Source organism: Copadichromis virginalis, linkage group LG14, assembly GCF_057382275.1.
Source record: "Copadichromis virginalis isolate Kocher_CV1m ecotype Utaka linkage group LG14, C_Virginalis_male_GT1.1, whole genome shotgun sequence".
In the NCBI taxonomy this organism is placed as follows: domain Eukaryota; kingdom Metazoa; phylum Chordata; class Actinopteri; order Cichliformes; family Cichlidae; genus Copadichromis; species Copadichromis virginalis.
Genome location: NC_140631.1, coordinates 14044812 through 14116900, shown reverse-complemented (window position 1 = coordinate 14116900; position 72089 = coordinate 14044812). Strand labels below are relative to the sequence as shown.

The 72089-nt window shown below is 39.9% G+C and overlaps 1 protein-coding gene and 3 pseudogenes across 1 annotated transcript; 2 read left to right on the top strand and 2 right to left on the bottom strand.

Moving 5' to 3' along the window:
* Positions 1 to 4901: 4901 nt before the first annotated feature.
* Positions 4902 to 7219, bottom strand: LOC146693624 (spastin pseudogene; annotated as a pseudogene).
* Positions 7220 to 18604: 11385 nt separating this feature from the next.
* LOC146693623 (uncharacterized) lies at positions 18605 to 21958 on the top strand. The gene is made up of 2 exons (XM_085478618.1): positions 18605 to 19117; positions 19260 to 21958. Exon 2 carries the CDS (start codon positions 19305 to 19307, stop codon positions 20088 to 20090), a length of 786 nt encoding a protein of 261 aa, XP_085334744.1. The 5' UTR covers positions 18605 to 19117; positions 19260 to 19304; the 3' UTR covers positions 20091 to 21958.
* A 2804-nt stretch (positions 21959 to 24762) lies between these two features.
* LOC146693622 (polypeptide N-acetylgalactosaminyltransferase 17-like) lies at positions 24763 to 54722 on the top strand (annotated as a pseudogene).
* Positions 54723 to 63633: 8911 nt separating this feature from the next.
* LOC146693621 (spastin pseudogene) lies at positions 63634 to 65951 on the bottom strand (annotated as a pseudogene).
* Positions 65952 to 72089: the final 6138 nt, after the last annotated feature.

Below are 72089 nucleotides of genomic sequence, written 5' to 3'. Positions count from 1 at the left end.
AAATTTCTTTTTATTGCAAGTATTCTTAATGCTTTGATGTTTTGTACAGATTTTCATATTTACAGTGATAATTAGTATTCGTCTAATAAATAATACAACTGAAAGTCATTCTCTAGCCTACATGTTTAAATATTGCACGTGCAAAGTATGTATAATATGTGCTTGTCCAATAGATATGCTGTCTTAGCAGCTATTTACAATGTTACATAAGAAACAAATGTGGGATCCAACCACCATGCTACTAAAGAGACACTGTGCGTTTCCCCTCCAAAGCAAACCCTCCACTTCAGTGATGGAGTCATGCAATTATTCTACTGGGGTGAAGACAGTTTAATTACAGCATCACTGCAATAACAGTATCCATCCAAAAAAAAAAAAACATCAAATAAAATTTTAATTATTTCTAAATAAGAAATTCGTGATAAAACAGTTTTCCAATTAACCACTACATAACAGTAGTGTCTAGTTCTTATTTGGTAGGAAATGTCCACCAGTGCTGTAACGTTTTCAAAAATAATAGTAAAAGAAAAAAAGCATTTTGATGAAAAACTAAACCAGCGTGACCTACTGTACAAGTTTGTTTAGGCTGCTTTTGCAGCAGTGCTCTTTATAAAGTCTCCAGGGTGTGATAGTAATAAATCATCTGTGAATGAAACCTTTTACACGTTTAAAATCACTTTGTCTGCCATAGGCAAGAAATCTGTTCCTATAAATACACCGTTTAATTATGTGTTCGCATTGCAACTGCTGCTCTGCCAGAAGTGTAGGTAGAGCAAAGTCAACCTATACATTATACATATCCTCATATTTGAACATTCAATATCAATATATTTTCCACATATTGTGAATATAACGCTGAGTGTGCAGAGAGGGAGAAACACGCAAACACCGTGACGAGACAAGAGCACGGGCAGTGTGATGTTACTTCACCTCTAGATGGCACTATTGCACAACCTACAACCTTCTGCATCGTTTCACTGGAATGGATGACAAGTACAGTGCAAAAACAATAACAGGAACAAACTGAGTCCGATATGATATACATATTTATGCCAAAAAAAAATGCCCGTTTGATCTTGTGTTTCCATGTAGGAACAGGGAAAAATGTCTATATTGTGTTGTCTGGTTCACCTCGGCAGAGTTCTATGGCTTTGGCAGGAGGGTTGAGAGGAAACAGAAAGGGCCTTTACCGCCTGCACCTGGCATGTTTGTGATGAAGCAGCTGCCTCTACTCCTGCTGAGCCTCCTCCCTGTACCTCTGAACCCGAGTGAGCAGAGAGCACCGACGGTCATGCACACACACAGATACTGTACACTTCAACAGACACTGGAGATACAAATGATGGGCCATTTGCTAAACCTGCAGCACACACTGCTTTCTATGTGAAAGAACCATTCTGTGAGAAAAACTCTACTGCTCATTTGATCTATGACCTCTGAAAAACAGTTCATGATTTCCATTACTATTCAATTATAAAAAAAAAAAAAGTACATTCCCTGGGTTATACAGCACTGATATGCAAAGCTTAATTGTATATCTGTAACTCTAGAACTGCAGTATTTATAGTTTTCTTAGTTTAATATTTCAATTTCATATTCTTCTTCTAAGTATAAAATCCCTTTTGTTATATTTGTCTCATTAATTTAACTGAAATACACTGAAAATTGCTCACAAATTAAGGTTTATGTGTCAATACAAATGCAGGTTTTATTGCTGGGAGCTTCCCGTGATGCACTGACTATTTCTTCTTCCATGACACTAATGTTTTGTCTTTGCTTCATCATTTATGTACTGTACTGTATCCCCAGTTTTCCAGCGAGGGCTGCGTACATTTTGATTGCATTAACGTTTTTATCCAGCCTTTATGTGCAAGCTTGAGCTGCAAAATTCAAATGTAGTTACTGACAGGCCAAAGTGCAACAGGGAAGAGATTAAATGGGATCAAAGGGAGTGGCATTATAAATTCCTTCCTTCCTGAGATTCAAATCCTCCAATCAAAACGGTGCCAGCAATGCAAAGACAGATTTCTTTAAAAGATTGGACACAATAACAAAGTCAGTCGTTTATTTATTAAAGCACTGTTAATAATTTTAGTTGCTGCTATTTCAAATAAATGTTTGGTACAACAAATTTCTCCGTGTTCTGTCTCAGGCTTTATTCGGGCCCTGGTACTAGAGCTATGGTCTGTTCTTGAGTGCAGCAGTGACGACATCAGAGTGGTCCGTCCCAAACCAACTCCCATTGACCCCACAGATAGGAGTTGCATTAAGGTATTGTATGTATGTGCGTGCGTGTGTGTGTGAGAGAGAGAGGGAGAAGGAGAAACTTCCTGGAGCCCACAATGCCCCAATTTTTAGATATCTACATAATAGTACAGACACAGATCTCTTAGAAGTTTTGCTTTTCCATCATGTTTTTAGCTCACTGGTTACAAAGGTGTTTAAATTGATTAAAATTAAATTGATTCCAATTATTATTAACCCAGGACTCAGAATAGTGGTCCATGTGTTGCTGTGATACCAGCAGCCATGTAGAAAATTCACTTGTGAATATTCATATTTAAGAAACTGGCAATAGTGATTTTGTTAACAAGAAAGGCTTTTTGCTGATTGGTTTATGGGTGTCTGGGCAAATAAGCCTTACTTTCATAAGACTGCATTTTTAGTTATGTTTTTGGCAGAATTTCTCTCAGGAAAGCTTCAACAAGCTCCAGCGTGAGCCTGTCTGTGTGTGTCTGATGCTTGGCCTCTGACAGCAGCCAAGTCATCTCTCTCAGAGAGACTAGCCAAGTGAATACGGACAGCCAGTGATGTGTAAACTGTGTCCTGCCACAGGCGACTTTAAAGTCTGCCTTATCAGTGGGTTATACATATATGCTGAGGTCAAAGGAAAACTAAATATACACACACCAGCACTTTGGTGAATTAACTCGAGTCTTTGCTTTAATCTGTGCTAAGTACAGTAGGAGGTTTGGTAGTACATATGAAGATAAGTTCACACATGCACAGAAACATCAGAAGACACATGAAAGTATAGATATTTCTATTTTAGAAAAAAAAATCCATCGTATCTTGTTTTTTTCTTTACGTTTCTTTGAAGCTGTTTAATATAATCTAAGTTGTAGCTCGTTTGTGCAAGTGTCTCTCTTTTTTTCCTTTGATGCTTTTGATGATATGTTTTCCCTGTTCTACCAGACCCAGTGAAAAATGCAGGGAGCTTTCCTGTAGTTTAATATTCTTCAGGCTGCAATAGGTTTCTGCTCAACCACTCTGCTCAGAATATATGTCTTATTCAGTTTTGAGAGTGTGGTAAACCATGTTTTATCTTTGCAATCATAAATTCTTTTTACATTTTGTTTTGCTTTGAATACTACAGATATTATTTGTCATATTATCGGTAGTGTTTGTAGTTGAATAGTGTTATATTATTATTATGTGTTAGGATTTGATCAATCCATGACGTGCACAAATGCATTCACAATGGTCTTTAAAAGCAAATACATTTTTTCTCTCTAACAGCTGCTGTATTTACTTTCCTCTTCAGTCCTTCCTGTACTTGGTCAACCTCCTCTCCTCTTCCCAGTCGGTGTGGCAACTGCTGGGCCGACAGTCTTTGGCCAACAAAAGCGAATACACCCTGAGGGAGATGCCAACCTCCATACCTGTAAGTGTTTTTCTTCTTCTTCTTTTCCACACACTGCAGTTTTTTTTTGTCATCCATCTGAGGGCATGTTTGCACTTTTTATTTGGCCTCCAAACACCACCCACCCATTTGTTTTACTTCAAACGCATTCAAATAAACCCTCTCACACTGAGACTGATATACGTTCTCCACCTTACCCATTGTAAATTTCCACACAGTTTTCGTTTTGCACCCTATCCGGTGCATTCTTGTTCAAAGCCTCTCATTTTACTCCACAGGATTTGATTGACAGACTGATTGCCGTGAATTCGGATGGGAAGATTCATTCTCTCTTCCACTACGAAGAGAGTCACACATTCGGCCTAAGGTGGGATTCATTATTTTTTTCATATTACTTAACATCAGTGGGGAAGTAGACGATATCAGATTATCACCTGGTGACTGCACACACACTTCAGCCTCTGGCAATAGGAGACTGGCATGGTGACGTAATCGGCCTTAAAATGCGGCCTTTAAGGCTGCAGACCCTGAATTGGGATACAGCCTCTGAATCGCTGCATCTTGTAGCTGTGTCGTCTTAAATTGGTCATGTGATTTTGACGCGCCGGCGCGTCCGGCAACCCCAGAGGTTTAACTTAATATTTAAGTGTCTCTTGGTTTTAGACTAGTTGTTTAGTCTAATTTGATGTTTTAAACCAGAAAAGGAAGAAGAGGGCTTAGAATTACAGGTAAGAACTGCTCAGTGGTATGTGATAAACTGTAAATGTAAAGCTTACAGGTCAGTCCTCATGTTTTTAAATCAGATTTTGAGTCTGTACATGGCACATTATGCTTTTGCATGTTGTGAAATGTGCTGCAAAACAAACTGAGGTAAACTAACTGGTTTACTGTGATGGATTTAAAGTGCGTGTGACTGGTGCGCAGTGGCTGTGGTGCTCACGGTCAGAGTTCAGTCACAAAGAGGGTAACAGAGATGAATTTAAAGTTAAGGTGATGGTGCTTAGATTCATTCACAGACTGAAACCTTCACACCAACTTTATCCTGTGTCTCTTAGTTTTAGACTAGTTGTTTAGTCTATTTTGATGTTTTAAACCATATCACAGGGTTTTTACTTCACCATTTACGGGGTTTTAACAAGCAAACAAAAGACAGATCGTGATGTTTGAAAATGTTTTGGAAATATTCTTTAAAGATTAGATGTAAAATACGCAGAGGATAAATTCAATTGGTTTATTAGTTTATTACATAAGTTGAAAAAAAGTTAAACAAGTAAATAAAGAAACAACGTAAAAGAAAAGTAAACAAAACAAATCGGTAAATAAAGGAAAATGGTAATAAGAAGGGGAAAAAAAAGAAAAGAGAAAACCCCAACAATCCCCTCTGAGCAAGCACTAGGCGACAGTGGGGAAGAAAAACTGCCTTTAAACGGGCAGAAACTTCCGGCAGAACCAGGCTCACGAGGGGCAGTCAACTGCCGGGACTGGTTGGGGTGAAAAAAGATGAAGGAGAGAGGGAAGAAGTGTTAGGAGAGAAGGGGAGAGGAGAGGTGAAAATTAAGATGGAACAGAGGTGGAGGGAGACGAGGTGACGTCAGCAGTAGAAAAAATAGAAAGAGTAGAAAAAGCAGGAGTGTCCCTCCTCCAGAAGAAGCGGAAACGTTTTTTCTTCTTTTCCATGAGCTTTTCCACGACCACTTTTTTCTCTAGGATGAGGGTTCTCAACTGATCGGTTGTTTCTTCAACTTCCTTCTCAAGTTTCTGGCATCTTTGCTCCATTTCTTTTAATAGATTGCACTTGTCTGTATTTTGCTGTTGTTTTTCCTTGTGCATCTTTTCTAACTGCTCATTTCTTCTTGTGATTTCTTGAAGCTTACGCTGCAGGTCTTCATTTATTTTCTCTTGTTGCTGCTTTTGTGCAAGCATTTCAGCGTTTTCACACTTCAAGTTGTCTGAGTTCAACAACATCTCATTAATGACCTCTGAGTGTTTTTTCGCCATTTCATTGATCCTACGCTGCATCTTTGAACGTCGTTTTTCCAATACTTCTCCTTCCAGTTCAGGTGTTCTGTCCTTCATTGTATTAATTTGTTCAGTTGTAGATTTCTTCTCTCCAAGTCCTGGAGAATACGTTTTTTTTCTTTTTCCTGTTGCTCTTTCTCTTGAAGAAGCTCTTTATTTTTGCACTCTGTTTCATCCAGCCTGACTGGATTTGGATTTATTGAAGAAGGACCACCAAAATCTTTGTTCTATTTGGTGTACATGTTAAGAGTTGCTGGACTAACAGTTGGTTTGATTTGCTTCAGAGAATCCTCAAAGTCTTTTATCTTAATGTTGCGCACCTCAGCAGCAGCTATAACACGGACTTGTTCTGGTGCCAACTCTCTTATTGGGCCAAGTGCAGCATCTTTGGCTAATGCTGTCAAATCGCTCCCTGAATATCCTTCAGTCACTTTTGCAAGACAGGACAGTTCGTCTTGGCTCAGTGGACTCCCGTGCGTTCCCAAAAGATTTTTCAGCAGCGTAAATCTTGTCTTCTCATCGGGTAAGGTCACATATACTCTTTTTGCAAAGCGCCTTAATATTGCTTCATCGAGCTCCTGGGGCCTGTTCGTTGCTCCCATTACAAGTACTCTGTCATCCTTTCCTGACTGCAACCCGTCAAACTCAATGAGGAACTCAGTTTTTAAACGGCGAGAGGCGTCGTGCTCCCCCTCCCTCCTTTGACAGAGCAAGCCGTCCACTTCATCGATGAAGATTACTGAGGGCTGTCTCTCTCTTGCAACTGCAAAGAGTGCTCGTACGAGCTTCTCGCCTTCTCCCACATATTTGGAGGTCAAACTAGCAGCACTGATGTTGAAGAATGTTGCATTAGACTCTGCAGCAACTGCTTTGGCGAGCATGGTCTTCCCATTTCCTGGTGGGCCAAATAAAAGCAAGCCACGTGCAGGAGCTCTCAGACCAGTAAAGAGATCAGGTCTTAAGGCAGGAAGGATGACAATTTCTTGAAGTGCTTGCTTTGCCAGATCCTGCCCTGCGATGTCATCAAATGACACAGTCGCTCCACTGTATACAATTTCATTTGTAATTAAGCTGACCAGTTTACTGTCCACATTCTTTTTCATATCCCTCTTCGGGGGCTGTTTCACAGCTGCCGGTCTTCCATTCTGAGTTTTTCCCACCCGAGTGGTTTTCTTTGCATCAGTTATTCTTAATGGAGGTCTTACAGAAGTGGAGGGTCTGATGGTGGTGGAAACACCTGCGGGTTGACTTTTAGGAACTGACTTTGGCTTACTTGCAATTGTTTTGGTCGACATTTCTCTTGCGCGACTTCCCCCCTGTTCACAGTCATAACACGGTAAACTAGTCATAAACGAAAACGTTTAGGCTATTTATCGCATTTAAAGGTCTTTCTTTGGGACAACGTCACAGAACACAGAAACGTCACAGGGCTTTGGAGCGTGATGTTACAGAGGTTTACAAATACTTTCAAATATAGCTCTGGTCGAACGTTTGAAGGCTGCGAACAAACTGACTAAAACTTGCTGCTCCTGACCCCTATTTATAGAAAAACTTCAAAGGCTCAAAGGCATGTGCTTGTGACATCATCACATGTCCTTGTGACATCATCACATGTCCTTGTGACATCATCACTCTTCATGAATCAGATTGTCACATGACATTTTAGAATGGGGATGTTTTTTTTTAAACCGTTTTCAAATTTAACCCTCTGTGGTCCAGGGTATAATTGGCCGTTCTTGACTATTTTTGATTTTACCTCTATATTTCACCTTTAAAATATGTTTTTCTTGCCTTATTTGGCACCATTATTTTCAGCACAACCTCAAATATCTGAAATTTGAGTTATTGTTTTCATTTTGGTATACTATATTAGCACAGTTGATCTAAATTAATAACACAATAAATTGTGTGTGCATCTCCTGTTTTGTCATGGTTGTATGTCCCGGTTCGTGACAGGCTGCATGAGCTCATCTGGTGGGAGTGTAGTACTGTAGTATTTCAGGCATAAAAACGTGGTTTTCACAGACCTTGTCACAGGGTCTGAGTCTAAGATTCAAATTGTAAACACACAAACACTCAGGCTTGCTGCAAACCTTAGCTGATCCCCCGTGGGCTTAATTTACTGCCATTGTTTACGCACCATTGTAATTGCTTCTCTAGTTTGGCATTACACTTTAATTATGGAATGTAATTATATTTTGTCTATTTTTAGTTGTGGCATTGTGTTGTAATTAATGAAGGGCCTGCACACTCCAATATCAATTTACAATTTAAATTCTCCACAGCATGTTTAACTACATTATGTTGTGCCTTTCCAGAATCCCAGATTTACTTACACATCTCCCTTTATGATACATTAGTACTACATTTGACCTAAACCTTTTCCATCCTTTTTCCAAACTCTCATTCATTTTTTACCTGATAACCAAAAACTGTGATAGTGAAAGGCTGAAATATTTCTAGGGGTATGAGATTTCTGTGTGTTTTCTGTAGGTGAGCAGCTGCGAGAAGTTTGGCTACGGGGTGATGGTGACACAGGTGGCAGCAACTGCTCCGGGAGTTGTGGCTCTGCACAGTTCAGGTACTATTGCAGTTATTTGGACACAACAAACACTTGTCAGCTGTGATGCTTAAGGCTTATATTATAAGTTGTTGTTGTTGTTTTTGTGTTGTCGGTATAAAGGAGACTTAAGGCAGCTTAGGGAGAAATGTATTTGTCAAACCGTTTTTGTTTGGGTAAGAAAGAGTAAGAAGAGGCGTTCTTTTTTGATAAATGGATTCACATATCAGTTGTATACTGATACTAGGTTTATCCATATGCAAAAGGCTCCAGGAAATACCGTACTCTTGTCAAAAGAGGTCAAAAAATGAAGCTAGTGAACAAATATTTTAATCCTGCATTCTTTCTATTGGCTAGAAGGGGCGACTCAACTGGTTATGGGAAAAGAAGTCTGATTACTTATCAGCCCTTCGCTTATAACAGCACCGCTGCGTTCTGAAACCTATTCTCTCCTATGACTTTACCCACGCAAGAACAGTTCCCTGCTGTGTTGAGCAGCGCTGGCTGTGGAGCACTCATGTGTTCCATGATGTGACATATGTTTGTGCCATCGATAAAAAGGCAGACTGACAGAAAGAAGGATGACCTCAAAAAGTGATATAGTCCAGACAGAGCTTACAAATGATGGGCCATTTGCTAAACCTGCAGCACACACTGCTTTCTATTAAATACTGCACGTGCAAAGTATGTATAATATGTGCTTGTCCAATAGATATGCTGTCTTAGCAGCTATTTACAATGTTACATAAGAAACAAATGTGGGATCCAACCACCATGCTACTAAAGAGACACTGTGCGTTTCCCCTCCAAAGCAAACCCTCCACTTCAGTGATGGAGTCATGCAATTATTCTACTGGGGTGAAGACAGTTTAATTACAGCATCACTGCAATAACAGTATCCATCCAAAAAAAAAAAAAACATCAAATAAAATTTTAATTATTTCTAAATAAGAAATTCGTGATAAAACAGTTTTCCAATTAACCACTACATAACAGTAGTGTCTAGTTCTTATTTGGTAGGAAATGTCCACCAGTGCTGTAACGTTTTCAAAAATAATAGTAAAAGAAAAAAAGCATTTTGATGAAAAACTAAACCAGCGTGACCTACTGTACAAGTTTGTTTAGGCTGCTTTTGCAGCAGTGCTCTTTATAAAGTCTCCAGGGTGTGATAGTAATAAATCATCTGTGAATGAAACCTTTTACACGTTTAAAATCACTTTGTCTGCCATAGGCAAGAAATCTGTTCCTATAAATACACCGTTTAATTATGTGTTCGCATTGCAACTGCTGCTCTGCCAGAAGTGTAGGTAGAGCAAAGTCAACCTATACATTATACATATCCTCATATTTGAACATTCAATATCAATATATTTTCCACATATTGTGAATATAACGCTGAGTCCTGCCTGACAGCACATTCCCATGAGTGTGCAGAGAGGGAGAAACACGCAAACACCGTGACGAGACAAGAGCACGGGCAGTGTGATGTTACTTCACCTCTAGATGGCACTATTGCACAACCTACAACCTTCTGCATCGTTTCACTGGAATGGATGACAAGTACAGTGCAAAAACAATAACAGGAACAAACTGAGTCCGATATGATATACATATTTATGCCAAAAAAAAATGCCCGTTTGATCTTGTGTTTCCATGTAGGAACAGGGAAAAATGTCTATATTGTGTTGTCTGGTTCACCTCGGCAGAGTTCTATGGCTTTGGCAGGAGGGTTGAGAGGAAACAGAAAGGGCCTTTACCGCCTGCACCTGGCATGTTTGTGATGAAGCAGCTGCCTCTACTCCTGCTGAGCCTCCTCCCTGTACCTCTGAACCCGAGTGAGCAGAGAGCACCGACGGTCATGCACACACACAGATACTGTACACTTCAACAGACACTGGAGATACAAATGATGGGCCATTTGCTAAACCTGCAGCACACACTGCTTTCTATGTGAAAGAACCATTCTGTGAGAAAAACTCTACTGCTCATTTGATCTATGACCTCTGAAAAACAGTTCATGATTTCCATTACTATTCAATTATAAAAAAAAAAAAAGTACATTCCCTGGGTTATACAGCACTGATATGCAAAGCTTAATTGTATATCTGTAACTCTAGAACTGCAGTATTTATAGTTTTCTTAGTTTAATATTTCAATTTCATATTCTTCTTCTAAGTATAAAATCCCTTTTGTTATATTTGTCTCATTAATTTAACTGAAATACACTGAAAATTGCTCACAAATTAAGGTTTATGTGTCAATACAAATGCAGGTTTTATTGCTGGGAGCTTCCCGTGATGCACTGACTATTTCTTCTTCCATGACACTAATGTTTTGTCTTTGCTTCATCATTTATGTACTGTACTGTATCCCCAGTTTTCCAGCGAGGGCTGCGTACATTTTGATTGCATTAACGTTTTTATCCAGCCTTTATGTGCAAGCTTGAGCTGCAAAATTCAAATGTAGTTACTGACAGGCCAAAGTGCAACAGGGAAGAGATTAAATGGGATCAAAGGGAGTGGCATTATAAATTCCTTCCTTCCTGAGATTCAAATCCTCCAATCAAAACGGTGCCAGCAATGCAAAGACAGATTTCTTTAAAAGATTGGACACAATAACAAAGTCAGTCGTTTATTTATTAAAGCACTGTTAATAATTTTAGTTGCTGCTATTTCAAATAAATGTTTGGTACAACAAATTTCTCCGTGTTCTGTCTCAGGCTTTATTCGGGCCCTGGTACTAGAGCTATGGTCTGTTCTTGAGTGCAGCAGTGACGACATCAGAGTGGTCCGTCCCAAACCAACTCCCATTGACCCCACAGATAGGAGTTGCATTAAGGTATTGTATGTATGTGCGTGCGTGTGTGTGTGAGAGAGAGGGAGAAGGAGAAACTTCCTGGAGCCCACAATGCCCCAATTTTTAGATATCTACATAATAGTACAGACACAGATCTCTTAGAAGTTTTGCTTTTCCATCATGTTTTTAGCTCACTGGTTACAAAGGTGTTTAAATTGATTAAAATTAAATTGATTCCAATTATTATTAACCCAGGACTCAGAATAGTGGTCCATGTGTTGCTGTGATACCAGCAGCCATGTAGAAAATTCACTTGTGAATATTCATATTTAAGAAACTGGCAATAGTGATTTTGTTAACAAGAAAGGCTTTTTGCTGATTGGTTTATGGGTGTCTGGGCAAATAAGCCTTACTTTCATAAGACTGCATTTTTAGTTATGTTTTTGGCAGAATTTCTCTCAGGAAAGCTTCAACAAGCTCCAGCGTGAGCCTGTCTGTGTGTGTCTGATGCTTGGCCTCTGACAGCAGCCAAGTCATCTCTCTCAGAGAGACTAGCCAAGTGAATACGGACAGCCAGTGATGTGTAAACTGTGTCCTGCCACAGGCGACTTTAAAGTCTGCCTTATCAGTGGGTTATACATATATGCTGAGGTCAAAGGAAAACTAAATATACACACACCAGCACTTTGGTGAATTAACTCGAGTCTTTGCTTTAATCTGTGCTAAGTACAGTAGGAGGTTTGGTAGTACATATGAAGATAAGTTCACACATGCACAGAAACATCAGAAGACACATGAAAGTATAGATATTTCTATTTTAGAAAAAAAAATCCATCGTATCTTGTTTTTTTCTTTACGTTTCTTTGAAGCTGTTTAATATAATCTAAGTTGTAGCTCGTTTGTGCAAGTGTCTCTCTTTTTTTCCTTTGATGCTTTTGATGATATGTTTTCCCTGTTCTACCAGACCCAGTGAAAAATGCAGGGAGCTTTCCTGTAGTTTAATATTCTTCAGGCTGCAATAGGTTTCTGCTCAACCACTCTGCTCAGAATATATGTCTTATTCAGTTTTGAGAGTGTGGTAAACCATGTTTTACCTTTGCAATCATAAATTCTTTTTACATTTTGTTTTGCTTTGAATACTACAGATATTATTTGTCATATTATCGGTAGTGTTTGTAGTTGAATAGTGTTATATTATTATTATGTGTTAGGATTTGATCAATCCATGACGTGCACAAATGCATTCACAATGGTCTTTAAAAGCAAATACATTTTTTCTCTCTAACAGCTGCTGTATTTACTTTCCTCTTCAGTCCTTCCTGTACTTGGTCAACCTCCTCTCCTCTTCCCAGTCGGTGTGGCAACTGCTGGGCCGACAGTCTTTGGCCAACAAAAGCGAATACACCCTGAGGGAGATGCCAACCTCCATACCTGTAAGTGTTTTTCTTCTTCTTCTTTTCCACACACTGCAGTTTTTTTTTGTCATCCATCTGAGGGCATGTTTGCACTTTTTATTTGGCCTCCAAACACCACCCACCCATTTGTTTTACTTCAAACGCATTCAAATAAACCCTCTCACACTGAGACTGATATACGTTCTCCACCTTACCCATTGTAAATTTCCACACAGTTTTCGTTTTGCACCCTATCCGGTGCATTCTTGTTCAAAGCCTCTCATTTTACTCCACAGGATTTGATTGACAGACTGATTGCCGTGAATTCGGATGGGAAGATTCATTCTCTCTTCCACTACGAAGAGAGTCACACATTCGGCCTAAGGTGGGATTCATTTTTTTTTTCATATTACTTAACATCAGTGGGGAAGTAGACGATATCAGATTATCACCTGGTGACTGCACACACACTTCAGCCTCTGGCAATAGGAGACTGGCATGGTGACGTAATCGGCCTTAAAATGCGGCCTTTAAGGCTGCAGACCCTGAATTGGGATACAGCCTCTGAATCGCTGCATCTTGTAGCTGTGTCGTCTTAAATTGGTCATGTGATTTTGACGCGCCGGCGCGTCCGGCAACCCCAGAGGTTTAACTTAATATTTAAGTGTCTCTTGGTTTTAGACTAGTTGTTTAGTCTAATTTGATGTTTTAAACCAGAAAAGGAAGAAGAGGGCTTAGAATTACAGGTAAGAACTGCTCAGTGGTATGTGATAAACTGTAAATGTAAAGCTTACAGGTCAGTCCTCATGTTTTTAAATTAGATTTTGAGTCTATACATGGCACATTATGCTTTTGCATGTTGTGAAATGTGCTGCAAAACAAACTGAGGTAAACTAACTGGTTTACTGTGATGGATTTAAAGTGTGTGTGACTGGTGCGCAGTGGCTGTGGTGCTCACGGTCAGAGTTCAGTCACAAAGAGGGTAACAGAGATGAATTTAAAGTTAAGGTGATGGTGCTTAGATTCATTCACAGACTGAAACCTTCACACCAACTTTATCCTGTGTCTCTTAGTTTTAGACTAGTTGTTTAGTCTATTTTGATGTTTTAAACCATATCACAGGGTTTTTACTTCACCATTTACGGGGTTTTAACAAGCAAACAAAAGACAGATCGTGATGTTTGAAAATGTTTTGGAAATATTCTTTAAAGATTAGATGTAAAATACGCAGAGGATAAATTCAATTGGTTTATTAGTTTATTACATAAGTTGAAAAAAAGTTAAACAAGTAAATAAAGAAACAACATAAAAGAAAAGTAAACAAAACAAATCGGTAAATAAAGGAAAATGGTAATAAGAAGGGAAAAAAAAAGAAAAGAGAAAACCCCAACAATCCCCTCTGAGCAAGCACTAGGCGACAGTGGGGAAGAAAAACTGCCTTTAAACGGGCAGAAACTTCCGGCAGAACCAGGCTCACGAGGGGCAGTCAACTGCCGGGACTGGTTGGGGTGAAAAAAGATGAAGGAGAGAGGGAAGAAGTGTTAGGAGAGAAGGGGAGAGGAGAGGTGAAAATTAAGATGGAACAGAGGTGGAGGGAGACGAGGTGACGTCAGCAGTAGAAAAAATAGAAAAAGTAGAAAAAGCAGGAGTGTCCCTCCTCCAGAAGAAGCGGAAACGTTTTTTCTTCTTTTCCATGAGCTTTTCCACGACCACTTTTTTCTCTAGGATGAGGGTTCTCAACTGATCGGTTGTTTCTTCAACTTCCTTCTCAAGTTTCTGGCATCTTTGCTCCATTTCTTTTAATAGATTGCACTTGTCTGTATTTTGCTGTTGTTTTTCCTTGTGCATCTTTTCTAACTGCTCATTTCTTCTTGTGATTTCTTGAAGCTTACGCTGCAGGTCTTCATTTATTTTCTCTTGTTGCTGCTTTTGTGCAAGCATTTCAGCGTTTTCACACTTCAAGTTGTCTGAGTCCTGGAGAATACGTTTTTTTTCTTCTTCCTGTTGCTCTTTCTCTTGAAGAAGCTCTTTTTTTTTGCACTCTGTTTCATCCAGCCTGACTTTCAGCACTTCGTATTTTTTCTTTATGCCTTTGAGTTGGTCCTGCATTTGTGTGACCCCTTCCTTTTTCTGTCCGAGGATTTGTGCAGTTTGTTCCATAGCTTCATCAAGCGTTCCTTGGAGCGCCTGATTCTTTTGCTCCATGTTTTGGAGATCCCTTTGCATCTCCCCAATAGTAGCATTCGCGCGTTGAAGCTGGGCAGACGTTTCTTTTAATTCAGCACTCTTTGTCTTGTTTTCCTTCATCAGGAACAAAATCTTCTGTCGTGCTTCACCAAACTTTCCTTCCCAGGCCTCACTAATAATTTTTGTGTAAGGCTGGCGTTGCTGTTGTTTTTCCAGCTCTTGATTTCGTGCTTCCAATTGTCTGCACTTCTCCTCCAGTTGAAGCTTCTCTTCTTCAATTTGTTTAATTTTTGCATGTAGGTCGGAGTTTTCCTGTAATGTCCTTTGGACTGATGAGGCACCAATGGATCGTGTCATATCAGGCTTCCCTCTTGAAGTGAGTGGCCGGCCAGACCTCGAAGGAGAGGCAGCAAGATTGTTTATTCTTTGTTGGCATTTTCGTGGATACATTTTTAATCCTGTGCACAGTGACTCTGAAGAGGTTTACAAATACTTTCAAATATAGCTCTGGTCGAACGTTTGAAGGCTGCGAACAAACTGACTAAAACTTGCTGCTCCTGACCCCTATTTATAGAAAAGGCTCAAAGGCATGTGCTTGTGACATCATCACATGTCCTTGTGACATCATCACATGTCCTTGTGACATCATCACTCTTCATGAATCAGATTGTCACATGACATTTTAGAATGCGCCCCCTGCCGCCATCACAGTAGGCCAGACAAAGGATACAGCTTCAGCTATGGTGGTACGTGTGTAGTCGGTTGCAATGTTAGATCTCACGATCGTGAAGGCAAGAAACTGGATTAATCTTTTAATCGTTTTCCATCCTGGCGGCAACGTGAGGGATCCCATGTATCCGATATCACCAAACAAAGACGCCAGGCATGGATTGCAGCGGTGAGACGAGCGGATATCGAGTTCCGTGCAATCCCCAGCTTTTTGTTGGTTTGCTCGCGGCATTTTCTCTCCGGTGAGTTCTAAAGTAATTCATATCACTATCCGATTGTTGAGTCTGACGTCACTAGCCGTGTCTGGGCCTAAACTCTGCTGCAGGTCCATATATCAAATGATCACTGTGGCATTACTGAGAGTTAAAACACTGTCTTAAGTCTTTCATCTTTAATAAAATTATCAGCGTTCTGCTCTACCAGGTGTAACAACTGAGTTAAACATCCAGGCATCCATGACAATGGAATTTATGACATATGAGTTAGAAGTTAGCAGCAAGTTAGCTCGCTAGCTTCTATCTAAATACAATATAGCATGTCCTGACTGCGGGGTTTTGGAAACAAATTAAAACGTACAGCTTTCTTATCACTTCCAACATAAATGAAGACAGAAAACTAAACAGCAGTGACAGTGGCTGCAAATTTTACCAGGGTTTTAGTCAAATGCCCCCCTGTGATTTTACCTGCACCCTGCGATTTGATTTTTAGTTATTTTAACAGCAAACTGAAGAAAAGCCTTGACTCCGTTGCTCCACTCACCACCAAAAAGATTAACGTAAAACATGCATCACCCTGGAGAAACGAAGAAGTCAAAAAACTCAAAAGAAATTGCAGGGCAGCAGAAAGGAGATGGAGGAAAAATAAAAATAATATCAACCATCAAATATTTTCCGAGCAATTTAAAATGTACAATAATACATTAAGGAAGTCAAGAAATTCATACTTCGCCAAAATAATCAGTATTAACAAAAATAATCCCAAGGTCCTCTTTTCCACCATAGATCATTTATTTAACCCTGATTTTAACAGCTCCCAAAGAACCCCCACAGACTCGCTCTGTGAGCAGTTTGCAGACCACTTCAGGGGAAAGATCAGCGCCATCAGATCTGATATTTTATCTAATCGCGATATGATTGTAAACACATCTGAGGGCTCGATTGTACCTGAGGAGACACTGGACAGCTTTGTCCTGGTTAATGCTGAGAACTTTCAGAAGGTTTTCTCCACAGTGAGACCCACCACATGTCTTTTAGATCCAATCCCCTCTTCACTCTTTAAAACACTTTATGGATTTTTTGAGGCTGAGCTTTTATACATGATGAATTGCTCTCTTCAGTTGGGTGTCTTCCCTGCTGCCTTTAAAACGGCGGTGGTGAGGCCCCTTCTGAAGAAGAGCAATTTGGATTGTAATGATTTTAATAACTACAGACCTGTATCCAACTTACCATTTTTAAGTAAAGTCTTAGAAAAACTTGTTTTTACTCAGATTACTGATTTTCTCAATGATAGACAGATCCTGGAGATATTCCAGTCTGGATTTAGGGTGAACCACAGCACAGAGACGGCTCTCCTAAAGGTTTTAAATGATCTTAGATGTAACTGGGACGCCCAAAAGCTCTCAGTCCTGGTGCTGCTGGATCTAAGCGCAGCCTTTGATACAGTAGACCACGCTATTCTTTTAAACAGACTAAAACACATGGTGGGCCTCTCTGGTGCTGTACACAACTGGTTCACTTCCTATCTCTCTGACAGATCTTTTATGGTGAGTATGGATACATGCTCCTCTAAGATCCATAAAATGACATGTGGTGTGCCTCAAGGGTCGGTTCTAGGCCCTGTACTTTTTAATTTGTATATGTTGCCTCTCGGCAGTGTCATCAGGAGGCATGGAGTGAACTTCCACAGTTACGCTGATGACACGCAGCTGTACATCTCCGTGTCTCCTGATGACACCAGACCAATGGATGCCCTTTTTAACTGTATCTTGGATATAAGATCTTGGATGGCAGAAAACTTTTTACAGCTTAACCAGGACAAAACTGAAGTTTTAATTGTCGGTCCTGAAGCTCAGAGAGAGAAACTCTTGTCTAAATTAGAGGCATTTTCACTATGTCCTTCGCTACAAGTGAAAAACCTGGGTGTTATTTTTGACTCTGAGCTTGGTTTTATCCCACATGTTAAACATGTAACCAAAATTGGATTTTATCATCTAAAAAATATAGCCAGAGTCCGCCCTATTCTCTCTCGGGCCAACACGGAGATGCTGATGCATGCTTTTATTGCCAGTCGCATTGATTACTGTAATGCCCTGCTCTCTGGTCTTCCTAAGAAGAATATTTCAACTTTACAACTCTTGCAAAACTCGGCAGCTCGTGTGCTGACGAAGACCAGAGGGCGGGCCCACATTACACCGGTTTTAGAATCGCTGCATTGGCTCCCCGTGTGTTTCAGGATCGATTTTAAAGTTCTTTTATTGGTTTTTAAATGTCTTAATGGTCTTGGGCCTTCTTATCTCTCAGATCTGCTTTTACCATACGAACCCTCGCGGACCCTGAGGTCCTCTGGTACTGGCCTTTTGATTGTCCCTAAAGTCAGGACACATACTCACGGAGAGGCAGCTTTTCAGTGGTATGGTCCTCGTCTGTGGAACAGCCTGCCGGAGGAGCTCAGGGCCGCAGAGAACGTACATGTTTTTAAGAACAGGCTCAAGACCCACCTTTTTAATTTAGCTTTTACTTAGCGTTTATTTATTTTTTATGCTTATTTATTCTATCCTGTTATTCTATTATTAATTTAGGATTTACCTAATATTTTTTGATTTTATTCTTATTCATTTTTTAATCTTCTTACTCTATTTATATTTATATTTATATTGTATCCTGTTCTTATTTATTTTATCATTTTACCCTGTATATATCGTATTGCGTCATATCTCCAGTGTTTCCTCGGAGGGCGCTCTCTGCACCGGGGCTGTTATTGACCGTGGCTGCTGGTCTCTGGGGTCCTCTCAGCCTGGTTGGGGGGCTCCTTGGCCTCCCTCCGGCTGTGTGCCCAGCCCGGAGGCTGCGGTCTGTGACCGGCTCCCGGTGCAGACGGCTCTCTGTTATAATGTTTCCTCACTTGGCTCATGCGAGCCCAGCCCAATTTTTACTCTTTAAGTGTGCGCGTGTGTGTATGTGTGTGTGTGGGTGGGGGTGGGGGGATATATGTGTATTGAGAGTGTGGGGAGTGAGTTGGAGGGTGGGGTGGGCTGCTTTTAACTATGTAAAGCACTTTGTGCTACATTTTTTCTGTATGAAAAGTGCTTTATAAATAAAGCTTGATTGATTGATTTGTAGGGTTACTGAAGTTGGGCTAGCTGGTATATAATGATGTGCTACGTGACCGCTAGTAACACAGCTATGTTAGCACAATATAAACACGCTAACTTTTTTTCCACTCGATAAAAGTTAACGTGAGTGTTCTCGGTGGTCAGGAACAAATGTAATCGCATGGCAGGATGCTGTAAAAGGACCAAACCAAAAGGCTTTTAGTGGGGTTTTTTTCAATGCGCTGCGGTCATAGATAATGAGATAAAACATGCTAATGTGTGATGCTGCAGAACCACGTCATGTCGACTGAGTAGCTTTTGATTTGGCATTATTGCAGGCAAACCAGCATATGAAATGGATGTAACAAATCCAGACTGGGCACCAACACTGCACATGGGGCACGACGACAAACCTGTGTCAGACTCGGACCGGCACGCAAGGCGTATGCAACGGAAGCGAAAAAGAGCACCCATTGCAGGTAAACACCCCCCTCTGAAAACATACTAAATTGCTCTTATGGTACACTAATCCGCACATAACTTAAAGATGAATCACACACCTGTCATTGGAATATTGGTGTACATTAACCTTAAGTCTATGCACTATTTTTTATCTTACAGGCTTGATGATCGATGAAGGTCTGACAGAAGAACAACAACCATGTCATGGAGGCAGTGGACAGCAGTTGTGTTGGACAAGTGGAGGTTGACGTACCAGCTGCAAATGTGGACAGTGGTGATGGGAGTGACAGCGTCACGGAAGCTGAAGGGCAGACGAAGGACTGTGTGTGCAGTCAACAGGGCAGAGCAGAAATAAACCGGCTGTTGGAGGAGAACAGACTGCTTCGAGCACAGTTGCAAAAGACAGAGCTGAATGAAACTTTCTTAAAGGACGATACCGAAAAAGTAAGATATTACACTGGACTATATTGTTATGCAGTCTTAATGTCCCTCTTCAACACTGTCAAAGATTTCCTGCCAATACCGAAGAAACTGACAGGTTTCCAAATGCTCTTACTCACACTAATGCGTCTGAGACTTGATCTTCCAGTCCAGCATCTTTGTCATCTATTCCATGTGTCGCACAAAACACTGTCTTCTGTCTTCACCGATACCATTGATGTTTTGTATGCCCACTTAGGAGCACTGGTGCACTGGCCTGAGAGGCACTGTCTGCAGGCGACAATGCCTCCACAGTTTACTGAAACTTTTGGAAAACGAGTAGCAATCATTGTTGACTGTTTTGAGATTCGAACAGAAAGACCATCTAATTTAAAGGCACGCGCACAAACATACTCTCATTACAAGGGTACACAGACCATAAAATACCTCATCGGGATTACACCCCATGGAGCTATTTCTTTCATTTCCAGGGGATGGGGGGTCGTGCATAGAGCAGGGCGATATGGCCAAAAATATTTATCACGATATATATTTGAAAATTTGCGATAACGATATAACCGACGATATAATTGATGCGAGACAAAATACAACTCCACAACATTACTAGCGCAAAAAGACAACCTTCCATTTATTTTCACCTAAACAAGAAGCTGGTTTTTATGTACATTAAAGCTTTATAAAAATGTAACAGTGCAAATGCAAATTCCTTGCTGAAAGTTTAACCAAAAGGCATTTCCAGTAGAAATGGGCTGACATATCCTGAGCATAACCATGTATAATATCCACTGAAGTTAAAAAGAGGTGCTTTGCAACATTAAACTGCAGTGTGCAGTACGCATTTTTCGGACCATAAGGTGCACGGGATTATAAGGCACATTAAGCGAAACAAAGCAGTCAGATAAATCAAACTTTATTAAACTCATTCTTCTTGCTTCCTCCACTTCTGTACCATTGATTCATTAATGTTGAATTCTCTGGCAGCTGCTCTATTCCCATGTTGTTGCAGTATATTAATGACTAACCTGGTATTGTGGATAGATTATCTCAGTTGTTCTCCTGACTGAAGTTTGGTCCGTTTACAGCATCCTGCCATGCGATTGCATTTGTCTCTAACCATGAAGAACCTTCACGTTAACTTTTATAAGTGGAAAAGTGTTAGTGTTCGTCCTCCAGCTTCACTGTTTATGTTATGCTAACATAGCTGTGTCGCTAGCGATCACGTAGCACATCATTATATACCAGCTAGCCCAACTTCAGTAACCCTACAAACGTCACTGCTGTTTAGTTTCCTGTCTTCATTTATGTTGGAAGTGATAGCAGAGCTGTACGTTTGATTTTTTTCAGAAATCTCTCAGTCAGAACATGCTAAATCATGCTTAGGTAACTAGCGAAACTAGCGAGCTAACTTCCGCTAGCTTCCTGCTAACTTCTAACTCCATTAAATGTAATAACTTTTTGTTTTCATGGAAGTTAAACTTTATAGTTACACCTGGTAAAGCAGCAATGCTGATCGTTTTACTAAAGATGAAAGAATTTAGACAGTTTTTAACTCTCAGTGATGCTGCAGTGTTGTTTGACCTGAAGCATACGGAGTTTAGGACCCAGATTACTCCCAGATTTAAGAGCATCTTAGTCCGACAAATACGACAATAACGACGACCGCTTGCATGTTCTGCAAAAAAATGTGCTTTGTCGTGTATCTGACAGACAAACACCAAACCAGTTCCACATCACGGAAGTTGCACCATTTTTACAAACCAATTCTGGTTCATCTGTTTCACTCAACAATCGGCCATGTGCGTATGAAAACAAAGGCACTGCGCATGCGCGTTTTACTCCCATTCTATCGCGATATTTCATTTTCCTATCGTTGCCTAACATTATACCGGTATTACCGTGAATGGTATAATATGGCCCAGCCCTAGTCGTGCATCAGATAAACACATCATAGAGAGATGTGGCATTCTTCAAAAGCTGTTACCAGGGGACGTAGTATTGGCTGACAGAGGCTTTGACATCAGAGATGCTGTAGGAATGATGTGTGCGGAGGTCAAGATTCCAGCTTTCACAAAAGGCTACTGTCAACTTGATGCAAGGGACGTTGAACAAACGAGAGCAATTGCCCACCTGAGAATTCATGTTGAGCGAGTAATAGGTAGTTTGCGCAACAAGTTCAAAATGTTACACACAGTCTGATTACTCTTATCATGTGAGGCTGAAGACACAACACTTCTTGATAAGATCGTTAAGGTTTGCTGTGTTTTTGTTAATATGTGCCCCAGTGTTGTTGTCAAACCAGGGCCAAATGACACTTGCTCCTGTTGAGTATTCTTAAAGCTGTTCTTTTGGATGTACTGTACATTGTAAATAGTTGTACTTTGTGTGAAGTTGTTTTAATAAAACAAAAAAGAATAGTATATTTGTTTGTTTTTCTTTATTATAGATCTATTCACATGTACACAGCAATCACATAAAAATGAAATGCAAACTATTTACATCGCACCACACAGCTGTCATCAATCTTTAACCACAACATGAAACATTACAGGCTATTTAGAGCAGCACGTTGTTTCGAGAAGTATTTCCCAACAAGTTCAGGAAGGCACATTTTACGAAAGAAGTCTTGTGCTTTCTTTAAGCGCGGTTTCCAGAAATCCACAGCAGGGAAGACGCGAGTCACAGCAAGGTCTCTCTGTGTCCACACAACGAGGCCACAGTGGCTGGCGCCCGTAACAAAGACTCAGCGTCTCTGTTGTGTAAACACGCCAGTGATTGGGGTAATGTGGGTGACTGTGTAGTGTAGTTGGTGTAATAGTTTTCGACTCCACACAGTCACTGCTTTGCTGTGCTTCTGCAGCGTATCCAGTAATGGTGACAAATCCTCCAGCGTTGCAATAGGAAGCTGCTCTTAAGCGCAGAAAGAATTGTTTCCAGGGATTTCTATTTGTATCCAGCTTGGCGTGCAGGATCCTTTGTGTAATCTATGCTTACATATGTATTTTACACACAGACAATGTGAAAAATACAACACATTGCTATGGATTGATGCTGAAAGTGCTAATTGCACTAAAAAATTTAGCTGAAAAAAATAACACCAACTAAATAGATAAGCATGTCTGTTAACAAAAACCCCCAAACGCTTTACCCAACTGGGGTTTTTCAACTACCTCACTGACAGAATGAGCCCAGGTATTGCCAGTGCCACTGATGGAAATGAGCCACAGCAGCTCTTCAGCACCTACAAATGAGACCTGCCCACACCAACAAGCAAGAAGGGAGACCAGGTGGCGAGCATCGCCACACTTTCCAATCCAATAAACTACCATTGCAGTTAGTAGTAAGTGGTTGATTAGTGCAGCAACAACAAAAACACACTGAATGTCATTTTAAAATACACAAAATGTTTTATTTTACATTCTATCGAAGTTCCTGCTGGAAAGTGCTGTACTGTACAAGATGCTTCCCTCACCGCAAACTCAGGTTTACTGCTGGATAAATTTTATTTCCACATTAGTCAACTCAACAACCAAGACAGAGCACAATAGAGACAATAAGGGGGTGGCTGTAGCTCAGGCGGTAGAGCAGGTCATCTGCTGATCGGAAGATTGGTGGTTCGATTCCTGGCTTCCCCCAGTCTGCATGCCAAATATCCTTGGGCAAGATATTAACCCCAAATTGCTCTCCGATGCATCCATCGGAGTATGAATGTGTGTGAATGTTACTTAGAAAGCACCTAGAACAATGTGCTTGTGCGAATGGGTGTGAATGGGTGAATGCACAAGTTGTGTAAAGCGCTTTGAGTGCTCAGAAGAGTAGAAAAGCGCTATATAAGAACCAGTCCATTTACCAATATGTGCACTGGTCTAATGATGTTTATGGCTCCCAAAGTATCGAGTATTGAGGTCTATTGCACTGTTGACTATTTACAAAAGTATTGCACAAAAGGTATTGCACAGTGAGGTGAAGAGGCACTACAGCTTAGTTGTTCCCCCCTCCTTTGTCCTCCTGTTTCCCCTCCCTCTCCCCTCCAGAGAGGAGTTAAACAGTCTGATGGCGTGTGGGACAAAGGAGTTTTTAAGTCTGTTAGTTCTTGTCTTGGGGAGAAGCAACCTGTCACTGAACAGACTCTTCTGGTTGTTAATGGCCGTGTGCAGAGGATGCCTGGCATTGTCCATAATGTCCATCAGTTTCTTTAGTGTCCTTTTCTCTGCCACTGTCACCAGGGTGTCCAGCTTCATGCCGACCACAGAGCTAGCCTTCCTGATCAGTTTTTCCAGCCTGGATGAGTCCTTCTTTGCTGTGCTGCTCCCCCAGCACACCACAGCATAGCACTTTAAGAATCTAAAAGATAACAAAATCTGATAGGTAAAAATAACATTTTGAACCAACTAGGTGGTTCCCAAAAATCTGGCGTGCTGTGAGTCCTTAAAAAAATTGAGGAAACCGGAAAAGTAGCAGGACTAAATAACTCTGTACAGCAGATGAACTGTATCTGGAAATCATGTCCTTAAGATGTAGAAAAATATAAAGAAAAGCAAAGACTTGAAGTACCTGAGAGATGCACTGGCCCTTTAATGGATCCATCTGCTGTTTGCTGAAGCCTCATCAGAAACGGTCTCAGTGGAAGGCTGTCAGGAAGCCATTTTTAGTGAAGAGAAACAGGGAGAAAAGGCTGAGGTATGGTAAATTACACGAGAACTGGACTATATCAGTGGCAACAGGTCTTACAGCATTATGAATTCATATTTGACATTTTTGGTTCAAATAATTGTTGATATGACTCCAACAGAGGGTGTTTACATCCATCTGTAAAACACGATGAAGGCTCTGCCAGTGGTGTTGGGAATCTTGAGAAAGCTGATGGAAATATGAACCAGATATTAAGATTTTCATTAATCATGCAGTCCCAGCTGAAAAGCATCTAGTTGGAAAAGGCATATTTTTATTCATTACGACAATGATCCCAAACACACGGTGAATGCAGTAAACGTATACCTAGATCAGTCATGGATTGGCCTCCCCAGAGCCCAGACCTCAACATTTATTAAAGCAGTGTGTTCCGGAAAGAGAGAGTCCAGGCTATGTTCGATAGTAAAGGTGGCCATACCAAATATTGACTTTCAAGTACATTTTTGCCTTATGTACTGTATTTCCATTTATGTTTGCACGTTTCAGTGAATTGCTCTGCCTATTTCCCATTTTCCCAGCAGAATATAACGAAATGAGGATGCCTCAAGACTTTTGCAATATTGTATCAGAAGGAGAAAAAAGGTGACAAATGTCCCAGTTCTTCGTGGTTAATCTTGTTAATGTTGCCTTCTGTTTTCTAATGGTTTCCTGCCAAAAACCCTAAAAAAGTGTTCTCCAACCTCGTGAATTGAAAACACTGGATTTGTTATAGAATAACTTCTAATTAGCTATTATTTCACAGAGGAAATAAGATAATCGATAAAAGAAAAAAAGACGTGAAAAGGAGACAATAAAAGAAGCCCCTTCCTTTCCCACATGTGCTAAACTTAGAGCCAAAGCCTCACCCTGCCGCTTTCCGCTTCATTAGAGCTGTTTAAACAAAACAAGTTTAAAATAGGGTTTCTATCTGAAACAGCACATGCAGTTAAAAGGCCAATGTGGAAAATAAATCCTTGTGATTATAGTTGAACAGGAAGCAGCACTTGCTCTGCCTTTCAGCCCCATTGAACAAGACGTCAGCAGCTCTATGGAGGTAGTTTAGTCTTTTTTACAAATTCAAAATTAAATATGCGAGCACTCAAAAATTAAGGTTCACTGAGAAATGTCCTCATTTTTTAAAAAGAAAGGCATATTCCTTGTTATTTAATACAACATTCAATTGATCAGAAATGTTAGAAATCATGGTAAATGGGCTCATCAATACAAAATCATGATTGTCTTTTTAATTGTATAACTTTGTAGACTACTTTTCCCAAACCATCACTCTAGTGCTCCACTGGCACCTCGTATTACTTAATGCAAGTAGTTTACAGGTGTTGTGTCGTGTCTTTCTACAGATGTAGAAAGGTCAGCTACTCAAGAGACCTTCCCCAAATCTCCCTCATCTTCATCTTCGTCAACGAGGCTCTGTCGGTGATCCTGCGCTCAGTCCACTCAGCTGTCAATCACACACTTGCTCAAGGAGGTCATCCTGGTGGACGACAACAGCGATGACGGTCAGTATAGATTAAATATTTTCTTCAGCTAATACCAAATAAGAAGAGTGGCTTTTTCGCCCTCTGATTAGAAGATGGTTTATAGTGAGTGAAACACAGAATTTCCATCTAAAATCCACTGAGTCATCAGCAGGATTTCTACTGAAAGCAACAAAATACACATCAAATTGTCATTCAGCATCCCAGAAATAATTATCTTATACAATAAGTGTCATGTAACCTGAATATAATTATATAATTAAGTTTTATATTATTATAAAACTGAAACTAGTGAATAACCTTTGCACTGTCCTCTTCCTGCTGTGACAAAACAAATTTCCCACGTGTGGGACTAATAAAGGTTATCTTATCTTATCTTATCTTATCTTATCTTATCTTATCTTATCTTATCTTAAAAAGGTGGCGCGGTCGTTGATGCTCAGGAAGCAGTAGACCCCCGTTGGTGTTGTTTAGAGTGAGTTGGAGCTTAAAACAGCACCGCAGGGAGCTGAGTGAGAACTTTTATGTCATCTCTCTATTTGCATGTGTGCTTCTGTATTTCTTTATTTATCAACTGTGTTGTTGTGGTGATGAATTTGTATGTTTTTTATGTTTGTTTTCAGCTTTTGATAGTGTAGCAGTGACAATAGTTGGCATACATTAGTGGTTATTTAGGATAGGATGAGCTAATAAGCCATCATGTCTTTGTATTTTGCTAGGAAAATGGGAAATAGATGCAGCAGTTTACTGAAACTTGCAAACATAAGATGCCAGATGCATCGCTCAGGTTGTGTGTCAGTTTTGTGTTATTTCTTAAGGACACAACTTTCAAATTCTGTTCGTCTGCTGTAGATGTTTTTATTTAAGCTGCCAGTTCTTTTGTCCTCTACTTGTTTAGTTTCTTGACATATGTCAAGTTTTTGGCTAATAGCTCTTTGGTAATCACCTTGCTGGTGTGTTATCGTTGTCATTTTTTGTGCAGGAAACAAATTGTGTATTTGTGACAAGCTGCTGGTAATGTGCCAGTAACGAATTTGTCCCTTGAGTTAGGTGCCTTTATTATGTGTGAATGATTCATAGGAACAAACAAATAAAGGACTGCACTGAAAATTATAATAAAATGATGTCCAAAGAAAAATTTGAAGGAGCTTCAGAAAGCCTGAAGAACGTGAAATAAATTACAGAATTAAAAGACAGTTCGGTTCCTTGGAAGCAAAATGTAAAGACAAAATGTTCACACATGGCTCTATGCAACTAAATAAGAGCTTTAGGATTGTCTGAAAGTATTTGTTTGGGTTTTTGCTCGTAATTATCTGCTCCACTCTATGTTCACCTGTTCCTTATTACCCGGCTGCTCTAAAGTGATTTCTGCCAATCTTTGTCAGCTCATCTGTGAGCTTGTTTCACTCATGCGCTCTGCAACAGTCCCTCATGTTATTCTCTGCTTCACAGGTTTTTTACTCATTTTCCACCCCTTGGGCTTTGTTCTCCCAATATCAGCTTTATTTAAATAAGCTTTCTTTATGGTGGTTTTGCTGATTTTCTGTATTCATTTGGAAAAGCTTACAAACCTAACACAAATAATTGGGGTATAACCCTCAATCTCATTGGGCCTGTTTGAGTGCACATATGTCAATGAACTTAAAAAGGGCTAGTATGTGCACTTTGCTAAAGAAATGCTTTGATTATATATATATATACAGTGAGTATATTTTCATAGGTACAGTGGGGCAAAAAAGTATTTAGTCAACCACCGATTGTGCAAGTTCCTCCACCTAAAATGATGACAGAGGTCAGTAATTTGCACCAGAGGTACACTTCAACTGTGAGAGACAGAATGTGAAAAAAAAATCCATGAATTCACATGGTTGGATTTGTAAAGAATTTATTCGTAAATTAGGGTGGAAAATAAGTATTTGGTCACCTCAAACAAGGAAAATCTCTGGCTCTCACAGACCTGTAACGTCTTCTGTAAGAAGCTTTTCTGTCCCCCACTCGTTACCTGTATGAATGGCACCTGTTTGAACTCATCATCTGTATAAAAGACACCTGTCCACAGCCTCAAACAGTCAGACTCCAAACTCCGCCATGGCCAAGACCAAAGAGCTTTCGAAGGACACCAGGAAAAGTATTGTAGACCTGCGCCAGACTGGGAAGAGTGAATCTACAACAGGCAAGCAGCTTGGTGTGCAAAAATCAACTGTGGGAGCAATCATCAGAAAATGGAAGATATACAAGACCACTGATAATCTCCCTCGATCTGGGGCTCCACGCAAGATCTCATCCCGTGGGGTCAAAATGATCATGAGAACGGTGAGCAAAGATCCCAGAACCACACGGGGGGACCTGGTGAATGACCTGCAGAGAGCTGGGACCAAAGTAACAAAGGTCACCATCAGTAACACACTACAACGGCAGGGAATCAAATCCCGCAGTGCCAGACGTGTTCCGCTGCTGAAGCCAGTGCATGTCCAGGCCCGTCTGAAGTTTGCCAGAGAGCACATGGATGATACAGCAGAGGATTGGGAGAATGTCATGTGGTCAGATGAAACCAAAGTAGAACTTTTTGGTATAAACTCAACTCGTTGTGTTTGGAGGAAGAAGAATACTGAGTTGCATCCCAAGAACACCATACCTACTGTGAAGCATGGGGGTGGAAACATCATGCTATGGGGCTGTTTTTCTGCCAAGGGGACAGGACGACTGATCCGTGTTAAGGACAGAATGAATGGGGCCATGTATCGTGAGATTTTGAGCCAAAACCTCCTTCCATCAGTGAGAACTTTGAAGATGAAACGAGGCTGGGTCTTCCAACATGACAATGATCCAAAACACACCACCCGGGCAACAAAGGAGTGGCTCCGTAAGAAGCATTTGAAAGTCCTGGAGTGGCCTAGCCAGTCTCCAGACCTCAACCCCATAGAAAATCTGTGGCGGGAGTTGAAAGTCCGTGTTGCTCGGCGACAGCCCCAAAACATCACTGCTCTCGAGAAGATCTGCATGGAGGAATGGGCCAAAATACCAGCTACTGTGTGTGCAAACCTGGTAAAGACCTATAGTAAACGTTTGACCTCTGTTATTGCCAACAAAGGTTATGTTACAAAGTATTGAGTTGTATTTTTGTTATTGACCAAATACTTATTATGTAGTGTGAAGCGCTTTGGGGTCCTTAGGGACTAGAAAAGCGCTATACAAATGCAGGCCATTTACCATTTAGTGCTTAGTGGGTTGCCCTTTGTGTTCTTATCATGTTGTTTCACACAACCAATACTAAGGCTTGATGTGAGGTTTATAAAGGAGTGCAGGCTGCCAGTGAGAGAAGTGAGACAAAAGAGTTGTCATACTGGGAATGGTTGCTTAAGCTCACTCTGCTGTCCTTTCATATTTATCGACATGAATTCCAATTATTGTGATTGCATGAAAATAATTATGCAAGCTAGGCATAATGTGTCAGGCTTTGATTGTTGCTGCCAGAGGGGACTCTGGAACAGCATTTTTCTTTTTTTCCTCCTTTCTTCAGTAAAGAGGGCTGCAATGGATCTGATGTTAGAGAAGCTAAGAAAAAAATACAAGCACTTTCTTTAGCATGTAGGGATTCTTCTTAAACTCGCCAACTTAGCTGCAATGGTGATATATTCTTTTCAGGCTTTATTAGTCCTGACATCAGATCAAATACTGGAAAACTCCAGCTGGCAGACTGTTCAAGGATAGATGTGCAGATTATAAGCTAAACTGCAGATTCAAAGATCAACTAAAGATCAGTCTTTATAAGCATTTCTGACTTGTTTTGTTTGATGTGTTATCTTCATTTTCTGAACTGTAGAGCAACTGAAAGGTCCACTGGAGGAGTATGTGAACAAACGCTATCCCGGCCTGGTGAAGATTGTAAGGAACCAAAAGAGAGAGGGATTGATCAGGGCCAGGATCGAGGGTTGGAAGGTAGCCACTGCTGAGGTGACAGGATTTTTTGATGCCCATGTGGAGTTCACCCCATCATGGTGAGTGGGTCCTATCATCTAGCGGGAAGCACGGTGTTATTAACAGTCAGGAGTGAATTTTTGGTATTTGGAAAAAGGCTTATTTTAGTGTAAATTAAAGTGAAACACAGCATTCAAAAACAAAAATGACATGTACTCAAAATTAAATCTGGAAAAAAACATATCTTTGCCAAATGTATGAACATTGGAATAACTTATAGAGAGATACTCCCATACGGTTTATGACAAAATTTAATCCAAAGTGATTGATGGCCCTAATCATGACCTTTTGACCTCCCCCCTCCCCCCCGGAAGCGAGTAATGACCGTGACGAATTGCATCCGGAGAAGGGGGGGGGGCGGGAACCCCCCGACATCCGGAGAAGGGGGGGCGAACCCCGGAAGCGCGCCATCTGTCGCTAAGCGTGTCGAATTGCATCCTGAGAAGGGAGGGGGGGTAAACCTCCGGAAGCGCGCCATCTGTTGTTGGGAAAAAAAAAGAAAAAAGTTTTTAGAGGGAGGAGAATAAAAGCAGAGAGGAGGAGTTCACAATTTCTAAGCCTCAGACACACAAGATGGATTTCATTCTGCAGCCCAGCAGCTCTCCTGTGTCCGATGAGATCTGCTCTCCCAAAGAAGAAGGCTTTGAATATGCCATATTCAATTACAGCATATTTACTAAGGAAGGCCTCGATCCGGACCTTATGACACTTCCGGAAATACTCCGGAATTGTCTAGTCATTTTCAGACCTGATGCGTCATGTTCCATATACATGAGGGGAGGGGTTTGGTTCCTGAAGCACAGCGGTGATGCAGCAGCTGATTTTGTGCTGTATAGAGAGACAGAGCGGCAGCTAGTTTTCCGCAAACTCATAGTCTGAATTCTGTTTCAATATTATGACGATTTTCTCTGTATTTCTTAATGGGAATAAAGAGTGACTTCCTGTAGAGATTTCAATAGTATTTTATTTTCCTATAATACAGACGCAGTAAAAAAAACCTTTAAGATGATCTGCCTAGCAACAAATTGCATTTTTAGGCTACACCATAGCTTGTGATGAAAAGAAGAACTTTCTATCCGCTTGTAACCTACAGGCTGCCTACCCCGTATGTGTAAAAATGAATAAATATCCCTTAGTGAATACTTTTCTTTGAATACTACTTTTCCTTTTGAGAATCCCTTTTACAAGGGACTGAAAAAACAAACCATAATTGCCGTGACAGGCGATCTTGTTTCACACACACACACACACACACACACACACACACACACACACACACACACACACACACACACCGCGGGTCAAGGAGGAGTGAGATATCAGATATCAGTTTTTTCTCAATGCTTATAACCTATAACGCGCCCCCCAAAACAATATTATTATTATTAAAACATCTATAAGGTAGGTTTTGCGCAGCCTGCTCCTTGTCAGACCAAAGTTTTTTTCTTCATTACTTTTAGCTACTTTTACACTGGGTTTTCTCAATAGACAGAAAATGAAAATGAGGAGTCAACAGCCGATATTATCATTGCTTGTAACCCGGTAAATAATTTCGTACATCTCCCCATAAAATAAGCCTTAGTGGAAAAAAGCTCATATTCGAATAAGTTTATTCCCCTCTGTGGGAAAGAGTTTTTTTCTCAGAGTCAACCATGAGGCGAGTTTTGTCAACAGCAATTGTCCATTTGGTAAAACAAATATCCGCCTCTAAGTCGTATTTTACCGTTGCAGAATGTGGAAAACAGACAGCCCTCACAGGAGGCACCCAGGGGCCCACCTCACACACCATAGTTAAAATATTTAAATTTCAACTAAATTTGTAGTAATGATCGGATTTCCTCACTTATCTACACCACACTCCTTGATTTCTTATCGTTTCTTATCGTTCCTCTGTCCCTTAATAGAAACTATCCTCCCTTTCAGTTGTCTTTTGCACTTCCATATCGCAAAGCAGTTACTGTAGGTTATTTTCTGCTTATGCATTAATGTAATTAATTAACTTATTTATCCTTAAGTACGGTAATGACTTGAGTTCTAATGCTTTTTGTCTCTTGAGTTAGCCGTCAATGTGGGATTTTTTTACCCTTTTGTTCAGTTAAAGCTGCCTTTCATTCTTCAACGCAGCTTAAACTCTAATAGGTAAGCTTTCTTGTAATTTCTTAGTTCTGCAGGCTTCTTGAAAGACATCCGAGACTCTTCTTTGGATGCTGGATGCCTTTTGTTTTGTTTTCTGTCAAGATGATCCCACACTGCTTCGATTATCTTGAGGTTCGAACCCTGGAGAGATCAATCCATGACTGATGCGTTGTTTCATCCAGGCATACTTTGACTACAATGGCAGTATGTTTGCGATCATTGTCGTACTGAAAGTTGCTGCCAATCAGACATTACTTGGTATTACATGGTCGATCAAAATCTGGTGGAACTTTTCTACATTCATAATTTGATTAATTTGGATAAGAGCTCCAACAACACTGGCTGAAATCCAGCCTCAAAGCACGGTAGAGTATCCACGCTGTGTTAAAGACGGCTATAGACATTCACTGTTGTATCTCTCTTCGGACCTCTTCCATGCATATTTCAAATTTGGATTCATTACTCCATAAGACATATTACAGCTGATTTCTTTTTCCAGTCAATTTCTTGTGTAATTTGGCACACCTCAGCCTTATTTTTCTCTGTTCTCCTTCCTTAAGAATGGCTTATTAACAGCCACCCTTCCAACTCAGATAACTTTTGATGAAATGTTTACAGCACTTGAGTTACTCGCCACGGCCATCCTAAATGCTAAGAACACTAAACTTTAATTCTAAATTACGTTAACCAGAAAAAACAAGCCAAAGTCGAGATGTTGCTGAGCTGACCTGTGCTATGCTATGCCTTCTAAAGCACGTATAATGTAAACAGAACTGGTCTTTGCACAGAAGCCTGTGGAGCTTCATAATTAACCTCAGTGTGTGAAGAGCACTCTCCATTTAATAATAGCTGTAATAAAATGTTATGGCCGACGGTGTTAAACGCTGCACTTGGGTCTAGCAGGGAAGATTTCAACTTTTCAATACGAATGAAGGCTGAAAACTGATTAGATTAATGTCTGATGATCTTTTCTGTGCTTCTTCAAGTTTGTAACACCAAACATATTAAAGGATGATGTAAGGCTCACAGGAAGAGTTTAATTAGACACACATTTACTATTTTCTTTATACTCTTTCTTTCTTGACATGTTTAATATGATTACTATCAGAGGAGAAAATGACCCTTGTGTAGTTTAAAAAAGTTTTATTTAATCAAACTGTAATGTTGTTGAACTCTGACGGACGTGTCTTTTAATCTTGTCAACAAATCCTTAATCATCTAAATCTGCCATTTATCATCTAGTAAAATGTTCCCTCTGCTTCTGCTGCACATCTCCCCGGACACTCTCCGCTTCACCTGTCCTGTGCAGGTGGTCCAACCCCTGCCTGCCTCCTTAAACTGGGGTGTTTAAATCTCTTTACCTCTGTTGTGAACTTCACACAAAGTTTGTGGTAACAAAATCAAACTGACGAGGATCTCGTTTGAAAAACACACACTCACGAGACAAAATAAAAACAGACTGCTCAAAGCAAAAGCAGAGCCCTCACAGCTGGTAGTACAAAACACAGCGACAACATGCGTATTAGATACCCTCAGTGCCAGAAGCATAAATATGAAAAAATGTGATCACCAAGAGTATCCTAACAACGGCGTTGAGGTGGGTGTTACAGTAAAAAAAAAAAGTAGCCAAATTTTCATCTGAAAATGTTGAATTTTAGTAAAAACAATGCTCTGTAGTTTGATACTGTCGTTACAGACTAAGCAGATGTTTAAAGCCTTCGGACGCTCATTTGAAACGCACTCATTCTCCTTATCAGCTGGAAACATTAAAGCCGTAAAATGACTTTTTCAAACGGATAAAAACTATTGAACAACAGCAATGTTGAGCCTGTTCCAAAATTTGGATGTACATGTGTTGAAGGTGTGGGTCTTGTTGAATTATTAAACATACATTCTTTAATTTTTCGAGCCACAAAAACAACAACTTTTAATTTTCTTCTGCTTGAGTATCGGCCTCGGGTAGCTCTACTTATCATTGCTCAGTCAGTTGTCTGTTTGTGCTACTTTTTTAAGGAGCAGCGTATTATTGGTAAGGGTGACTTTATGTGTTTAGCTACTTAAGTGGAAGTACTGTGGATAGTTTTACCTTACATACATAGATCTACCAATACAGCTTCTGAGGTAACTGTTTACAAAATGTTATAATCTATTCAAAGGTTCTTTGCAATTTTACATTGATAAACATTATCCTTAACACATTTGGCCCACATAAAGTACTATGGCCATCACACTGTCATTTAGAATTGTTTAAATAACTCCTGTCTTAAGTCCTTCCATCAAAAAAAAAAAAAAAAAAAAAAAAAAACATGGTTCACTTTTACATCACAAAATGTTAGAAATATAAGTCGTTCATAACAAACTGAAAGGTTGGGAGTTTAAAAATCCAAACCGATGGAAGAATCAGAATCAGAATACTTTATTGATCCCTGGGGGAAATTATTTTTTGTTACAGTGCTCCATTATAAACCAACATTAAGACAAGACAGACAATACACTAACTAAGAATAGTACAATATATACATATATATACATACATACATACATACATACATAAGTCACTCATAAATAAATAGCTGGAAAAGAAACATGTGTAGCTGTAGCAGCAAACAGTGTGTTAAGTGGATGCGTTGTACAGGGAGATGGCCACAGGCAGGAAAGATTTCCTGTGTCGTTCAGTGGTGCTTTTCGGTAATCTCAGTCTCTCACTGAACGTGCTCCTGTGACTGACCAGCATGTCATGGAGTGGGTGGGAGGTGTTATCCAACATTGTCTTTATCTTGGACAGCATCCGCCTCTCCGACACCACCTTGAGGGTGTCCAGCTCCATCCCCACAACATTGCTGGCCTTACGGATTAGTTTATCGAGTCTGTTGGCATCTGCGACCCTCAGCCTGCTCCCCCAGCATGCAACAGCATAGAGGATCGCACTGGCCACAACAGACTCATAGAAAACTCATAGAAAATAGGAAGCAGAAGTAGAAGACTATAACGTCTCAGAGCACACGGTGTCTATTATTGTGTAGACATGTATAAATAAGAGCTTAATAAAGATGCTTAATTTCTTAAGAAATAAACAGGTGGAGTGATCTTTATCAAAAGTGGATGTTGCATCTGTGGCTAAACCACTGTACCCAAAAAAACTTTAAAAATCTACTGTGTGTGAGGCTGTGTAAGTAAAGCTTGCCCTTCACACCCGCGTGTAATAAACCATTTGTTGGGGGGTTGTGGATTTGGCACCTCAGCATTGTGAAAGTGGGGAAACATGTTTCTGGCTGTGCATAAGATTTCTGCTTACAAATTAGAATCTCAGTTCTAAATGAAATTCAGATGTTTTTTTAAGTATGGCTAATGTATTATTTGACTTCTAAGACACACACACACACACACACACACACACACACACACACACACACACACAAGAACAACACAGAGAAGAAGAAGAGGGGGTCGTTTTACTACGCATCATAAAAACGCAATCATTCATAACATGGACAGTGAGAAGTAAAACTCGTCGTCTTACCACATGTTATATTCTGTAAACTTAAAATAATCCGCAGAAATTAGAGTTTAGTGTTTTAATTCATCTATTAAAAAACACGAGTCAACATTACTGAAGTGACGCTTTAACGATGCGTCTTATCATCGTGTTTATGATGATAAAACATGTTCTCTCGTTAGTAGATGTCTGCGCTGTCACTTGTCACGAAAATGTTCAGAGCCAGGGTTCCTCTTTAATTACCATTGATCGTTAATAGGGTCACAAAAGATTTGTCGCATTATCCCCATAAACAAAATGCTTTTATAGAAATCATTGTGATACAAATATTTAGATTCTTGATTCACAATGTGCACGAACTCAAAATCTTTAGAGGTTCATATTTATAAAGTATCGCAAATAATACATTTATACCATTGTATGAGCTACACTTCTTGTAAAAACTGATTGAAAAAAGCTCCTGTCGTGACCTTCCTTCTGTGAGGACACACACACACACACACACACACACACACACACACACACACACACACACACACACACAGAGAGAGGGAGAGGGGGGGGGGGGGGGAGATCATTAGGATTGGAGGCGTTTTTTGGATTTTCACTTATTGTCGGCTTTACAGTCACATAAAATTCATTCCAATTTTTTGCCTTTGCTTCAATTAAGGTGTTTCTTTAAATCTACAGCAGCTCCCTTTTCAAAAGGTTTACTGACAACTGACAACGATCAATAGCAGCATACGTGGGGGGAAGAGTATGAGTCTTACGGTGACAGCGGGGCCGTGGGAGCCGGAGGGAGGGGTGAGGGTCCGCGCTAAATTTGCAAAGTTACTGATTTAAAAATTATATTTTTGAATTTTTAATTGCATGACAAACATACGATAGACTCTTGAGCATATTTATATAGCTAAATACACAACGGTATAACCGTGCTAAATAAAAGAGGTCCAAGTACCAAAGCACTCTAATGCAAGCCTCTAAACTGCATGTTGATAAGTACGTGAAGCGTACCTCTACAGCTGAAAACAGATTGTATCCATACTTTGAGGATCTGCTGAATTGTTTTTTTTTTTTGATGAACTGCAGATGATGATGAATTCCTCTTTATTGTAGAAACAGTCCCTAAGCTGTTGTTGCTCATACTTACCGAGTTCCCTAGCTACTTCCTTACTATGTCAGTAAACCTTTTGAAAAGGGAGCTGCTGTAGATTTAAAGAAACACCTTAATTGAAGCAAAGGCAAAAAATTGGAATGAATTTTATGTGACTGTAAAGCCGACAATAAGTGAAAATCCAATCACAGAAGGAAGGTCACGACAGTATCAGTAAATATGAACCTCTAAAGATTTTGAGTTCGTGCACATTGTGAATCAAGAATCTAAATATTTGTATCACAATGATTTCTATAAAAGCATTTTGTTTATGGGGATAATGCGACAAATCTTTTGTGACCCTATTAACGATCAATGGTAATTAAAGAGGAACCCTGGCTCTGAACATTTTCGTGACAAGTGACAGCGCAGACATCTACTAACGAGAGAACATGTTTTATCATCATAAACACGATGATAAGACGCATCGTTAAAGCGTCACTTCAGTAATGTTGACTCGTGTTTTTTAATAGATGAATTAAAACACTAAACTCTAATTTCTGCGGATTATTTTAAGTTTACAGAATATAACATGTGGTAAGACGACGAGTTTTACTTCTCACTGTCCATGTTATGAATGATTGCGTTTTTATGATGCGTAGTAAAACGACCCCCTCTTCTTCTTCTCTGTGTTGTTCTTTTGTGTGTGTGTGTGTGTGTGTGTGTGTGTGTGTGTGTCTTAGAAGTCAAATAATACATTAGCCATACTTAAAAAAACATCTGAATTTCATTTAGAACTGAGATTCTAATTTGTAAGCAGAAATCTTATGCACAGCCAGAAACATGTTTCCCCACTTTCACAATGCTGAGGTGCCAAATCCACAACCCCCCAACAAATGGTTTATTACACGCGGGTGTGAAGGGCAAGCTTTACTTACACAGCCTCACACACAGTAGATTTTTAAAGTTTTTTTGGGTACAGTGGTTTAGCCACAGATGCAACATCCACTTTTGATAAAGATCACTCCACCTGTTTATTTCTTAAGAAATTAAGCATCTTTATTAAGCTCTTATTTATACATGTCTACACAATAATAGACACCGTGTGCTCTGAGACGTTATAGTCTTCTACTTCTGCTTCCTATTTTCTATGAGTTTTCTATGAGTCTGTTGTGGCCAGTGCGATCCTCTATGCTGTTGCATGCTGGGGGAGCAGGCTGAGGGTCGCAGATGCCAACAGACTCGATAAACTGATCCGTAAGGCCAGCAATGTTGTGGGGATGGAGCTGGACACCCTCAAGGTGGTGTCGGAGAGGCGGATGCTGTCCAAGATAAAGACAATGTTGGATAACACCTCCCACCCACTCCATGACATGCTGGTCAGTCACAGGAGCACGTTCAGTGAGAGACTGAGATTACCGAAAAGCACCACTGAACGACACAGGAAATCTTTCCTGCCTGTGGCCATCTCCCTGTACAACGCATCCACTTAACACACTGTTTGCTGCTACAGCTACACATGTTTCTTTTCCAGCTATTTATTTATGAGTGACTTATGTATGTATGTATGTATGTATGTATATATATGTATATATTGTACTATTCTTAGTTAGTGTATTGTCTGTCTTGTCTTAATGTTGGTTTATAATGGAGCACTGTAACAAAAAATAATTTCCCCCAGGGATCAATAAAGTATTCTGATTCTGATTCTTCCATCGGTTTGGATTTTTAAACTCCCAACCTTTCAGTTTGTTATGAACGACTTATATTTCTAACATTTTGTGATGTAAAAGTGAACCATGTTTTTTTTTTTTTTTTTTTTTTTTTTTGATGGAAGGACTTAAGACAGGAGTTATTTAAACAATTCTAAATGACAGTGTGATGGCCATAGTACTTTATGTGGGCCAAATGTGTTAAGGATAATGTTTATCAATGTAAAATTGCAAAGAACCTTTGAATAGATTATAACATTTTGTAAACAGTTACCTCAGAAGCTGTATTGGTAGATCTATGTATGTAAGGTAAAACTATCCACAGTACTTCCACTTAAGTAGCTAAACACATAAAGTCACCCTTACCAATAATACGCTGCTCCTTAAAAAAGTAGCACAAACAGACAACTGACTGAGCAATGATAAGTAGAGCTACCCGAGGCCGATACTCAAGCAGAAGAAAATTAAAAGTTGTTGTTTTTGTGGCTCGAAAAATTAAAGAATGTATGTTTAATAATTCAACAAGACCCACACCTTCAACACATGTACATCCAAATTTTGGAACAGGCTCAACATTGCTGTTGTTCAATAGTTTTTATCCGTTTGAAAAAGTCATTTTACGGCTTTAATGTTTCCAGCTGATAAGGAGAATGAGTGCGTTTCAAATGAGCGTCCGAAGGCTTTAAACATCTGCTTAGTCTGTAACGACAGTATCAAACTACAGAGCATTGTTTTTACTAAAATTCAACATTTTCAGATGAAAATTTGGCTACTTTTTTTTTTTACTGTAACACCCACCTCAACGCCGTTGTTAGGATACTCTTGGTGATCACATTTTTTCATATTTATGCTTCTGGCACTGAGGGTATCTAATACGCATGTTGTCGCTGTGTTTTGTACTACCAGCTGTGAGGGCTCTGCTTTTGCTTTGAGCAGTCTGTTTTTATTTTGTCTCGTGAGTGTGTGTTTTTCAAACGAGATCCTCGTCAGTTTGATTTTGTTACCACAAACTTTGTGTGAAGTTCACAACAGAGGTAAAGAGATTTAAACACCCCAGTTTAAGGAGGCAGGCAGGGGTTGGACCACCTGCACAGGACAGGTGAAGCGGAGAGTGTCCGGGGAGATGTGCAGCAGAAGCAGAGGGAACATTTTACTAGATGATAAATGGCAGATTTAGATGATTAAGGATTTGTTGACAAGATTAAAAGACACGTCCGTCAGAGTTCAACAACATTACAGTTTGATTAAATAAAACTTTTTTAAACTACACAAGGGTCATTTTCTCCTCTGATAGTAATCATATTAAACATGTCAAGAAAGAAAGAGTATAAAGAAAATAGTAAATGTGTGTCTAATTAAACTCTTCCTGTGAGCCTTACATCATCCTTTAATATGTTTGGTGTTACAAACTTGAAGAAGCACAGAAAAGATCATCAGACATTAATCTAATCAGTTTTCAGCCTTCATTCGTATTGAAAAGTTGAAATCTTCCCTGCTAGACCCAAGTGCAGCGTTTAACACCGTCGGCCATAACATTTTATTACAGCTATTATTAAATGGAGAGTGCTCTTCACACACTGAGGTTAATTATGAAGCTCCACAGGCTTCTGTGCAAAGACCAGTTCTGTTTACATTATACGTGCTTTAGAAGGCATAGCATAGCACAGGTCAGCTCAGCAACATCTCGACTTTGGCTTGTTTTTTCTGGTTAACGTAATTTAGAATTAAAGTTTAGTGTTCTTAGCATTTAGGATGGCCGTGGCGAGTAACTCAAGTGCTGTAAACATTTCATCAAAAGTTATCTGAGTTGGAAGGGTGGCTGTTAATAAGCCATTCTTAAGGAAGGAGAACAGAGAAAAATAAGGCTGAGGTGTGCCAAATTACACAAGAAATTGACTGGAAAAAGAAATCAGCTGTAATATGTCTTATGGAGTAATGAATCCAAATTTGAAATATGCATGGAAGAGGTCCGAAGAGAGATACAACAGTGAATGTCTATAGCCGTCTTTAACACAGCGTGGATACTCTACCGTGCTTTGAGGCTGGATTTCAGCCAGTGTTGTTGGAGCTCTTATCCAAATTAATCAAATTATGAATGTAGAAAAGTTCCACCAGATTTTGATCGACCATGTAATACCAAGTAATGTCTGATTGGCAGCAACTTTCAGTACGACAATGATCGCAAACATACTGCCATTGTAGTCAAAGTATGCCTGGATGAAACAACGCATCAGTCATGGATTGATCTCTCCAGGGTTCGAACCTCAAGATAATCGAAGCAGTGTGGGATCATCTTGACAGAAAACAAAACAAAAGGCATCCAGCATCCAAAGAAGAGTCTCGGATGTCTTTCAAGAAGCCTGCAGAACTAAGAAATTACAAGAAAGCTTACCTATTAGAGTTTAAGCTGCGTTGAAGAATGAAAGGCAGCTTTAACTGAACAAAAGGGTAAAAAAATCCCACATTGACGGCTAACTCAAGAGACAAAAAGCATTAGAACTCAAGTCATTACCGTACTTAAGGATAAATAAGTTAATTAATTACATTAATGCATAAGCAGAAAATAACCTACAGTAACTGCTTTGCGATATGGAAGTGCAAAAGACAACTGAAAGGGAGGATAGTTTCTATTAAGGGACAGAGGAACGATAAGAAACGATAAGAAATCAAGGAGTGTGGTGTAGATAAGTGAGGAAATCCGATCATTACTACAAATTTAGTTGAAATTTAAATATTTTAACTATGGTGTGTGAGGTGGGCCCCTGGGTGCCTCCTGTGAGGGCTGTCTGTTTTCCACATTCTGCAACGGTAAAATACGACTTAGAGGCGGATATTTGTTTTACCAAATGGACAATTGCTGTTGACAAAACTCGCCTCATGGTTGACTCTGAGAAAAAAACTCTTTCCCACAGAGGGGAATAAACTTATTCGAATATGAGCTTTTTTCCACTAAGGCTTATTTTATGGGGAGATGTACGAAATTATTTACCGGGTTACAAGCAATGATAATATCGGCTGTTGACTCCTCATTTTCATTTTCTGTCTATTGAGAAAACCCAGTGTAAAAGTAGCTAAAAGTAATGAAGAAAAAAACTTTGGTCTGACAAGGAGCAGGCTGCGCAAAACCTACCTTATAGATGTTTTAATAATAATAATATTGTTTTGGGGGGCGCGTTATAGGTTATAAGCATTGAGAAAAAACTGATATCTGATATCTCACTCCTCCTTGACCCGCGGTGTGTGTGTGTGTGTGTGTGTGTGTGTGTGTGTGTGTGTGTGTGTGTGTGTGTGTGTGTGTGTGTGTGTGAAACAAGATCGCCTGTCACGGCAATTATGGTTTGTTTTTTCAGTCCCTTGTAAAAGGGATTCTCAAAAGGAAAAGTAGTATTCAAAGAAAAGTATTCACTAAGGGATATTTATTCATTTTTACACATACGGGGTAGGCAGCCTGTAGGTTACAAGCGGATAGAAAGTTCTTCTTTTCATCACAAGCTATGGTGTAGCCTAAAAATGCAATTTGTTGCTAGGCAGATCATCTTAAAGGTTTTTTTTACTGCGTCTGTATTATAGGAAAATAAAATACTATTGAAATCTCTACAGGAAGTCACTCTTTATTCCCATTAAGAAATACAGAGAAAATCGTCATAATATTGAAACAGAATTCAGACTATGAGTTTGCGGAAAACTAGCTGCCGCTCTGTCTCTCTATACAGCACAAAATCAGCTGCTGCATCACCGCTGTGCTTCAGGAACCAAACCCCTCCCCTCATGTATATGGAACATGACGCATCAGGTCTGAAAATGACTAGACAATTCCGGAGTATTTCCGGAAGTGTCATAAGGTCCGGATCGAGGCCTTCCTTAGTAAATATGCTGTATTTGAATATGGCATATTCAAAGCCTTCTTCTTTGGGAGAGCAGATCTCATCGGACACAGGAGAGCTGCTGGGCTGCAGAATGAAATCCATCTTGTGTGTCTGAGGCTTAGAAATTGTGAACTCCTCCTCTCTGCTTTTATTCTCCTCCCTCTAAAAACTTTTTTCTTTTTTTTTCCCAACAACAGATGGCGCGCTTCCGGAGGTTTACCCCCCCTCCCTTCTCAGGATGCAATTCGACACGCTTAGCGACAGATGGCGCGCTTCCGGGGTTCGCCCCCCCTTCTCCGGATGTCGGGGGGTTCCCGCCCCCCCCTTCTCCGGATGCAATTCGTCACGGTCATTACTCGCTTCCGGGGGGGAGGGGCGAGGTCAAAAGGTCATGATTAGGGCCATCAATCACTTCGGATTAAATTTTGTCATAAACCGTATGGGAGTATCTCTCTACTTATTCATGATAACAACAATGACAATAATAGAGCTTTGGGTATCAGTGTTAAAAGAGTGCTACAAAGTGCAAAGAAACCATGGAAAGAGAAGACAAAGGATAGCTGAAGCTGCATAAAAGGAAGAGCCAAGCTATTTCACGCCTGAGAAGTTTTAAAATGAGACACTTGAGGCTGTGGGATCAGGTTGAACGGATTTTATTTAAAAAAAAACATCACAAGCACACATAAAACACACACCAAAACAGGACCCCTCTTGGAGAACTTGTCGTAAAAGTAAATTTTTAGTAACCATAAAAAATGAAGGTTTTGTACTAATTCAAAAAAGCTGAGCGCTTGGTGGTGAACTGAATCAAAGGCTAAATACTGTCAAGAAATTAGCATGCAATGAGGGACCTTATTAACCCCGCTAAGACAACTGCCACATCCTGTTGATGTCTTTTTGTGGATCTCATTTTCGAGCTCAGTGCATAACTTAAGGTATACCGTGCAGTTCTCTCACTGCCCCCTGCAGAGCTCAACTCGGCTGAATCAAACAGAATTAGTGATAAAACTGGGACGACACAAGGAACTTTCTATTTGACTGAAGTGGATGAAAAAAGTGGTGCTCTTAAAAGATGTTATAAACTTTGTTTCTGCACAAAGTAAAGTCAACTAAATGTGTGAGTGTGTGTGTGTTTGCACTTTTTTCAGGTCAGAACCAGTTCTAGCTAGAATAAAAGAAAACCACAAGAGGATTATCTTGCCGTCAATCGACAACATCAAGCACGATACCTTTGAGGTGGAGCGCTATGAGAACTCTGGCCATGGCTACAACTGGGAACTGTGGTGCATGTACATTAATCCACCCAAAGAGTGGTGGGAGGAGGGAGACATGTCTGCACCAATAAGGTATGCCAGCTTCTCCCATTTAAACGTGAACACAGATCTCACACTTCTGAGATGTATTTTTTTCCACTTCTTTAAGATTTTCAATAAAACTGCCACCAAGTTCTTTTTTTAGTTTTGGGGAAGATTAGGGGAAAACAAGAAAAAAAGCTCCTGATGGGAAACCAGACTTCATTAAAGCAATAAAAAAATTACAGCCTAAATTAGAGAGTGGTGAAAATAGGATTTTAATTATCTGATTATCACCCATATATTTGTGTTAAATTGGATTTCCTTCCATTCTTTAATTAAAAATAAGAATAAATTGCATGAGTATGCACAAAAATGTTTAGATTTACCCTCCACATAATAGGCTGAAATATAAAGTGTGAAACTTTGCATAGTGGAGATTTGGGTTGTAGAAAAGTACTCCAAAATAAACATCAGATAAAGCCACAAAAAAACACATTCTGGTGTTTGCAAACGCTCAGTGTCACATGATAGTGTGTTTTCCTGGCTGCAGGACGCCTGCCATGATTGGATGCTCCTTTGTGGCCAATCGGGACTACTTTGGAGAACTCGGTCTACTCGACTCAGGCATGGACGTCTACGGAGGGGAGAACATCGAACTAGGCATCAGGGTTTGTGTGTCACCCAGTTTCCTCTTGTTCCTGCTCCCTCTTTACCCCTGTAGGTTTTAAGTGGAGCAGTGGCCACCGTAGCGTGGCACCACTGATGAGGCCCCATTAAGAGTCCTGGAGGACCAGTCCTGTGTGAGCAGCTCACAGCAGGGCAATGGAGATAAATAGGTCACGTAGAGCAGAGCAGGAAGGTTGGAGTTTGTTTCTGTACATTTTGAGAGATTGGAGAGTCTTTTGTTTTTCTGCAAGGTTATTAGATTTTTCCTGAAAAAATAACGTCAAACATTTTCACAACCCGAGTGTGTTGGCTTTTATCCAGCAAGCTAAACAATCAAATATTTTTAGAAAGACAAAAACGGTTGCCTTGTCTTTGAGTTGACTTGGTCATAACTTGAATCTGAAATGGAAAGTTCTTATATCTTGTCATCAAAAATATCAAGATTCCCCCCAAAATTAAGTCTAGATAAGTAAACGTGTACAGATGCAATAAAACAGCTAAAATTCAGCTTCAACGCACCTATAAATATATTACAACTGCTGGAGATGAAGTATTAGCAAAGACATGAATCTAGCCCACAATGTCACATCTCAAGAACCACATTTCTTTCTGTTCCTCTTTTACTACAAAGCAGTGGGACACATATCCAGAGTTGCCCTGCGACAACAACATTTCTACATTTCACTACAACCCTTACAAGAGGATTGTTTGGATGTGTCCAGGGAGAAGGCCCTCATTCAGAGAAACTCTTTCATAACAAGCACTTGAATCAATGACTGTTTGGGTTTTAACAGGATTCTTGGGATAATGAATGTTAAGCGGTAGATATCAGCACCTCTATGGGGCAATTTTGCATGGTTGTTGTCCAACATCTTTTACATGAAATCATAGTACTGCTTATTTATCTTAGAGTGTGGCAGAGAGCAGTAAAATGTTTTTTTTTGGCATACCCTCTGTTGGTTAGCACCCGTGTCCTTGGGTAACAGAAACACATAGGTTATCTTTAAAACCTATGTGCCCATTTTCTGTTTGTAGTGCTCCTTATCTGTGGATGGAACATGTTTCATATTGTTCCCAGTGTGAAGAAAGACTGACGGACCTACTTTTTATCCAGTAGGAATGTTTGTCAGGAGTGAAATAGGTTGCATCTGTGCAATTGTTTGGCGACCTGTCAGTTTGAAGTTTCTGTTACGCTCACATCACTTTGACGTGGGTTCAGATAGCTTGGATATCCATGTCTTCATTATGTTCACAGCAGAAGGCTCGTGGGTTGGACACACTCAGCAGATACTTTATTAGATACACCTTGTCAGTATTAGGTTGGACACTCTTTTGCCTTCAGAGCTGTTTTAATTCTTCATGGCATAGATTCAACAAAGTACTGGAAACATTCCTCAAAGATTGATCGTGGCATGATGGCCTCATGCAGTTGATGCAGATTTGTCAGCTGTGCATTCACGATGGGAATCTCCCATTGCGTCATATACCAAAGGTGATCTATCTGATTGAGATCCCCTGACTGTGGAGACTTTCCTGTTAGCTCACAAGAGTAGCACCTGATATGGTCCTCTGCTGCTCTAGCCCAAATTCTTCAAGGTTCACGGTTCAAAGTAATGCAAAAGTGGTTTTTAAGAAGAAGTTATCTGTTTTACTGTTGCCTTCTTGTCAGCTCAAAGCAGTCTCTGGTCGGGTCTGGTATCAACAAGATATTTTCACCCAGAGAACTGTCTCTCATTGGATATTTCCTCTTTTTTGGACCATCCCTTGGGATAACCCTAGAGATGGTAATACAGAAATATCCTAGTAGATCAGGAGTTTCCAAAATACTCAGACCAGTCCTTCTGTCAACAACAACCATGCCTAACGTGTCTTAAATCTTCTTTCTTTTCCATTTTGATGCTCAGTTCTTCTGTGAGTACCCTGCCGAGATCCACTTTCTGGGTAAATTATTCATTATGAGAGCAGTTAATCTCCTTTTGAAGCTTGTGGATGTGCACAACAATTCTACCTAACAGTGAGAGGTCAATTCAGGGTCCAGTGGTTTGATCTCACTCACAGTCCTGCATGAATGAATTCACAGCACCATGTCCTGTTCTCATCTGTTCTTCAAGGGGTTTTCCTCTGAAGCCTCTGTGTTTGTTTAAGGGCTGTGTTTTTCTGTGGCTGGGATAGTTCCTAATTGGTCAGTTGCTGGCTTTGCACATTTGTTCTCCAAACCTGCAGAGGATACCTCAGTCTTGACCTGCTGATTTTGATGGCTATCATTGTGAATGAAGTAAGGATTACAGCTAGGTCATTGGATTCCACCACTGATCAACTTAGAGATTGTAGCTACATGATGCCCTTATTTGGGCATGTCCATTTTTCCTGAGGTTGTGTAGAAGCTTTTGGAAAAAGGGATGAGTACCACTGGCTGTTTCCAGAGAGGATCCTGGGAGGAAGTTATCTTGTTCAGCTTCCTATTTCTTCAATAGCAAGTCTGCTAGGTCAAAAAGCTCTTTTTTAAAGTTTTGCATTAAGAGCTGTTTCAGTAGCTCTAGATGCACCATAACATTGTTCTAGCCATTCTGATATCATTTTCAGCTCAGCTGCTGGGTGGTTTGTATGAGGAGATAATTGATTCAACCTTCATGCTCTGAGGTTTCTTTTCTAAACCACTTCACAAGCAGGTGAAGCTCTTCTGCTGCAGTTAATTCTTAAACCTTTAGCACCAAAAATGAATGATGTCCAGTAGTTCTCCACTTTATCATTATACTTTCTTTGACCTCTGTTAATGAGAAGCAACAAAAGGAACGAATCTTGGTCAGGAAGAAGAAATACTCTTGTACACATTTAAGGCTATTCATCATCTCTCTCCTCCATATCTCTCTGATCTGGTTCAGATCACTGCCCCATCTCGATGTCTTAGATCTTCTTCTTCCCTTTCTCTCTCCGTCCCTTCCCCCCGTCTTGCCACCATGGGGAGCAGGGCTTTCAGCTGCTCTGCTCCACGACTCTGGAATTCCCTACCTCCTGATTTAAGAAATATCTCTTCCATCTCTCTCTTTAAGTCCCAACTCAAAACTCACTTGTTGTCTTATGCTTTTATGATTGTGTAAACTGCTTGCTTTTATGCTTCTTTTTTTATTCTGTTGTTGTGTAGCTCTTGGGGCTATGCTAGCATTCATGTCTTATTGTTCTGGCCCGCTGTCCTACATCAAAGCTGGGAAATAGCATGGTGAACTGTAGAAGATGTTTTGGCCACATCTTCAAGCATGACTTGTGCTTCTGACCGTCTCTTCTTGTTGATCTTTAATGACATGCCTGGAATCATCATGGTGTATTCGCTGACTGGGAGAGTGCTCTGGATGATACGTTGTCACAGCAAACAATATAAGTAAAAAAACATGCATTTATGTATGTATACTCACAGTTGGAGCTTAAAAGTTAACCCAGTGCTGAAGTGCCGAAAACCTCAGCTCCTCTTGATGCCCCTTAAGGTTGGCTAGAAAAAAATGAATAAAAGCAACAATTAGATATTTTTTATATAACAGAAAACAAGAAGAAAAACCGAGAAGGACTTCTAAATGTACAGATTTAGCTTTCATTAGTTCCAGCACAAAGAAAACACGTCCTTCCAGGTGCTCTATGCTCCAGCTGTTAGCTGTAATTGACTTTATAAATCAGGACATCGCGGCGACTGTGCATCTGCCTATTTATATTTCCTGCTGCCCAGCAGCCAGCAGTATATTATTGTGAGCTTTAATTCATACTCCTACTACCCACAGGTGTGGCTGTGTGGAGGCAGTATGGAGGTGCTGCCTTGCTCCAGAGTGGCTCATATTGCACGAATGAAGAAACCTTACCACAGTAACATAGCTTTCCACACACGCCTTAATGCCCTGCGTGTGGCAGAGGTCTGGATGGATGAGTACAAGTCCAATGTCTACCTGGCCTGGAACATCCCCATGGAGGTGAGAACGGCATTTTTCTGCACCAAGACCTCTCTTAGAGAGGATGCTGTCAGTCATGCTTGTCTGTTTGTGACTATCAGATGTCCATGTTCAGAGCCAAACAGTTTTTCTTTTGGTTCCACAATTTATGTAGAGACTTTAGGCATAATAACTTCCTTTGCTCTTGCAGAACCACGGTATTGATTACGGAGACATATCACAGAGGGTTGCACTGAGGAAGAGTCTGCAATGTAAGAGCTTTCACTGGTACCTAGACAACGTTTACCCAGAGATGAGGAGGTACAACGATACGCTGTTCTACGGTGAGGTGAGCCATGAAGGACAAAGACACAGGAAAAAGTAAGTTTGTAGATGTAAGATCTGATGTACAAATTAAACCACTGAAATTAAATAAATGATACTTACACAAAGTCCTAAGAAACTTGTATCTCCTCCACAGACCAAAATATAACAAGAAAGCAGGGACTCAGACAGCATGTACATCCACATCTTCTCAGCTGTTAATAGAAAATAAATGAGATTTAGAACTTTGTCTGATCCACACTGACACATCCTTGTTTTTAGCCTTTATACATTTTTAATCGGTAATTATTTTGGGGAATATTCATATTTTATGAATTAAGTCTGACTCTTTTTTTTTGTGTATTTAAGGTCCGCAATTCTAAAGCAAGCCACCTGTGTATGGATCAGGGTGTGAAGGAGAACCACACAGCCACCCTGCACCCATGCCATGGGTGGGGTCCTCAGGTACAACACTCTTCCTCACCACCATACTAAAGAGTATACTCCATCTTTTTCCAGTTGCTTTGCTTTCTCATGAAAACATACAGTGAGCTTCTCCGGTGATGTGATTTGCAGCTGTGTCTCAATCACAGGCTCAGCTGAAATCCTCCAAGGAGCGAGTTCTGCTGTCAGAATAAAATTGTGTCTTGCACTTTTTGTGTTGAAGCCCTGAGTCAGCCAGTGTCAGCTCTTCATCCCTTCAGCCCTAAGGGCCTCTCTTTTTAGCTCACAGTGGTAAACAGGTGCTTTAGGCAGAAAGTCAAGGCTTCAGTGGTAAAATGCTAAAGGAGCTAAAATTTCAATTCAATTCTGGAAAAATGAGTGCCGCTGATAGGTTTGTAGCTTGAACCCATCCGCTGGAACGTTAAAGGCAATATAATTACACTGCAAAGCAAGACACGAAGTAGGCAAGCTTCATGTTACTCGTGCACGGGAGAGAACCGGACAATCGCCGTTCCTTCGCTTGGCCCCAGTTGCTCTCGTCCGTCCTCCCGTACCACTGTCCTTTTATTGAGGTTACATGAATATGCATAAGTTCGTTAACATATGACGTCTACATACACACAAAGAGTAATAAATTCAAATTCAAATTTTATTTGTCACATACACAGTCATACACAGTACGATATGTAGTGAAATGCTTGGACAACTGCTCGTGACCTAAAGAAAACAAAAAAGGAAAGGCTATGAATAAGGTAGGAAATAAATATGAAAAATTAAAAAGGGGTAAATTTAACTAGGAAGGAATAAAATATAAATTAAGGTTAAAAATGAAATAACTGTACAACACAAATTAGAATGAAGGGTAAATTTAACTGGGAAGAATAAGATAAAATATATAAATTAAAGTTGAAAATAAAATAACTGTACAACAAAATACACCAATACACAGTATAGAACTATATAAGAATGTATGAAGAAATCTAAATATAAATAAATATATACACAATAACAGCAGCTGTACAAGTATTAACCGGAAATGAAGAATATAGTGACCAGTGTTGTGCAAAAACAAAGTCCAGAAAGTCCAGTGTGTGTGTAAGAACTGTATGTGTGGGTCAGTACTGTGTGGTGGTGTGATTGAGAGACCGTATCGCCTGCGGGAAGAAGCTCCTCCTCAGTCTCTCTGTGTTGGTCTTCAGGGAGCGGAATCGCTTTCCTGACCTCAACAGAGAGAACAGTCTGTTGTTGGGATGGCTGAGGTCCTTCACGATCTTCCTGGCCTTGGTCCAGCACCGCCTGCTGTAGATTGAGTGCAGGTCAGGGAGCTCGGAGCGGATGGTGCGCTCAGCTGACCGCACAACCCTCTGTAGAGCTCGTCTGTCCTGCATGGTGCTGTTCCCGAACCAGGTTAAGATGTTTCCCGCCAGGATGCTCTCTATGGTGCACGAGTAAAAGTTCCTGAGCACTTTGGAGGGCAGTTGGAAGTCTCTCAAGCGTCTGAGGTGGTAGAGACGCTGACGGGCCTTTTTCACCACGGTGTTGATGTGACAGGACCATGACAGGTCCTGCGTGATGTGAACTCCGAGGTATTTGAAGCTGTCCACTCTCTCCACTGGGCACTCGTTGATGACGGGGGTCTGGTAGTTCCTCTCCTGCTTAGTGCTGAAGTCCACTATCAGCTCCTTTGTCTTACTGACGTTTAGAAGGAGGTTGTTCCTCTGGCACCAGTTCTCCAGATTCCTAATCTCCTTCAGGTAGGCCGTCTCGTTGTTATCAGAGATCAGGCCCACCACGACGGTGTCGTCAGCAAACTTGATGATGGTGGTGGAGCTGGTAGTGGCCACACAGTCATATGTGTACAAAGAGTACAGCAGGGGGCTCAGAACACACCCCTGGGGGGCTCCAGTGCTGAGAGTGGTGGAGGCTGAGACATGTCCGCCCATCCTTACTGCGTGCGTGTGTGTGTGTGTGTGTGTGTGTGTGTGTGTGTGTGTGTGTGTGTGTGTGTGTGTGTCTGTGTGTGTGTGTGTGTGTGTGTGGACTGCTGATCAAAGGGTCAAACATCCTTGGTCAGGAAGAGGGTAGCCTCCCCCTCACCCTAGATGGTTCATCCTAGATAACACGGTGAGGAAGTCCTGCAGTTCATCTAAACAAAGACTAGACTAGAACAGACGCAACTACGTTAATCCTACCATAAAACAATAAAACACGGTATGACCTCTCATGCTCCCAAAGTGCTGTCTAATACACACACAGTTTGCAGACTATCAAGGATCAAAACCTCTACCAATCTACAATTAATTACAAAACTCTAAGCATATATAAGTAAATATTTCTAAGCATAAATGACAATCAACAATACAAATCGAACAGCCGCATCACACTTTCTTCACAAGACATGCTTCAGTTGCATTTTTTAAAGTTATCCTTTTGATGGAACAAAAAGTCTTCAGTTTTTATTAGACCACCAGTTTTTCACACTTGCACTTCCACGGAGATAAAAGCGACCCCATGGTGTCTTAGCGTGGGTTCTCTCCAGGTAGTCCGGCTTCCTCCCACAGTCCGATGACATGCACGTTAGGTTAAATGGTGACTGGCTGTAGGTGTGTATGCAAAACAGATAAAGCACATAAGTGCATAAAATAAAGTGCGATATGAATATCTGTGAAAAGATGAATGTAACTTGTAGTGGTCAAAGATACTAGAAAAACATTTTAATAAATACTCTGTTCTTAAGAAGAAGCAGTGACATCTAGGGACCACAAGTGGGATTTTTTAAGATTTTGAGTCCAAACGCTGTTAAATCACCTAACTTTTGTATGATGTACTGCAAACAGGATGCAGTTACTCTGCAAAAAGACCCAAACTGGGCTGACTGGGTGGTTGATGGAAAGCTTTATCTTTATATCTTTTGCAAGGCATTGCAACCACTATTCATGCTTTGTTAGGAACAGAATGCGATATAAACAATTTCCCAATCAGTCTTTATCGTCAGCACACTCAAAGCCTCAGAGCTAGATGCAACCAAAGGAACTGTTTTATCTGCACTGCTAAAGTGGAAATTACTATTAATCTGAACGAAAAAGCTGAAGTGAAAGACACAAAGGTTAGAAAACAGAGCGGGAAGAATCTGACTCACTTCTGCTTTTTCTTTCTGTCAAGTTGAGAAAACTGCAGAATTTGGTGTATATAAAATGTTAGGGCTATATGTGGGTTAGAACTCTGCTGAAACAACACTGTGATTAGCAGTGATGTACAGGAAAATCTTTGTGTTTAGCACTCAGTGAAGAACAAAGACATGTTTTGCCTCTCAGCAGTATTGGGAACAACACCATCCTCTTGTTCAAAGCAGCAAAAAAAAAACCCAACAGCTTGCATAATCAAGGAAAATTCCTGCCAGGTTACCTTCAACTTGTACATCATCACATACTTATTTCATCGTTAGCTAATAAAGAGAAGAGTATTCACTCAGCCAGTTCAGTAACTTTCCGTTTACTGTATGTGTGACGTATCTGTTTTCCTCTTAGTTAGGACGCTACACTAAAGAAGGTCAGCTGTTTCTGGGACCCCTAGGCAGCACTGGTGAGGACACTCGTTGTGTGGTGTACGATCAGATGAGCAACTTTCCTCAGCTCCTCAATTGTGAAAAGGTGACCAACGTGAAACAGAAGACATGGCATTTCTCTCAGGTCAGAAGTGTAAAGAAATCTCTTTTTCAATGATATAACTGAGTGTTTATAAGAGAAACTAAAATTTACTGGCATAGAGTTGAGAGGAAAAGTATCTATATGTCAGATTTTAAAAGGGACCTATTGAGCTCATGTCTGGGTCCATTCTTTTTTCTCTTGGACTCTAATATGAGAGTAGCTTTGCATGAATCTTCATTTCTCTCATACTCAGCATTGCTGCAGCCCCGTAGTTCATGCTTTATCTGACAGAACCGCCTTTATATTCCGAATACCTCCGTTGAAGCCACCTTTCTTTGTGTTAAAACCCTCACAAACAGAAGGTTTTAACACCGGGGCCAGTAGGACTTCACAGATAGATCTGTCTGTTTGTGATGACTATATTAGGATATCATCTCTGCTATTACTGAAATCAAAGCAGTCTGGTTAACGGGGATTATTTGCACATAAATTGAGACTTTGGCTATGATTAATATGAACAATAACTGTTGTAAAATTATATTTATGCTAGAAAATAAGGGGTCCTCTTAAGACAACTAAACCCAGACTGCTTAAAGGGTAACAAGCGACTCAATATACCTTTTACTTTGGCATTGATTCTCTTTTTCTTTTAATGTGAAAAACCTTTTGTAAGTCAATTTTCTGTTGGTCTTTTAGTTCTGTTTGGGTAACCTTTAAAAACTAAAGAGTTACAGCCTGTAGCACGGGAAGAGGAGAGCTTGAACAGTGATGCTGCAGACCTTCTGCCACATCGATTCTTTGTCACACAGCAGGACAAGCAGTGAAGAGTCCTGCAGACGTAGAAGTCTTAGGGAAATAGGGAGACCTTACTTATTTTATATAGATGTAAGGTAAAAAGTTAGTGCCATTTGTTTAAGAAAGAGGTTGCAACAGTTCACATAAGGCCCGGTCTGGTTACATACTGTTCTGTCACCATCACGCATTGTTCACAGACCATCTGTGAAATCTGTTAAAACCAAAGTATTGTATCTCCTTCTGCCTTGCAGAACGAATCGATCATAAATCGGGCTACTGGACGCTGTCTGGAGGTGGTGCCGGCTAATGTTTACTCCGGCCACCTGCTGGTCCTGCAGCCCTGCTCGGGGCAGAGGTGGACCATCAAGAACACTATGAAGCAGTGATCGCCTGGCCAGTTTCATTGGGACCAATTACAAAGGCTATTTCCAAGAGCTGTCACCTGACGTTACCTTGGCCAGTGGACAATCAATGATGCGGGGGCTCCTTAGCTTTTGAAATAAGACTCAAAAATAGATGGCTTTAAGGAGACGAGTGATGAGGTGGTTTGGAAACAATTGATGTTTTTTTGTTTTTGTTAGTTTTTTTTTAAAAACATGGACATTCAACGTGGTGAAAGTTTAGCATGAGGACCATTTCTCTATATGAATTTTACAAACTTTCAATGTGATGTTGCCATAATTCCTGTGTGCCACTTCTTTACAGTGTTTAAGTTTTAGTAGACATTTAATCGACCAAAAGCGTGTTCTTTCTTATGTGAAGGGGAAAAAAAGTTTCCATCTTCCATCAGTCTTTCTGCAATATTTCATTCATTTTGTGCCACGGACCGGCCCTAAATAACTAAAATGTGTTCATAACACACGGGAAAAGACACAGGGGAACTGAGGTAACGATAAAAACAATAAATATGAACGATAAAACGAAGAAAAAAACCCCCGGTAAACCATAAATTGCACACCTGAACCTCAACACTCGCGGCCCGGTACCAAACGACTCACGGACCGGTACCAGTGCATGGCTCGGGGGTTGGGGACCGCTGGTCTATGGTACTTAGAAATTAAGGAATGGCTACTCGTGACAGGAGAAAATTTTACACAGTTTAGCAAAAATGCCTGAAAAGTGATTCTTATGTTTTTCAGAAAATTCAAATCCTTGTAAATATTTATAATTTGAAGAAAAATATGCTAAAAATATTACTTGGTGTACTTTTTTTTTCAAATCACCCCAACAAGGACTCTGGGCTAAATCTCACTTCTATGTTTTATGGATTCTGACTTTTATTGCTATTTTTCCACCAAGCATTCTGTAGCATCAGATGCAATATATCTCGTAGCATGAAGTACTGTAAGCAGTTGGGTACAAAGTTTCTTTGCGCTAAGTTAATTTATTTGGTTAACTGCTGTGTGCCATAACTACTGAAAACCTAGTCAAACATAGGAAGCACTTTTTTGGACAAAGGGTTGGAACATGAACGAGAGAGGAGGATTGAATCAGGAATGCACAAAAGTACCAATAGTGGAAATGCAGGAGGCCTTAAAGGCTGAAATTATTAACGTACTGAGATGTATATGATGTCATATATTAAATTGCATAAGTGTGATCAGCTGGATTTTTGCTCCCAAGATTGTCTTCCAATAAACAACTGGTTTCCTGGGTTGTGCTTTGTTACTGTGTTTTAGGATACATCTGCAGTCTTTAAATTTGTCATACTTTAATTAGTATGCTTATTTTTTTCAGTTTAATTTTATTTTCAAGCTTGTTTGTAATTTTTTGCTGCTAAACTCATGCTTTATTTTGCTTTTCTGGACTATAAATAAGGTAGAGACAGCAAAGATGAGCTACCATGCTGGCCTGCTCTCCTTTTAACTGCTCCATCCATTTTCATGGTTGTGGTCAAAATATTTTCGGCATGCTGTGAGATTAGTCCTCAAAATCATCCCCCAAAATAGACTACTTCAAAAGAGATTTCACCCTCAGCTTCCAGCTGCATGGCATCTGCTGTAACTTACACCAACTCGACTTAAGAGTACTTTCATCACATTTTTTATAAAAGCGCTTCTACACAATATTACCCAGCCACAAATAAAGCAGCCAGGTGGCCGAACATTAAAGGGACTGTTCTATAAATGACAAGTTATGGGTTCAATCCTGAAGCAACCATATGTCCTGTAAATAGTGTCCTTGAATCAGACACTGACCTCCTACTGCTTACTCTCGCTAAACTGCTCTGGATGAAGCATCAGCTTAAATGCTTAAGATGTAAATAAAACAGGAGGAGACTGCTGGGAGCACAAGGGCCTGTTTCTAGCAGAGAGGGGGAGAGAGGAGTGAGGCGGCTCTGAGGGACAGAGCCTGCATGCTAACATAACACTGAATGCTGATCAGACTCTTAACGAAGAGACTGCTCATCGTTCTCTGGCGTGAAATAGGATTACCATATGTTGGTTAAAGTCCTGCTAAATGTAAGCCAGCAGTAAATGCTAACAAGGACAAACTGATCAAATAAACTCACTGCGTTACTTAGATAAGGTTGTATTTATGGGGATGGAAATTTGTATAATTTGTAGATTTTAGCATGTAAAAAAATGGAGCTATTTTTAAAGGATGACAAAAAATCTAGAAAATGAATGTAATTCATTGACATTATTGTATCATAGTTTGCATTGTTCTGACCAGCAGTGTCCTGCAGCTCCCTGTGAGCACTTAATGAAAGAGGTTATGGTTTAATGTCAGAGCAGAGAACTCACAGTTGTCAAATATGATTTTGCTCTAATATGCACCATGTGGCGCTGTATGTTTTCTGTGATTGGAGGGTAGTGTCACTGCAGCTGTCACCCCAGCCTGCTCTCTGCTCTGCCTCGGGAAAAAAGCAGCAGAGATACAGATGTAATTACTTGACAGAACAGCAACACTGTATGAAAATGTGACAATTTCATAAAACCCACTGCAGCAAGGGTAACAGATGATACAACACACAATACTGTGCACAACTCTTTAGGCACAGATGTTGGCAGCGAAGCATGGTGAAGCATCCCGCTGTTTTAGTTTTTGTTGTTTTGGGGGTTTTTTTGCAGAGAGCATGTCAAAACTAGAGACTAGAACTACAATTAGATCTTTTATCATGCAAAATAATCAGATCGCTTAAGTTCATTCTGTAGCGTGACAATGACCCCAAACAGAGCCAGAGTAATAGCTTCAGAACATGTACTGAATGTGCTTTATTAAAGGGTTTTTATCAGACTGTGATTTACGTTTACTTCACCTTATGTGTTCATTGTTGAGTAAAAGCTATTGATACCAATTATTTTTATACTATATCCTCACTTCACAGTGAGAATCAAAATCTGTTTCTTCTTTCTTTTGTACTAAACATGTTCTCACACTCTGGAGCCATTTTGGTAACATCTCCAGGCACTTATTTGTCCAATTATTTTTAAGCTATATCTATATTAACTTTAATTTCAGTGATCATAAAAGTTATATACTAGAATAAAAACAGTTTTAAAGTTTTAGAATAGAATAGGATAAACCTTTAATACTGCACAGATGAGAAATTTGGGTGTTACCCAGCTCTTATGGCAAGGGGAATATAAAATATAAAATTGAAAAATTTATAAATTATAAAATTTGCTGACTTTGCACCAAAATGGCTCCAGAGTGTGAGAACATGTTTAGTACAAAAGAAAGAAGAAACAGATTTTGGTTCTCACTGTGAAGTGAGGATATAGTATAAAAATAATTGGTATCAATAGCTTTTACTTTTACTTTTACTGTTAGCGCCGGTGTCCTTCTATTATAGTGATACTAAACAAGGCAGGAAATTATATTTTTATTCTACAAAATGAAATGAATGTATCTACTCTGCAGAAGTGTTTGTGAATTTCAACAGATCGATTAGCTTGCTGCATTATATGTATGAACTGCATTTTTATCAGTTGCAGTTTCACCATCTCAGTGCCTAATGCTTCCCTCTTGTGGTGTCATGGTGGTTAGAAATAAATATGATATGTTATATGAAGTATATAATAAAAGCAAAGGCTTCACGTAAAGAGGGATTGGGACAGCTTTTAAGCAGGGTGACCTGCAGTATCCCACTGATTAACAGCCTCAACTGACACGTTCATGATGACTTTTGCTTTGTTCCCATTCCTCAGATCGATTTTCCCTTTATAAGGTTTGCTAAACCAGATGCTATATTTATGCTAAAAGTGGCCATAAAGAGTAAGGTCAGAAGGAGGAAAGGTAATACAGCAATGAAGAATAAAGGCAAAGTCAAAGACCGATTCCAGCTTTAAAAGCTATCTATGTATTTTTTTGTACATAGATTTATATGAAAAAGATGATCTGATTTCTAGCAGCAAAGGGCACATGCAAAAAAGCATTGGCAGGATAAATTCAGTTAAAGCAGTTAAATCAGTGCAAAGGTACAGAAAAATACTTATATTAGTTTGGAAATCAACAAGCAAAGAAATCCAGATAGATGTGATTTTTCCCATTCAATAGTACTTTTAATGTTCATAATTAAAAATGCTTTTGATTAATTTTGTCAGTAGGAGTAAAAGTTTGATGATTTTTTTCTCAGTGTTACTGCTCCATTAATAATAAGTGTTTAATAATTAATAATAAGTGAATCCAAGTTTTACCCCAATGTTTCCACCATTCCTCTCACCTAACCCTCATTTCCTCTTCAGGCCTTGCCTTTCAACCACACACACCCTCTACAGCAAATTAACAATATCTGAAAGTCATGTCCTTAAGAAATAAGAGGGGAAAATCGAGTTAAGACCCAACACAGGACCTGAAAGGTGCATCTAGCCCTTCAGCTGATTCATCTACCGTTTGCTGAACCCTTGTCAGAAATTGTTAGAAGAAGAAGAAGCTATTCTTAAGGATGGGAAACTCTTGATTGATGGAATCTTGAATATAGAAAAGTAACAATGGATTTTAATCCACAATGTAATGCCATTGGGAAAGCATGTGATTGGCAAATGCATCATTTTTCAGGATAGCAATGATCCCCAAAATACTGTCAGTACAGTAAAAGCATACCTGGATAGAAAAACATACAATAGAACAGCATCAGTCATGGCTTGGCCTCCCCAGAGCCCAGACCTCAATATTACTGAAGCAGTGTGGGATCATTGTGACACGAGAACGGAACAAAAGGCGGACAACACCCAAAGACGTGCTCTGAATATCCTTCAAGAAGCCTGGAAAACTGTTCCTGTGGAAATGACAAGAAAACTAGAACTGAAGAATAACAGTTACAATGCCAAATATTGACTTTCAAGCTTGTTATATTGTTATAAACTCTATTTTACGTATATTTCCATTTATGTTTGCACATGTTCAATAAAATCATTGCTCCTGAGGCAACGAGGAATGGCTAAAGATTTCTGCCACTACTCCATAACAAACATCAACTAAAAGTGTTTGATAAATGCATTCTATTTGCTTTTTTAAAAATCACAAAGTGAGAGATTTTTTTTCAATTTAAGTGAGCATTATGTTAATGTTTTAAATGTCATGGCATAGGATCAGATCGCTTCAAAGTAAATTATATTTTGAAATGTACAATCCCTTAAACACTGTGTCCTGATCTTGAACTAATAACTACTGAGATCTCAAGTCTACTGCATAATAAGACAAACAGCACCATTTAGAAAATTTCTTTTTATTGCAAGTATTCTTAATGCTTTGATGTTTTGTACAGATTTTCATATTTACAGTGATAATTAGTATTCGTCTAATAAATAATACAACTGAAAGTCATTCTCTAGCCTACATGTTTAAATATTGCACGTGCAAAGTATGTATAATATGTGCTTGTCCAATAGATATGCTGTCTTAGCAGCTATTTACAATGTTACATAAGAAACAAATGTGGGATCCAACCACCATGCTACTAAAGAGACACTGTGCGTTTCCCCTCCAAAGCAAACCCTCCACTTCAGTGATGGAGTCATGCAATTATTCTACTGGGGTGAAGACAGTTTAATTACAGCATCACTGCAATAACAGTATCCATCCAAAAAAAAAAAAACATCAAATAAAATTTTAATTATTTCTAAATAAGAAATTCGTGATAAAACAGTTTTCCAATTAACCACTACATAACAGTAGTGTCTAGTTCTTATTTGGTAGGAAATGTCCACCAGTGCTGTAACGTTTTCAAAAATAATAGTAAAAGAAAAAAAGCATTTTGATGAAAAACTAAACCAGCGTGACCTACTGTACAAGTTTGTTTAGGCTGCTTTTGCAGCAGTGCTCTTTATAAAGTCTCCAGGGTGTGATAGTAATAAATCATCTGTGAATGAAACCTTTTACACGTTTAAAATCACTTTGTCTGCCATAGGCAAGAAATCTGTTCCTATAAATACACCGTTTAATTATGTGTTCGCATTGCAACTGCTGCTCTGCCAGAAGTGTAGGTAGAGCAAAGTCAACCTATACATTATACATATCCTCATATTTGAACATTCAATATCAATATATTTTCCACATATTGTGAATATAACGCTGAGTGTGCAGAGAGGGAGAAACACGCAAACACCGTGACGAGACAAGAGCACGGGCAGTGTGATGTTACTTCACCTCTAGATGGCACTATTGCACAACCTACAACCTTCTGCATCGTTTCACTGGAATGGATGACAAGTACAGTGCAAAAACAATAACAGGAACAAACTGAGTCCGATATGATATACATATTTATGCCAAAAAAAAATGCCCGTTTGATCTTGTGTTTCCATGTAGGAACAGGGAAAAATGTCTATATTGTGTTGTCTGGTTCACCTCGGCAGAGTTCTATGGCTTTGGCAGGAGGGTTGAGAGGAAACAGAAAGGGCCTTTACCGCCTGCACCTGGCATGTTTGTGATGAAGCAGCTGCCTCTACTCCTGCTGAGCCTCCTCCCTGTACCTCTGAACCCGAGTGAGCAGAGAGCACCGACGGTCATGCACACACACAGATACTGTACACTTCAACAGACACTGGAGATACAAATGATGGGCCATTTGCTAAACCTGCAGCACACACTGCTTTCTATGTGAAAGAACCATTCTGTGAGAAAAACTCTACTGCTCATTTGATCTATGACCTCTGAAAAACAGTTCATGATTTCCATTACTATTCAATTATAAAAAAAAAAAAAGTACATTCCCTGGGTTATACAGCACTGATATGCAAAGCTTAATTGTATATCTGTAACTCTAGAACTGCAGTATTTATAGTTTTCTTAGTTTAATATTTCAATTTCATATTCTTCTTCTAAGTATAAAATCCCTTTTGTTATATTTGTCTCATTAATTTAACTGAAATACACTGAAAATTGCTCACAAATTAAGGTTTATGTGTCAATACAAATGCAGGTTTTATTGCTGGGAGCTTCCCGTGATGCACTGACTATTTCTTCTTCCATGACACTAATGTTTTGTCTTTGCTTCATCATTTATGTACTGTACTGTATCCCCAGTTTTCCAGCGAGGGCTGCGTACATTTTGATTGCATTAACGTTTTTATCCAGCCTTTATGTGCAAGCTTGAGCTGCAAAATTCAAATGTAGTTACTGACAGGCCAAAGTGCAACAGGGAAGAGATTAAATGGGATCAAAGGGAGTGGCATTATAAATTCCTTCCTTCCTGAGATTCAAATCCTCCAATCAAAACGGTGCCAGCAATGCAAAGACAGATTTCTTTAAAAGATTGGACACAATAACAAAGTCAGTCGTTTATTTATTAAAGCACTGTTAATAATTTTAGTTGCTGCTATTTCAAATAAATGTTTGGTACAACAAATTTCTCCGTGTTCTGTCTCAGGCTTTATTCGGGCCCTGGTACTAGAGCTATGGTCTGTTCTTGAGTGCAGCAGTGACGACATCAGAGTGGTCCGTCCCAAACCAACTCCCATTGACCCCACAGATAGGAGTTGCATTAAGGTATTGTATGTATGTGCGTGCGTGTGTGTGTGAGAGAGAGAGGGAGAAGGAGAAACTTCCTGGAGCCCACAATGCCCCAATTTTTAGATATCTACATAATAGTACAGACACAGATCTCTTAGAAGTTTTGCTTTTCCATCATGTTTTTAGCTCACTGGTTACAAAGGTGTTTAAATTGATTAAAATTAAATTGATTCCAATTATTATTAACCCAGGACTCAGAATAGTGGTCCATGTGTTGCTGTGATACCAGCAGCCATGTAGAAAATTCACTTGTGAATATTCATATTTAAGAAACTGGCAATAGTGATTTTGTTAACAAGAAAGGCTTTTTGCTGATTGGTTTATGGGTGTCTGGGCAAATAAGCCTTACTTTCATAAGACTGCATTTTTAGTTATGTTTTTGGCAGAATTTCTCTCAGGAAAGCTTCAACAAGCTCCAGCGTGAGCCTGTCTGTGTGTGTCTGATGCTTGGCCTCTGACAGCAGCCAAGTCATCTCTCTCAGAGAGACTAGCCAAGTGAATACGGACAGCCAGTGATGTGTAAACTGTGTCCTGCCACAGGCGACTTTAAAGTCTGCCTTATCAGTGGGTTATACATATATGCTGAGGTCAAAGGAAAACTAAATATACACACACCAGCACTTTGGTGAATTAACTCGAGTCTTTGCTTTAATCTGTGCTAAGTACAGTAGGAGGTTTGGTAGTACATATGAAGATAAGTTCACACATGCACAGAAACATCAGAAGACACATGAAAGTATAGATATTTCTATTTTAGAAAAAAAAATCCATCGTATCTTGTTTTTTTCTTTACGTTTCTTTGAAGCTGTTTAATATAATCTAAGTTGTAGCTCGTTTGTGCAAGTGTCTCTCTTTTTTTCCTTTGATGCTTTTGATGATATGTTTTCCCTGTTCTACCAGACCCAGTGAAAAATGCAGGGAGCTTTCCTGTAGTTTAATATTCTTCAGGCTGCAATAGGTTTCTGCTCAACCACTCTGCTCAGAATATATGTCTTATTCAGTTTTGAGAGTGTGGTAAACCATGTTTTATCTTTGCAATCATAAATTCTTTTTACATTTTGTTTTGCTTTGAATACTACAGATATTATTTGTCATATTATCGGTAGTGTTTGTAGTTGAATAGTGTTATATTATTATTATGTGTTAGGATTTGATCAATCCATGACGTGCACAAATGCATTCACAATGGTCTTTAAAAGCAAATACATTTTTTCTCTCTAACAGCTGCTGTATTTACTTTCCTCTTCAGTCCTTCCTGTACTTGGTCAACCTCCTCTCCTCTTCCCAGTCGGTGTGGCAACTGCTGGGCCGACAGTCTTTGGCCAACAAAAGCGAATACACCCTGAGGGAGATGCCAACCTCCATACCTGTAAGTGTTTTTCTTCTTCTTCTTTTCCACACACTGCAGTTTTTTTTTGTCATCCATCTGAGGGCATGTTTGCACTTTTTATTTGGCCTCCAAACACCACCCACCCATTTGTTTTACTTCAAACGCATTCAAATAAACCCTCTCACACTGAGACTGATATACGTTCTCCACCTTACCCATTGTAAATTTCCACACAGTTTTCGTTTTGCACCCTATCCGGTGCATTCTTGTTCAAAGCCTCTCATTTTACTCCACAGGATTTGATTGACAGACTGATTGCCGTGAATTCGGATGGGAAGATTCATTCTCTCTTCCACTACGAAGAGAGTCACACATTCGGCCTAAGGTGGGATTCATTATTTTTTTCATATTACTTAACATCAGTGGGGAAGTAGACGATATCAGATTATCACCTGGTGACTGCACACACACTTCAGCCTCTGGCAATAGGAGACTGGCATGGTGACGTAATCGGCCTTAAAATGCGGCCTTTAAGGCTGCAGACCCTGAATTGGGATACAGCCTCTGAATCGCTGCATCTTGTAGCTGTGTCGTCTTAAATTGGTCATGTGATTTTGACGCGCCGGCGCGTCCGGCAACCCCAGAGGTTTAACTTAATATTTAAGTGTCTCTTGGTTTTAGACTAGTTGTTTAGTCTAATTTGATGTTTTAAACCAGAAAAGGAAGAAGAGGGCTTAGAATTACAGGTAAGAACTGCTCAGTGGTATGTGATAAACTGTAAATGTAAAGCTTACAGGTCAGTCCTCATGTTTTTAAATCAGATTTTGAGTCTGTACATGGCACATTATGCTTTTGCATGTTGTGAAATGTGCTGCAAAACAAACTGAGGTAAACTAACTGGTTTACTGTGATGGATTTAAAGTGCGTGTGACTGGTGCGCAGTGGCTGTGGTGCTCACGGTCAGAGTTCAGTCACAAAGAGGGTAACAGAGATGAATTTAAAGTTAAGGTGATGGTGCTTAGATTCATTCACAGACTGAAACCTTCACACCAACTTTATCCTGTGTCTCTTAGTTTTAGACTAGTTGTTTAGTCTATTTTGATGTTTTAAACCATATCACAGGGTTTTTACTTCACCATTTACGGGGTTTTAACAAGCAAACAAAAGACAGATCGTGATGTTTGAAAATGTTTTGGAAATATTCTTTAAAGATTAGATGTAAAATACGCAGAGGATAAATTCAATTGGTTTATTAGTTTATTACATAAGTTGAAAAAAAGTTAAACAAGTAAATAAAGAAACAACGTAAAAGAAAAGTAAACAAAACAAATCGGTAAATAAAGGAAAATGGTAATAAGAAGGGGAAAAAAAAGAAAAGAGAAAACCCCAACAATCCCCTCTGAGCAAGCACTAGGCGACAGTGGGGAAGAAAAACTGCCTTTAAACGGGCAGAAACTTCCGGCAGAACCAGGCTCACGAGGGGCAGTCAACTGCCGGGACTGGTTGGGGTGAAAAAAGATGAAGGAGAGAGGGAAGAAGTGTTAGGAGAGAAGGGGAGAGGAGAGGTGAAAATTAAGATGGAACAGAGGTGGAGGGAGACGAGGTGACGTCAGCAGTAGAAAAAATAGAAAGAGTAGAAAAAGCAGGAGTGTCCCTCCTCCAGAAGAAGCGGAAACGTTTTTTCTTCTTTTCCATGAGCTTTTCCACGACCACTTTTTTCTCTAGGATGAGGGTTCTCAACTGATCGGTTGTTTCTTCAACTTCCTTCTCAAGTTTCTGGCATCTTTGCTCCATTTCTTTTAATAGATTGCACTTGTCTGTATTTTGCTGTTGTTTTTCCTTGTGCATCTTTTCTAACTGCTCATTTCTTCTTGTGATTTCTTGAAGCTTACGCTGCAGGTCTTCATTTATTTTCTCTTGTTGCTGCTTTTGTGCAAGCATTTCAGCGTTTTCACACTTCAAGTTGTCTGAGTTCAACAACATCTCATTAATGACCTCTGAGTGTTTTTTCGCCATTTCATTGATCCTACGCTGCATCTTTGAACGTCGTTTTTCCAATACTTCTCCTTCCAGTTCAGGTGTTCTGTCCTTCATTGTATTAATTTGTTCAGTTGTAGATTTCTTCTCTCCAAGTCCTGGAGAATACGTTTTTTTTCTTTTTCCTGTTGCTCTTTCTCTTGAAGAAGCTCTTTATTTTTGCACTCTGTTTCATCCAGCCTGACTGGATTTGGATTTATTGAAGAAGGACCACCAAAATCTTTGTTCTATTTGGTGTACATGTTAAGAGTTGCTGGACTAACAGTTGGTTTGATTTGCTTCAGAGAATCCTCAAAGTCTTTCATCTTAATGTTGCGCACCTCAGCAGCAGCTATAACACGGACTTGTTCTGGTGCCAACTCTCTTATTGGGCCAAGTGCAGCATCTTTGGCTAATGCTGTCAAATCGCTCCCTGAATATCCTTCAGTCACTTTTGCAAGACAGGACAGTTCGTCTTGGCTCAGTGGACTCCCGTGCGTTCCCAAAAGATTTTTCAGCAGCGTAAATCTTGTCTTCTCATCGGGTAAGGTCACATATACTCTTTTTGCAAAGCGCCTTAATATTGCTTCATCGAGCTCCTGGGGCCTGTTCGTTGCTCCCATTACAAGTACTCTGTCATCCTTTCCTGACTGCAACCCGTCAAACTCAATGAGGAACTCAGTTTTTAAACGGCGAGAGGCGTCGTGCTCCCCCTCCCTCCTTTGACAGAGCAAGCCGTCCACTTCATCGATGAAGATTACTGAGGGCTGTCTCTCTCTTGCAACTGCAAAGAGTGCTCGTACGAGCTTCTCGCCTTCTCCCACATATTTGGAGGTCAAACTAGCAGCACTGATGTTGAAGAATGTTGCATTAGACTCTGCAGCAACTGCTTTGGCGAGCATGGTCTTCCCATTTCCTGGTGGGCCAAATAAAAGCAAGCCACGTGCAGGAGCTCTCAGACCAGTAAAGAGATCAGGTCTTAAGGCAGGAAGGATGACAATTTCTTGAAGTGCTTGCTTTGCCAGATCCTGCCCTGCGATGTCATCAAATGACACAGTCGCTCCACTGTATACAATTTCATTTGTAATTAAGCTGACCAGTTTACTGTCCACATTCTTTTTCATATCCCTCTTCGGGGGCTGTTTCACAGCTGCCGGTCTTCCATTCTGAGTTTTTCCCACCCGAGTGGTTTTCTTTGCATCAGTTATTCTTAATGGAGGTCTTACAGAAGTGGAGGGTCTGATGGTGGTGGAAACACCTGCGGGTTGACTTTTAGGAACTGACTTTGGCTTACTTGCAATTGTTTTGGTCGACATTTCTCTTGCGCGACTTCCCCCCTGTTCACAGTCATAACACGGTAAACTAGTCATAAACGAAAACGTTTAGGCTATTTATCGCATTTAAAGGTCTTTCTTTGGGACAACGTCACAGAACACAGAAACGTCACAGGGCTTTGGAGCGTGATGTTACAGAGGTTTACAAATACTTTCAAATATAGCTCTGGTCGAACGTTTGAAGGCTGCGAACAAACTGACTAAAACTTGCTGCTCCTGACCCCTATTTATAGAAAAACTTCAAAGGCTCAAAGGCATGTGCTTGTGACATCATCACATGTCCTTGTGACATCATCACATGTCCTTGTGACATCATCACTCTTCATGAATCAGATTGTCACATGACATTTTAGAATGGGGATGTTTTTTTTTAAACCGTTTTCAAATTTAACCCTCTGTGGTCCAGGGTATAATTGGCCGTTCTTGACTATTTTTGATTTTACCTCTATATTTCACCTTTAAAATATGTTTTTCTTGCCTTATTTGGCACCATTATTTTCAGCACAACCTCAAATATCTGAAATTTGAGTTATTGTTTTCATTTTGGTATACTATATTAGCACAGTTGATCTAAATTAATAACACAATAAATTGTGTGTGCATCTCCTGTTTTGTCATGGTTGTATGTCCCGGTTCGTGACAGGCTGCATGAGCTCATCTGGTGGGAGTGTAGTACTGTAGTATTTCAGGCATAAAAACGTGGTTTTCACAGACCTTGTCACAGGGTCTGAGTCTAAGATTCAAATTGTAAACACACAAACACTCAGGCTTGCTGCAAACCTTAGCTGATCCCCCGTGGGCTTAATTTACTGCCATTGTTTACGCACCATTGTAATTGCTTCTCTAGTTTGGCATTACACTTTAATTATGGAATGTAATTATATTTTGTCTATTTTTAGTTGTGGCATTGTGTTGTAATTAATGAAGGGCCTGCACACTCCAATATCAATTTACAATTTAAATTCTCCACAGCATGTTTAACTACATTATGTTGTGCCTTTCCAGAATCCCAGATTTACTTACACATCTCCCTTTATGATACATTAGTACTACATTTGACCTAAACCTTTTCCATCCTTTTTCCAAACTCTCATTCATTTTTTACCTGATAACCAAAAACTGTGATAGTGAAAGGCTGAAATATTTCTAGGGGTATGAGATTTCTGTGTGTTTTCTGTAGGTGAGCAGCTGCGAGAAGTTTGGCTACGGGGTGATGGTGACACAGGTGGCAGCAACTGCTCCGGGAGTTGTGGCTCTGCACAGTTCAGGTACTATTGCAGTTATTTGGACACAACAAACACTTGTCAGCTGTGATGCTTAAGGCTTATATTATAAGTTGTTGTTGTTGTTTTTGTGTTGTCGGTATAAAGGAGACTTAAGGCAGCTTAGGGAGAAATGTATTTGTCAAACCGTTTTTGTTTGGGTAAGAAAGAGTAAGAAGAGGCGTTCTTTTTTGATAAATGGATTCACATATCAGTTGTATACTGATACTAGGTTTATCCATATGCAAAAGGCTCCAGGAAATACCGTACTCTTGTCAAAAGAGGTCAAAAAATGAAGCTAGTGAACAAATATTTTAATCCTGCATTCTTTCTATTGGCTAGAAGGGGCGACTCAACTGGTTATGGGAAAAGAAGTCTGATTACTTATCAGCCCTTCGCTTATAACAGCACCGCTGCGTTCTGAAACCTATTCTCTCCTATGACTTTACCCACGCAAGAACAGTTCCCTGCTGTGTTGAGCAGCGCTGGCTGTGGAGCACTCATGTGTTCCATGATGTGACATATGTTTGTGCCATCGATAAAAAGGCAGACTGACAGAAAGAAGGATGACCTCAAAAAGTGATATAGTCCAGACAGAGCTTACAAATGATGGGCCATTTGCTAAACCTGCAGCACACACTGCTTTCTATTAAATACTGCACGTGCAAAGTATGTATAATATGTGCTTGTCCAATAGATATGCTGTCTTAGCAGCTATTTACAATGTTACATAAGAAACAAATGTGGGATCCAACCACCATGCTACTAAAGAGACACTGTGCGTTTCCCCTCCAAAGCAAACCCTCCACTTCAGTGATGGAGTCATGCAATTATTCTACTGGGGTGAAGACAGTTTAATTACAGCATCACTGCAATAACAGTATCCATCCAAAAAAAAAAAAAACATCAAATAAAATTTTAATTATTTCTAAATAAGAAATTCGTGATAAAACAGTTTTCCAATTAACCACTACATAACAGTAGTGTCTAGTTCTTATTTGGTAGGAAATGTCCACCAGTGCTGTAACGTTTTCAAAAATAATAGTAAAAGAAAAAAAGCATTTTGATGAAAAACTAAACCAGCGTGACCTACTGTACAAGTTTGTTTAGGCTGCTTTTGCAGCAGTGCTCTTTATAAAGTCTCCAGGGTGTGATAGTAATAAATCATCTGTGAATGAAACCTTTTACACGTTTAAAATCACTTTGTCTGCCATAGGCAAGAAATCTGTTCCTATAAATACACCGTTTAATTATGTGTTCGCATTGCAACTGCTGCTCTGCCAGAAGTGTAGGTAGAGCAAAGTCAACCTATACATTATACATATCCTCATATTTGAACATTCAATATCAATATATTTTCCACATATTGTGAATATAACGCTGAGTCCTGCCTGACAGCACATTCCCATGAGTGTGCAGAGAGGGAGAAACACGCAAACACCGTGACGAGACAAGAGCACGGGCAGTGTGATGTTACTTCACCTCTAGATGGCACTATTGCACAACCTACAACCTTCTGCATCGTTTCACTGGAATGGATGACAAGTACAGTGCAAAAACAATAACAGGAACAAACTGAGTCCGATATGATATACATATTTATGCCAAAAAAAAATGCCCGTTTGATCTTGTGTTTCCATGTAGGAACAGGGAAAAATGTCTATATTGTGTTGTCTGGTTCACCTCGGCAGAGTTCTATGGCTTTGGCAGGAGGGTTGAGAGGAAACAGAAAGGGCCTTTACCGCCTGCACCTGGCATGTTTGTGATGAAGCAGCTGCCTCTACTCCTGCTGAGCCTCCTCCCTGTACCTCTGAACCCGAGTGAGCAGAGAGCACCGACGGTCATGCACACACACAGATACTGTACACTTCAACAGACACTGGAGATACAAATGATGGGCCATTTGCTAAACCTGCAGCACACACTGCTTTCTATGTGAAAGAACCATTCTGTGAGAAAAACTCTACTGCTCATTTGATCTATGACCTCTGAAAAACAGTTCATGATTTCCATTACTATTCAATTATAAAAAAAAAAAAAGTACATTCCCTGGGTTATACAGCACTGATATGCAAAGCTTAATTGTATATCTGTAACTCTAGAACTGCAGTATTTATAGTTTTCTTAGTTTAATATTTCAATTTCATATTCTTCTTCTAAGTATAAAATCCCTTTTGTTATATTTGTCTCATTAATTTAACTGAAATACACTGAAAATTGCTCACAAATTAAGGTTTATGTGTCAATACAAATGCAGGTTTTATTGCTGGGAGCTTCCCGTGATGCACTGACTATTTCTTCTTCCATGACACTAATGTTTTGTCTTTGCTTCATCATTTATCTACTGTACTGTATCCCCAGTTTTCCAGCGAGGGCTGCGTACATTTTGATTGCATTAACGTTTTTATCCAGCCTTTATGTGCAAGCTTGAGCTGCAAAATTCAAATGTAGTTACTGACAGGCCAAAGTGCAACAGGGAAGAGATTAAATGGGATCAAAGGGAGTGGCATTATAAATTCCTTCCTTCCTGAGATTCAAATCCTCCAATCAAAACGGTGCCAGCAATGCAAAGACAGATTTCTTTAAAAGATTGGACACAATAACAAAGTCAGTCGTTTATTTATTAAAGCACTGTTAATAATTTTAGTTGCTGCTATTTCAAATAAATGTTTGGTACAACAAATTTCTCCGTGTTCTGTCTCAGGCTTTATTCGGGCCCTGGTACTAGAGCTATGGTCTGTTCTTGAGTGCAGCAGTGACGACATCAGAGTGGTCCGTCCCAAACCAACTCCCATTGACCCCACAGATAGGAGTTGCATTAAGGTATTGTATGTATGTGCGTGCGTGTGTGTGTGAGAGAGAGGGAGAAGGAGAAACTTCCTGGAGCCCACAATGCCCCAATTTTTAGATATCTACATAATAGTACAGACACAGATCTCTTAGAAGTTTTGCTTTTCCATCATGTTTTTAGCTCACTGGTTACAAAGGTGTTTAAATTGATTAAAATTAAATTGATTCCAATTATTATTAACCCAGGACTCAGAATAGTGGTCCATGTGTTGCTGTGATACCAGCAGCCATGTAGAAAATTCACTTGTGAATATTCATATTTAAGAAACTGGCAATAGTGATTTTGTTAACAAGAAAGGCTTTTTGCTGATTGGTTTATGGGTGTCTGGGCAAATAAGCCTTACTTTCATAAGACTGCATTTTTAGTTATGTTTTTGGCAGAATTTCTCTCAGGAAAGCTTCAACAAGCTCCAGCGTGAGCCTGTCTGTGTGTGTCTGATGCTTGGCCTCTGACAGCAGCCAAGTCATCTCTCTCAGAGAGACTAGCCAAGTGAATACGGACAGCCAGTGATGTGTAAACTGTGTCCTGCCACAGGCGACTTTAAAGTCTGCCTTATCAGTGGGTTATACATATATGCTGAGGTCAAAGGAAAACTAAATATACACACACCAGCACTTTGGTGAATTAACTCGAGTCTTTGCTTTAATCTGTGCTAAGTACAGTAGGAGGTTTGGTAGTACATATGAAGATAAGTTCACACATGCACAGAAACATCAGAAGACACATGAAAGTATAGATATTTCTATTTTAGAAAAAAAAATCCATCGTATCTTGTTTTTTTCTTTACGTTTCTTTGAAGCTGTTTAATATAATCTAAGTTGTAGCTCGTTTGTGCAAGTGTCTCTCTTTTTTTCCTTTGATGCTTTTGATGATATGTTTTCCCTGTTCTACCAGACCCAGTGAAAAATGCAGGGAGCTTTCCTGTAGTTTAATATTCTTCAGGCTGCAATAGGTTTCTGCTCAACCACTCTGCTCAGAATATATGTCTTATTCAGTTTTGAGAGTGTGGTAAACCATGTTTTACCTTTGCAATCATAAATTCTTTTTACATTTTGTTTTGCTTTGAATACTACAGATATTATTTGTCATATTATCGGTAGTGTTTGTAGTTGAATAGTGTTATATTATTATTATGTGTTAGGATTTGATCAATCCATGACGTGCACAAATGCATTCACAATGGTCTTTAAAAGCAAATACATTTTTTCTCTCTAACAGCTGCTGTATTTACTTTCCTCTTCAGTCCTTCCTGTACTTGGTCAACCTCCTCTCCTCTTCCCAGTCGGTGTGGCAACTGCTGGGCCGACAGTCTTTGGCCAACAAAAGCGAATACACCCTGAGGGAGATGCCAACCTCCATACCTGTAAGTGTTTTTCTTCTTCTTCTTTTCCACACACTGCAGTTTTTTTTTGTCATCCATCTGAGGGCATGTTTGCACTTTTTATTTGGCCTCCAAACACCACCCACCCATTTGTTTTACTTCAAACGCATTCAAATAAACCCTCTCACACTGAGACTGATATACGTTCTCCACCTTACCCATTGTAAATTTCCACACAGTTTTCGTTTTGCACCCTATCCGGTGCATTCTTGTTCAAAGCCTCTCATTTTACTCCACAGGATTTGATTGACAGACTGATTGCCGTGAATTCGGATGGGAAGATTCATTCTCTCTTCCACTACGAAGAGAGTCACACATTCGGCCTAAGGTGGGATTCATTTTTTTTTTCATATTACTTAACATCAGTGGGGAAGTAGACGATATCAGATTATCACCTGGTGACTGCACACACACTTCAGCCTCTGGCAATAGGAGACTGGCATGGTGACGTAATCGGCCTTAAAATGCGGCCTTTAAGGCTGCAGACCCTGAATTGGGATACAGCCTCTGAATCGCTGCATCTTGTAGCTGTGTCGTCTTAAATTGGTCATGTGATTTTGACGCGCCGGCGCGTCCGGCAACCCCAGAGGTTTAACTTAATATTTAAGTGTCTCTTGGTTTTAGACTAGTTGTTTAGTCTAATTTGATGTTTTAAACCAGAAAAGGAAGAAGAGGGCTTAGAATTACAGGTAAGAACTGCTCAGTGGTATGTGATAAACTGTAAATGTAAAGCTTACAGGTCAGTCCTCATGTTTTTAAATTAGATTTTGAGTCTATACATGGCACATTATGCTTTTGCATGTTGTGAAATGTGCTGCAAAACAAACTGAGGTAAACTAACTGGTTTACTGTGATGGATTTAAAGTGTGTGTGACTGGTGCGCAGTGG

Bases quoted from the DNA above. Each gene is read 5' to 3' on its own strand.
- LOC146693623 (XM_085478618.1), top strand. From the start codon at position 19,305: ATGGAGGCAGTGGACAGCAGTTGTGTTGGACAAGTGGAGGTTGACGTA.